Source organism: Cibotium barometz, chromosome 44, assembly GCF_041138505.1.
Source record: "Cibotium barometz isolate CiBa-2024 chromosome 44, ASM4113850v1, whole genome shotgun sequence".
Classification (NCBI taxonomy): Eukaryota; Viridiplantae; Streptophyta; class Polypodiopsida; order Cyatheales; family Cibotiaceae; genus Cibotium; species Cibotium barometz.
In genome coordinates this window covers 32,418,435-32,479,436 of record NC_141089.1, presented here as the reverse complement: position 1 = coordinate 32,479,436, position 61,002 = coordinate 32,418,435, and the positions used below count along the sequence as shown (strand labels likewise).

The window sequence follows — 61,002 nt, the reverse complement described above, 5'->3', positions numbered from 1 at the left end:
CCTTGCCCTTTCTCATGCCTGTCCATGGTCACATACACAAACTCTGGCTGGTGGCTAGAACTTCCTACATTCCCCTCTTGGACATCGTGAAGTGCACGTTTAGCTCGAATAGTCTTTTTCTCACCCTTGAAATTTATCCTATTAGTAAACATTGGGGTGCCCATCATTGCATCATCAATTTGTTGCCATATACATAGGCAGTGATGTGCGTGAACACACTTAGGACCGTCGGGGCACTTTTTCCCTCTTTAGGAGGTTTTTTCCCCCGGCTTGTATATACGCCCATCATACTAGGGCTAACTTTTTTTTTTGTACATTGACACAATCTAATACTTTGTGTTGTGTGCATTCTTGCTTCTTCTTCTCCAAGCTCTGTGTGCTTTCCTGCAACCCTAATCCCAACAATTGGTATCAGAGCAGGCATCGGCTCTCAGGGCTATGCCGCCAGCACCCTCCGACTCGCGTTCTCCGATTAAGGTGAGCTTTCAGGAGCGCTTGCAAGTCCCTATACTCTGCAAACAAGCCCATAGGGCAAGGCGTTCTCAGAAATCGCATCTGAGGTCGTTTCGGGCTCCGTTTTTGCATTTCAAGTTCTGCACAGGTGTTTTCGTCATTTTCTGTAGAAATTTTGACAGTGCAATTTTCTGCAAAATAGTCTTTGCTTCATTACAGGTAGCTTTTGCATCAGTTTCAGTCAGTGGCCATGGCTAATAAGAGCAATGATGTATTTCGCATGTTGTCTGCTGAAGACAAACTGGATGGAGACAGCAACTACCTACTTTGGGCACACATGATGCAGCATGTTTTGGTTGCAAAAGGAGTGTGGAACATTGTGCAGGGTATGGATGTACGTCCAGGTTCTGTGGATGTAGGATCTGTTGAGGATGTTGCAGGTTCTAGCAGCTCTACTGTTGCTGCTGTTTTACCCACTGCTGAACAAGCTCGTTGGGATGGTAAAGATGCGCAGGCCCATGCCTTGATTGCACTTTCTGTCAAACGTAACATCACCCCACATATTCGTTCAGCTAAAACAGCAAAACAAGCTTGGGATATTCTAGCTGGTTTGTATGCAGATCATAATAACGAGGCAAAAATCGCTTACCTGCGTAAAGAGCTAGAATTGAAGATTATGCAAGAATATGATGACATGAATGTTTTTCTTGCTGAGATTAAAGATCTCAAAGAACAGTTGATTTCTGCAGGTGAGATTATTCCTGATCATTCTCTTGTGCAGACTGTTCTTGATGCTTTACCTGAGACATATCAGACTTTTGCTTCCACATGGAGACTTCTTACTGAGGACAGACCTGATGCTGTCAAGTATGATACTTTAGTCAACAAGCTCTTACAAGAAGCGCAGTCCAGGCAAAACAGGGCCAGGCAGCGTGCAGTTGATCAAGCATTTATTGCTGCCCAGCAGCAGAGAAGAAGTGGTAAGGCATCCCCTTCCACTGTTTCTTCTCCTATTAGTAGGTCTGCAACTTCTTCTCCTTCCACAGGTAGCAATAATAAGTCTGAGAAGGCTCTTGATAAAGGCAAGAAAAAGACCAAGTGCAATTATTGTAAGGCAAATGATCATGTCATTAAGAATTGCCCTAAGCTAAAGGCTAAAGAGGCAAAGAAGAAAGAGTCAAATGCAGCCACAATAGCGGATGCTTCTACAAATGCAGATTCTGCAAATGTTGTGCAGGATACAGAATGGGCGTTTAGCGTGTATTGCCAGTATGACCCATCTGTACATGATGCATGTTTGGTAGTTTCTGTTGACTCTAATGTATGGTATTTTGACAGTGGTGCTACAAAGCACATTACCTCGCATTGTGATATGTTCACTTGTCTTGAGGCTGTCCTCCCTAATGGGAATACTGTCACATGTGCCAATAATGCTTCTTACCCAGTGAAGGGCATTGGTAAAATTATGCTTACTGCTGCAAATGGCAGCGCTTTCACACTTTCAGATGCTTTGTATGTGCCAGGGATAAAGAAGAATCTATTGTCTGTCTCTGCACTTGCTAGACTTGGACTTGTAGTCAAATTTGTGGATGACAGATGTACTGTTCATGATTTGACTTCTGGTGATACGATTATTGTATCTGGCACCTTGTTTCGTGGGCTGTATAGGCTCAATTCTTATGACAAGTGTGTGGAAGATTCAGCAAATGTAGTTTCTGATGAAAAGACAGTTTCAGATGCAAAACTATGGCATGCTCGTTTTGGTCATCTAAACTTTGCTAGTTTGCTGCGTTTGCAGAAATTTGATATGGTTGCTTCATTTCCCCCTCTTGAGGCACCATTGAAACATGTTTGTGAAGGCTGTATTTTGGGCAAAATGCAGCGTTCTGCGTTTCCAAAGGATGGTTCTGTGCGGGCCACTCGCAAATTGCAACTTGTACATAGTGATGTATGTGGGCCTATGCAAACTCCGTCATTTGGTAAACACTTGTACTTCGTGACTTTCATTGATGATTACTCAAGGCATACATGGGTATATCCACTAAAGGCAAAGTCCGAAGTGTTTTTGTGCTTCAAATAGTTTTTGCTTATGGTTGAAAATGTATCCAATTGTAATGTGGGCACCCTCCGTTCTAATCGAGGGGAGGAGTACATGTCTAAAGAGTTTGATGCATTTCTGGCTAGTCGTGGGATAAAACACCAATGTACAGTGCCGTATACCCCTCAGCAAAATGGTGTTGCTGAGAGAGAAAATAGGTCACTTATGGAGATGGCACGATGTATGGTCAAGAGCCAAGCTTTGCCACATGCATTTTGGCTTGAGGCTGTCATGTGTGCTGCATATATACTCAACAGGTGTCCCACTAAGGCCTTGCAGTCTATTACTCCATATGAAGCTTGGCATGGCAGGAAACCTTCTATTGGTCACTTGCGTGTCTTTGGTTGCTTGGCCTATGCTTTAGTGCCTATGCAACAACGCAGAAAATTGGATGATAAGGCTGTCAAATGCATTTTTGTTGGTTACAGTGCTGAGAGCAAAGGTTACAGATTGTATCATCCGGAGTCAAAGCGTATCTTGATTAGTCGAGATGTTGTTTTTGTGGAAGATGCTGTGCAGCCTTTGTTATCATGTACCAAAGAGACAGGTGTGAACTCACGGGATGTATTTGATACATTGTTGCCTCTGTTTACAAGTGAGAATTCAAATGTAAGTCCTAATGAGGCATATATTTAGCCTATGCAGATTTCAAATGACATCATAGATCAGCCTATTTCTGATGCAGATTTACTGGATGTAATTTCTGAGGATAGGGCTGAAAATAAGCAGGCTAGAGGTATGCCTAAATGGCTGGTGCAAACCTTGCGTGATAGTAAAATTGATGCACCTATATCTAGTCGTACTCGTTCAGGTTTTCAGCATGCCTCTTATGCATCAGATTGTTATGCTTTGGCTGTGTCTAGTATGTGTGAAGAGGAAGAACCTCTTTCATTTGATGAGGCACAAAAATCTGAAAATTGGTTGGCTGCAATGCAAAGTGAATATGATGCTATAATCAAGAATGGTACATGGTCTTTGTGTGATTTGCCTATTGGTAAAAAGGCCATTGGGTGTAAGTGGGTTTTTAAGTTGAAACGAAAGCCAGATGGCAGTGTTGATCGCTATAAGGCTAGACTTGTTGCAAAGGGTTATGCTCAAGAAAAGGGCATTGATTTTGATGAGACCTTCGCTCCTACTTGTCGTATGACTACCATTCATAGCATTTGTGCATTGGCAGCTTATAATGGTTGGAATGTACATTAGTTGGACATAAAGATTGCGTTCTTGAATGGAGATTTGTATGAGGAGGTGTATGTATCGTAGCCTCATGGTTTTGTTCAAAGAGGGCAGGAAAACAAAGTGTGCAGGTTGAAAAAGGCTTTATATGGTTTAAAGCAAGCTCCACGAGCTTGGTATGAAAAGATACATGCATATTTGACTGCACATGGTTTTCAGAATAGTCCAACAGAAAGCACTTTATATGTTAAATGTGTGGATGATGTACATCTAATCATTGCTCTCTATGTCGATGACATGCTGCTCACAGGACCAAATGAAAGTCATATTGCTGATTTTAAGGCTGATTTGAATGCCTCTTTTGAGATGTCAGATTTGGGGCATTTGCATCATTATTTGGGGATACAATTTAAGCAGTGTGATGGAGGTATTGCTTTGTGTCAGACAAAGTATATTGAGACATTGTTGCGGAGATTTGGCCTTGAAGACTGCAAGCCTATTGCTACTCCAATGGAGACAGGTTTGAAGTTGAGTCTTCATGATGCTGGAGATCACTTTGATGTCACACTCTATCAGACAGCTGTTGCTTGCCTCATTTATGTATGCATTACGAGGCCGGACATTCAGTTTGCAGTCTCACAGGTGAGCAGGTTTATGCATAGCCTAGGGTCTCAGCATTGGAAGGCAGTTAAATGCATCTTTCGCTACTTGAGTGGCACCATACATCTTGGGTTGTTTTATCCCAAGGGGGGATCGTTGCCGCCAGATTTGCATGCTTTTTCGGACTCAGATTGGGCTGGTTGCTATGACACAAGAGTGTCCACAAGTGGTTTTTGTTTCATGCTCGGTAGCTCATGCATATCTTGGTTGAGCAAGAAGCAACCTACTATGGTCACTTCGAGTTGTGAAGCTGAGTACATGGTAGCTTTCACAGCTATGGTTGAGTGTGTGTGGCTTAGACGGCTTATGGCTGATTTGGGTGTTGGACAGGAGTCTGCCACCTCTATCTACACTGACAGTCAGAGCGCATTGGCAGTTGCGAGAAACCCAGTTTTTCATGCTCGCACAAAGCACATTGAGGTGCATTATCACTATGTCAGGGAGAGACTCTCAGCAGGAGAGATCAGCTTGGCCTATGTGCCAACATAGGACAACCTCGCCGATCTTTTCACAAAGGCGATTCCTCGTGAGAAGTTTGAAGCTTTCTGCAAAGCTTTGGGCTTGCTCCCCTTTGTGGATTGATCTACTTCGGGCATGGCACTCCCCTATACATGAGTGCCAGCTCTCGTTCACACCATCACTCCCAGGGGGGATTTGTTGCCATATACATAGGCAGTGATGTGTGTGAACACACTTAGGACCACCGGGGCACTTTTTCCCTCTTTAGGAGGTTTTTCCCCCCGGCTTGTATATACGCCCATCATACTAGGGCTAACTTTTTTTTTTGTACATTGACACAATCTAATACTTTGTGTTGTGTGCATTCTTGCTTCTTCTTCTCCAAGCTTTGTGTGCTTTCCTGCAACCCTAATCCCAACACAATTGCCCTTGAAGTAGCAGCTAGAGAAGGGCTTGAAGTCTGTCTGGAAAGAGCTCTCTCAATCAATATCTCTAGGTCAGGCCCTCCACCTATATATTTACCTTCCATAAAAGAAATTTGACGAGCACACTGGAAGTAGGCATTGATGAGATCTGAAACACATGCATTGTACAAACTAATTTTATTTTTATATCCTTCTCGTGCAAGCCAACTAGCATGCTTGGCTTCAGAGAGGTTTGTCCGTGGTACCAAAGCATTCACAATAGGCTCACCATCCTATTCATTAAAAACCATAATATAATTGATTATGTCCAGAAACTCATTGCATAAAGACAAACTAGTAGGATTTCAACTGCTATTAAGTACCTTAAAAATACAATGACCATAACATACCTTATGACCCTAACGACTTGCTCTATAGTGCCACCAACTTAGCCAGCTATCTAGCTTGGGTATGTTTTTGTCTGCTGCCTTTCTTGTTGCCCACCATACACGTATCTTGTGAAATTGCACTAGGGCATCCTCTTTGGTTGGTGCTGTCCTCCACCTCTCACACATTTCATTGTGTTTTTCCATATACTGAGCATAGATATACTTTTGTGTATGGATTTGAAGATTGTCCTTCCAATGAAAAAGACAGGATCTCTCCTTTCCTACCATCTTGTTTCCATTGTTATATACTAACCTAACAGCATTCCAGTTTGCACCAGCTTCATCGGCCACCATGAAGCCAAAAAAGTTTGTTGCTTTCCCAGTATGCTCGATCATAACCGCATTTAAATTCTCCCAGAACATGATCTGTGCTTGCTCATCCTCCTCTCTAAACTCACAAGTTGCAATTGTCAATAGCTCTCCAATCTTGCCACAAGTATTTGGAAGATTATTCTACTATTATTATAACAACTCAGGCAATCACTTCATTTTAAAAAGAGCATAAAAATTAAAACATACATGTGATCATACACATGTGCACCCATAGTATGCCAATCATTCTCCACTTAGTGGACATGATCAAAACAAACCCATGAATGTCGGAGGTCTCCATCACCCGCAACATCCATTCTACGGACAATATCAACCCCGAAGCCAGGGCCAGTTGTGTCGACATCTTGAACACATAGCACCTCTCGTCACTTTTGTTTGCTTGCAAGGGAAGCCTTGACCCATGGACGAACTGAAAGTGACATTTTCTCTTGAGCTCTAGGATAGCCTCAAATCCATCACCTAGTGGTCGACTTATCTATTCAATAGAAAAGAACTTACTTTGAATTGAAACGAACTCAATAGAAAAGAACTTCCTTTGAATTGAAACGAACTTACTTTTTGTTGTTTACAGATATTAGCTCTTGAGACATCTCTTTCATGGACGTGCATTATGGTCCATTTGAACTACACTCGAACTACACGAGCCACCAAAGCTTTAATGTTTCACATAGATGCTCGACACATGCATGTAGGAACTATGTGTGTATGTTTTCCATGGTGAAGAAGCTATCGTCGACTATGGGAGGGCTCTTTAGGCATAAAATAATAGGTAGACACTGGACATGGTTGTAAGCACATTGAAACATGCTTACAAAAAAAACACTCTAGGTTCCCATAACTCCCCATTGCCAAACACCCGTCTTTTGGGGCTTTTAATAATTGGCCATTCCAATGGAGCTTATTAGGTGCGTTCTTTGTGCATCTCTCATTCATGCACTGGAAGGTACCCCCACAAAAACTCTTCCTCAAAACAAAGGATATAATATTTCTTGTCTATGTCTGGGGTTTTGTCCATGGGTTTCCCTCACACTTGTGCTCCATACCTTCCATGCCCTTCCCATCTATAAGCTCATAAATACAATTTTCACTATATACCTTAGGAAGCTCCTTTACTTTACCCTTAAATGTGCAATCATTAATAATTTTGTGCAAGATGTCATTGGGTGGCAATGTACGAACAATTTGGAAGGCAGAGATGACATTTTCAAATGCAGGCTCACCTTCCTTAATTTCAATTATATTACATTTTCAAATGCAGGCTCACCTTCCTTAATTTCAATTATATTATCTCCATGTACCAAATTTACCAAGTCACTGGAAACAAAAAGTCAACATTTAAAAGTCAATAATTGAAATCTAAAATCCAAAAGATCTCTATTTTACATACATTAAAAACATACATTAAAAAGGTAAAAAGTGACTCACATAGGTGAGGTTTTGCTGCCAGAGCTAGATGGAATATCTCCTGGTGTGGTTATTGGTGTTGACAGGACAACTTCCAATTTTTATACTTTTGCAACATAAAATGATGATAGGGCACTATCCAAAATATAATACCCATCCCCACCAATCCCATGGTAAAGGGAATTGCACCTATGCTCTCAAACTCATCACTAGTCTCCATCTTTCTTGGAAGAAAAGATAACCATCATGGAATGAGTAATCACCAATAGGGTTCCAATTATTGTCTCTAAGTTTAGGTCCAAATTTCAGAAAAATTTGGGTCTGTATCATAGGATTCTCTCATAGGACTAACTGGTTGACTTTGAATAACAGAAATGTTGTGAATACTGGGATGTCTACTTAAAGCATCGGCCACAACATTTTCTTTGCTTGGTTAATATTGAATCATGGGTTGAAAACTTTGGATAAATGAAGCCCATTTGATATGTCGATCAGAAATCAATGGCTGAGTCAACAAATGACGAATGCATTGTTGGTCAGTCTTAATTAAGAATTCAGATCCCATTAAATAATGTTTCCAAAGTCTTAAAGCATGGACAACTGCAGCTAATTCTTTGTCATATGTACTATAATTTCTTTTTGTTGGTTTAAGCTTACGACTTTCATAAGCAATCGGATGTCCATCTTGCATAAGAACAGCACCAAAACCTTGTCCACTAACATCAATAACTACACAACGAAGAACGGTCGTTTAAAAATCTGGTAATGTAAGAACTGGTGCATGGGTCAATGCTTTCTTAAGTTTAGTGAAAGAATGATCTTGTCGACTAGTCCAATCAAAATATCTAGCTTTCTTAAGAAGTTCAGTCAAAGGATGTGCAATATATGCAAAATTTCTAACGAACTTCTTGTAGCAGTTACATAATCCTAGAAAAGATCGGAGTTCGTGAAATATCACGTGGTCTAGGCCAATTAGTAATGCTTTTGATCTTTTTGGGATCTACTCGAATACTATCAGTAGAGACAATGTGTCCTAGATATTCAATTTCTTCTCGGAAGAATTTGCTCTTTTCAGGATTGACATAAAGTTGATTCTCTTGAAGAAGTGAGAATACTTTTTCTAAATGTTGATTCTCTTTTCAGCATTGACATAAAGTTGATTCTCTTGAAGAAGTGAGAATACTTTTTCTAAATGTTGTTCATGTTCTTAACGATTCTTACTGAAATCTAAGATATCATCGAAAAACTCTACAACAAAGTTTTGATATTTCAAGAATATGCTATTCATCATTCTGTTAAAAGTAGCTGGAGCATTAGTCAAACCGAATGGCATAACTAAAAACTCATAATGGCTAGTTTGGGTCCTGAAGGCAGTTTTGTAGATATCTCCTTCGTCCATTTGAATCTGATGATAGCCAGACTTTAGGTTGATCTTGCTAAAGACTCGAGCTCCTTTAAGTTTGTCTAGCAAGTCATCTAGTCGAGGTATTGGATATCAATTCTTAACAGTAATTTTGTTTAGTGCACGATAATCAATATGTACCATTCTTCTTTTTAACAAGAAGAATTGGAGCACCAAATGGACAACTAATGGGTCAAATCAATTCCTTATCATAGTTTTGACTTGTCTTTGAATTTCCTTTTGTTCAAGCATGTTAACTCTATATAAGGAGCTTTTTACACGACGGTGAGCTACTAGGAATTATTTCAATTTTATGGTCTTCTGGAGACGAAGTCTTGGTAAGCCAGGTGGTAAGTCGTTTATGAAGCAATTAGAGAATTTTGAGATGAAAGGGTCATGAGACATATTTGATTTGGAGTCATCCTCGGCGGTAAGCTAGTTGACAAAATTAAAAAATGTCTTCTCCTTTTTCCGTACAACTCTTTTTGCTTGAGTATGAGTAAAAAATGGACCTAATTCACCTTTGTTTTAGCATTGAAGACAAATTTCTTGGTCATCTTTTATTAACCACATGGTATGGGTGTCATAGTCAATATGGGGGTTATGTTCATGTCTCCATGGCATACCTAAGATGACATCCACACCTTGTAAAGGTGCCACTAAGAATATTCTCTTTTCTTTTAGTGAACCCATTTGTAATTCTAAATCTCTTACCTCACTGGTGCAATTATACCTAGTACCTTGAAATGCAGTTTTTACTTTGTAACTAGAGTACGATGCATCTAGGTTAAGTGCTTTCAATGCTTTCTCAAAAATAAAATCATGCGAACTACCATCATCATGCAATATAAAAATTTATTTTCCTTTTATTTTCCCTTGAATTTTCAATAAAGCATGAATTGAAAACTTACTTGGATCTGAATAGTCAGGATTAGAGTTACCCTCTTGCTTGAAAGAATCTTCGTCGTCTTCTTCAATAACGTTGAGTCGAGCCGTCGATGTGGAATTCTTCTTTTTGTCAGGGCAATCTTGCGCGAGGTGTCCTTCCTTATGACAATTGTAGCATCTAAAGATTCAATTCTTTGGTTGTCCATTTGAAGGTTTATTGTTGTTGTCCTTCTGAATACCTCCTTTAGCCATATCTTTACCCTTTTGCATCCTTGATTTATTAAAAGTACTAGCAAGGAAAGAAGATTTAGTAGATTTTGTAAAAGATTTATCCTGAATCTTGAAATCTCTAGATATAGTTGTTTTACATTCTGAATTTAGGGCAAGGTCCATAACAGTGCTAACGTCATGTGGATAAAACATGTTAATGTCAGCCCTAATGGTAGATTTAAGTCCTGCAATGAATTTTCTACGTTGCTCTTTTTCTGTAAAAGAATATCCCAAAACTTGTCGATATAAGCTTGGACATTCTCTTTATCAATTTGGTGTAGAGTGTCCCATCGTTGACATGCTTTGGTTTTGTAATGCGATGGTAGAAAATGTTTCTTTAAGAGTTTTTGAAACTCTTTCCATGTTGAAGGTCGATGTTTACCTTGCTTAATTACATTCCACCATAAAGTCACACTTTCAATTAAATGATTACAAGCACATTTAATTTTATCTTTTTCGGAGAACTTCTCGCCAAAGAAATAGTCATCTAGTTGGCTAATCCAAGCAATGAGAACTCGTCCATCCTTCTTGCCATCATAATTCTGGAAATTGAATGCCTTTCGACTGATTCATAAGTCTTTCCTAGAATTTTGAGCACGCAATGTAGCTTTAACAGTGCGTCTAACTTGATCACTTTCCTCCTCATCTGAGTCGAAAGAATTAGAAGCATCGCATTTGCGTTTGGCATGCTTGACTTAACGCTCTAATTTGCGTCAGAGTTCTCTTTTATTAGCAATTTGTTCTTGAAAATCTGAGATTTGTTCTTGAACCATGGGTGGAATGGGTAGAGCAGCCATTGCAACCTTTCTTTCTGAATTGTTGCCTTTTGTGGGGAGTGATGAGTTTTCTCGAAAAGTTTTTCTTTTAAAGGGATGAGGATAGGCTTTATAAAATTTTTAAGGCCTTTTAGCAAAAATTTGCTTTAAAGAAGCTATGGATTTTCTCTCTTCTATAAGAGAAATTATGAAGTTTTCTCTCTTTGAATTTTTGGTCACAAAAATGCACTAAAAAGAGAGAGAGAGAGGTAGATGGTTATGGGATTAAAAAAATCCAGCACAGCTTTATTACTAAAAGCTTACAAAGCTTTTAATTAATGTAAGCTTTATTAGTAAAAGCTTACAAAGCTTTTGTGGCCAATCAACGTAAATATGCGCAATACCGCCGCTTCTTCCTTGGATTCGCAACACCGGCCGACTATAAATTTTCGAGAGTCCATATATTCTCATAAATTGACTCATGGAGATTCACACACCGTCCATTATAGGTTTCTTCCTCCAGGAAGTGGTTTAGCAATCTGAAAGCTAAGCTGGGTTTGGTCTCAATTTTAGAATTCATCCATATAGATGAATCAGAAAGAGGTCAAGAATTTAGCAAAACCGCTTTTCAATTTTAGAGTGGTTTCATGGTTTTCTGAAAATTGTTTACCACCCTCCTCTTAACCTTTGGTTTTTACCCTTTGGTTAATAGAGGCAATCCTTCAAAAACCTTTGAACTCAGCTTTCTACCACTCAATTTTATCCCCTTCTCCCTAGGTGTCTAGCTCTAATACCACTGTCATGAGATCTAAATTTCTAGGGAGATAGAAATCAAATAAATTGCAAGAAATTTATTTAAATTCAATAATTCATCAAACATCACATGACAATGATTAAAATATTAAAAAACAAATGAAAATACTCAGCTCACAAAGATTCGGCTCCAAGATTGGGTGCAATCGTCCCCCCTCATGTGTGTATGGCCTATTTTCCCCCACATATGAGTATTTACAAGATACTTTATTCCAATTTAGGCCATAGCCTCCAAAAATACAAAAAGGGTGCTTTTCTTGCACGACACTCTCTTATCTTAAAAAATAGAGTGCCCATAAATTGAGGCTTGGGTTTAAAGAATATCACGCTTTACCAAATATTAAAGATCGAGTCTATGCTTGATAAACTATGGCTTTTACAAAATAAATCAAAATGTGCACAAGCTAGCACATGTATTTACAAAGCTTGTTCACAAAAATGGTGTGCCAAGTAATAAATTTGTGCAACTTCTCTTCAATCCTTGGAATCCTCTTAACCTATAAAATAACCAACAATAAATTGGTGAAATAAATAACCATTATCACACACATGTTTAGCAGGCTAAGTAACCCGGGAATCACTCCTACATACAAACCAACTGAAACAAACATTGGAGACCCCAAGCATATGTCAATATCCACCAAATGTATTAATATTTATAATGGTATCACCTATGATATTAACATAATTTGGCATAATGCAAAGATAATCCAAGCGTCCCCGAATTATCTAAGAGGGTAGAATAATATTTTTAAGAGGGCTTTAAATATATTCCCATAACAATCTTGAACCCTCCATTATGGATTTTGAACATGCTCCTTGCTTAGCAATTCTGAAATCAAGGCTTTGACCTCCTCAATTTGCTGATTTCACCCATACAGATGGATTTAGGAGAGGATTAAGATTCTTGAAGATGGTTTTGGGAAGAAGAAGGGTTTTGGGCTTCTCACAGAAGTGGTTTTTAAAAGAAAGGTGACATTAATCTTCAACCCTTGATTCCAATCTTGATCCAATGGTGGCTGAGAAAATTTCCATAAACCTTCCAAGCTTTATCCAACGAGTTCTTGAGGCTTTGTCTCCTTTACCCTTTGGATTTTTGTGAGCTTCTTGCTTTTTCTTCAAGTGCAAGAACCCATAACTCTGATACCACTGTCACAGGACCTTATATACTTCTTGAAGAAATAATTAAAAACTCACAAATACATCAAAGGTTAAAACATAGACTTGAATCAAATTGATATGATAGAGCATAGTATAGCATAAAACAAGAGAAATAGAACAACATCACTAGCAAGATACTATTGGGTGCAATCTCCTCCCTCATGCGTGTAGCTCCACTTCCACGACATGAGTATTTTGAGAATTGTATTCAATAAAAGGAGCTATTAATAGTTGTGCATACAAAATTGGGCTTGCTTTTCCACTTTTACAAAAATAGCTCAACACTAGAGCTTGTTCACACACTAAGTGTAAATAATCAAAACTCTTCTAACATATATGCTAGGAATATAGCAACGGCACGTACAAGCGTGCATAAATAATACGTACAAACATGTGGCACATGGCCACCAAACTATAGCAACAGCACGCACAAGCGTGCATAAATAATACGTACAAACATGTGGCACATGGCCAACAAAATAATATGGAATAATAATGTTCCGAGAGATGATATAGACAAGATCCTTCATGTACGACACACGCACTGCTCATCACCTATCTCACAAACGTAAACACATTAGTTGTTTCAATTAATTGCCCTTCTCTACGATTAATCCCAATATGAAACATTGATAGGCACAAACACAACATACACTTACCACTTGTTTTACTACGATGAGAGTATCATTAAACACATCATCTAGTATGGCGTGTATTTTCACTTTTTACACTTTCAATTAGTATGGCACATCGATTGCATAAACCACTTGTTACAATTCGACCATGTGTAGTTGTCTAACATAGTCCTCTTGTTTCACTTTGACCGCAATACAGGTGTCAAGCATGGCACTACTTGTTACACCTCAACAACATACACCCGTCAAGCATGGTCTCAAGCTATACCAATGACACCAGGTAACTAGTATTTAATGTGGGGTCACCCATGCTAGGATGGCACACTATCTTCCAGGCGTCCCCATACAGCTAAAGGATGGACATTATGTAACAGCACCAAATACCTCACACATAAAGGGACTTAATCTCCTAAGTTTATAAGAACCTAATCTCAATAGTCCTTGTAAATGTACTCACCAAATTGCAACCTAATCCCAATAGTCATTTTGAATGTTGTCACCGAATTTCAAGAAAAGGTGAAAGCGGTTATGAAAGAAGTGGTAAGAGCTTCAACCTCACAATGCATAAAAGCACATGCCTTGATGCTAAAAAGATACTAAAGCTAAGAAAACCATGGAAGCAAGAAAAACAACTTATGGAAGCTTTAATCTCTAAGATGTCAAAGAATAACTAATGCTTCAACTGGTGAAAGGCCAACAAACTACTGAAGCTCTGACCATGAAAGAGGAAAAATCCCCAACAACCTCAAAGGACTAAAAGGAAAAGAAACAATAAACAAATGAAAGACCTACCACAAGTCACAAAGCAAAACAATGTTCTTGACATATAGGAAAGGAAAACTGAAGGTCTCTAGAGATTCAGAGCAAAGTTGAGAGAGATTGGAGACCTCTTAATTCAATGAAGCTCTAAAAGCACCCTCCCAAAAAACTTATCTCTATAGGTGGAGCAAGAGGTAATGCATTATCTAACAAAGGCCTCAAAAATGCTCCACCAAGACCACAAAAACTTTGAGCGAAGACCTTAAGTATATCTAATCCTAAATGTAGCTCCAATTGCGAGGCAATTGGATGTTTATTGTTTGATGATCCCACACCACCTCTATGTAAAGGGGTAGAAACCATATCATATACCATGGTGCATCCAAGTCAATCTCCTAGCTACAAGAGTGGGCATTGTTAGAATTGTGCATCCGAGTGTTCTGGGGCTTTACCATTTATTTGGTATTTTATTGGATTTTTCTCCTTTTGATTTGTCCAAGGGTAGTTGGCCAGCCCTAGAAGCAGTCGTCCAGTTTCCTCCTGCACTATATAAGGAGTTCCCCATTATTCACTCTTTCATCCACTTCCCTTGCACATAGTTCAACATTTAAGTGCTCGCCATTGCTATTGTAAAGCTTTATATTGCTGTTATAAAAGGTGATCTTGTCCAACTCTCTCATTCTCCTTTGCACTCTCTCATATGTTTACTGTTTATGCTTCCACGTATGCTATCTCCTCCTTCATGGTATCATACACTTAGGTCCAAGCTGCTCCAAACCCTACAAATCTTCCCAATTTGCTGTGCATTTTTCCTCCGACTATAGATCAGTCCATAATACAGTAGTTGCATTTTCAGTACCTTGCTACATTTCTGGTCTAGCCCTCTTTTGGTTGCTATCGGTCAACTCTACAGGCTGTGTTTTGCTCTTCAGAGGCAGGTTTTGAAGTGTTTTGCCTGTGTTTTCTTCTTCAACATCTGTTGGTGGTGCGTTTCTTGCTCGTGGTGGTGCCATACAAGTGGCTCTACACTATCTTCTTCCTCCAAGAGTCCCTGCCCTTCCAATGGCGGTTCCCGGTGGATCTTAGATTGTTTCACTACTGTCTTGCCTCTTTCTCTCTACGGTTTGAGAGGGGGCTGATTGTTCTTGGTGCCTTGTTTTGCTACTGTCTTGCCTCTTTCTCTCTACGGTTTGAGAGGGGGCTGATTGTTCCTGGTGCCTTGCTTCGTTGGAAAGAACTTGAGAGAAGTGTTTGAGAGCTGAGATTTATTCTTTGCTGCTATGGATATGGCTCCCCTTGAACAAACAAAGATGACAAGTTGAAAGGACCCAACTACGCTCATTAGAAGCTTCAGATGTGGGTCTGGTTCATCCACAAGGGTTTGTGGGACATTGTTCATGGCACTAAAAGGAAGCCCGAGCGTCCTTAAAACTCCAGGCGGTGGACTTCGGATCAAGAGGATGAATTTGCTGTGGAATTACAAGATTGGGAGAATCGGGACTCGAAGGCGCATTCTGTGCTTATGCGGACCATCACCGAGGAGGTCTCACCGGCAATGCAAACTCTCACCAGTGCTCATTAGGTATGGTCAAAATTGGAGGATCTCTTTGCACTAGATTCATCAATGAGGGCAGTTACCTTGCAATGGCAACTCTACGACTTGTTATTTCCTGAAGGCAATTCCATGCAGTCTTTTCTCACGAAGGCAATTCCATATAATTCCTGAAGGCAATTCCATGCAGTCTTTTCTCATGAAGGCAATTCCATGCAGTCTTTTCTCACGAAGGCCAAGGTTAACCATGACCAGTTTTACTGGCTATGGGTGTTGCTTTGTCCTCTTCTCAGCTGGTTGCTCTTATCCTCACCAAGCTTCCTACGAACTATGATGTGATTTCTCGATCTTTGCGGTGCCAGGTCACATCCACTTAGTTGGATTTTGACGATCTTAGCTCCCTAGTTTTGGAGGAGGAGTCCATTCTCATCTCACAGCGTAAGTTGAAGGCGTCAGTCCAACAGTTCTGATCAGGCACTTTCCTCAGTTCAGAAGAAAGATCGGAGTCACTGTTTCTCTTGCAGAAAAAGAGGCCATGTGTCCAAAGATTGTTTGTCCAAGAAGAAGGACAAGACCAAGGGCAAGGTTTCATCTCAAAGAAAAGGCAAAGACATGACACAGGACAGTGATACAGATTCTAGTACCACTTCTAGGGCTCCTAGGGCGCTTCTAGCTTAGGAGACCCCAGATGGTGTGCTTCTCTAGTAAACATGCAGTTTTCCCCCATGTGCTTCCAACCAAAAGAGGCTTGTGGGTGGGAGAGGGGGCTGATTACAGCTCCACCTACTGGTGGGCATGGGGATCGTGATTCAGAGTTCTAAGCATTAGACATCTGGCAGGACATGGTTATCTTTGGTACAACAGAGATTATGAACTGGATCTGTTCCAAGTTCATTGTTCGAGGCTTTTGCGACACGATGTGTTCCGTCCACTGTTGGGGATTATGGGGCGCGGTGTGTCCAACATCTCATCATCTATTTTTGGAGTTCACTGCACACTTGTGTAGGAACTCGTGGTGGCCAAGCAAAATTCCTTGCTATTCGTGGTGGGATCTTGTTTCGAGGAAACAGGTTGGCGGGTGCTCTCTCCGAGGTGATTCCAATATTCATCGACTTATCTTCTTCCGACTCTTGCACACTATAAGCTGCAGAGGGGGTGTTAGAATTATGCATCTCAGTGTTTTGGGGCTTTACAATTTATCTAGTATTTTACTGGATTTTTCTCCTTTTTATTTGTCCAAGGGCAATAAGGCTAGCCCTAGAGGTAGTCGGCGCGGCCAGTTTCCTCCTGCACTATATAAGGAGCTCCCCATTATTCACTCTTTCATCCACTTCCCTTGCACATAGTTCAACATTCAGTTGTTGGCCATTGCCATTCTAAAGCTTTACTGCTGTTATAAAAGGTGATCTTGTCCAACTCTCTCATTCTCCTTTGCACTCTCCCATAGGTTTACTGTTTATGCTTCCGCCTGTGCTATCTCCTTCAGGCATCAACCTAGAGATATTATAGCACTTGGTTCCGTACCTAGAGATATTATAGGGCTCACCCACTCTAAGCGAAGACCTTAAGTATATCTAATCCTAAATGTAGCTCCAATTGCAAGGAAATTGGATGTTTGCTGAGGATACCACACCACCTCTATCTAAAGGGGTAGAAACCATATTCATATACCATGGTGGGTCCAAGTCGATCTCCTAGCTATACAAGTGGGCATCAACCTAGAGATATTTTAGGGCTCCCGTACCTACCTAGAGATATTGTAGGACTCGCCTACCTACCAAAACCAAAATTCTCATAGGTGCATTATTACAAGGTACTTCAAGCCTATGTAAATATCTTAATGATGATTAGATGGAAGGAAAGCTTTAGGAGGGCATCAAAGAACCAAAATAGCCACCATCGGCTCAAGACAAAAACCTTAGTGCCCTACTGAGCACAAAAAACAACAAATTTCCCAAGGTAACAAACTTAGGCACTACTTTGAAGGAGATGAAACAAATACCATATTGCTTATTGGCTTAAGACAAAAACCGTAATGGCCTACCGAGCACAAAACACAACAAATTTGGTTACAAAATCAGGCATGAAACAAACACCATATTACGCATAGAGTACAAAAATCTAGAAAGTTAAAGTTTTAATGGATGGAGGTGCTAGAGTCATCATCATCACCAAGCATAATGTTAGGGAAATTACAAGTCAATTTTTTTGGTTTTAATGGATGGAGGTGCTAGATTGGCCGATGGAACTATAACAAAACTGATAGAGCTTGTGCATAATCTGAATATTTCAATGGTTAGTTTAACCTTTAAATACTCTTTTATTGTGATGGGCTTGAAGAGAGAATCTAGAACTTTTGAGGTTATTCTTGGTTGACGATTCATGACAAATTTGAGATTGATACAAGATTAGTACACAAACTAAATCTACATACAAAACAAGAGCCAAACTTTTTTCCATCACCTTAAGGAACATGTGTCTAACTCTTGACAAACCCTTTGAGGATGATCCCAATAGATCAACATATACTCCACTCCTGGAGGTAGAAAATGTTGTGGACTACACAAAAATATTGGCAACAATAAATGCTTCCTCTCCCATTGCTATTAAAGGCACTCAATTTTTGGGTTTAAACCATAACCTAGTTGTGCTTCATTTTACACATTGAGTGCCACCCTTAAAGAAAATAAGAAAGACCTTACACCATCCAAATTATGGCTCGGGTTTCCAAGCAAAAAATGACAACTAGCTATGCTCTCATATGCCTGGATGTATCATGTAAGATATATTATTGGCAACCAGGTAAACCTTAGGCAAACCAACACTTGCTACTATCCATGCTTACATTGATGTACGCTATAAAATGAAGGTACCATGTATTGGGTTCTTTGAGCAAACAATATACAATGGAAATAACTTGTGGGAGTAAAGGGTACATGCCTAGAATTGATACATTTATGTTGTTTAATGTGGGAGGAAAGGGTATGTGTCTAGAATTGATACATTTATATTGTTTAATGTGGGAGTAAAGGGTACATGTCTAGAATTGATACATTTATATTGTTCAATGTGGGAGTAAAGGTTCATGTCTAGAATTGATACATTTATATTGTTCAATGTGGGAGTAAAGGTTCATGTCTAGAATTGATACATTTATATTGTTCAATGTGTGTGTTTGCAAAATGTGGGAGTAAAGGGTGCATGTTTAGAACTGATACATTTATATTGTTCAATGTGTATGTGTTCAAAATGCATATGTGGTTTTACATGTGCACAATTTTGGGATCGATATGTCATCAATTATTAAGATGTGGTATACTGAGCACGTGATATCTAATTAGTATGTGCAGGCTGATTGATCCAATGATACATGTGTCAATTAAATGGAATTAGTATGTGTGTTAATAAAATGAAATTAATACTTGACCCAAAATAAGTACACCATTTTATCATTACATGGCATATGGATTAAATGACATGCATTTTATAATGAATACACATTCACAACTGGTACATGTTTTGGCTGGAGATGTCTTTTGGGTTGATACATGTTTTGGTTAAGATGTCTTTTGGGTTGATACATGTTTTAGGTTGGTGAGTGTGTACATAATGGACATGTATCAAGTTATAATACAATCACTTAAGCTTCCCGGGTCCTTGATGATTTAGTCAGCCTTTGATGCATGGTAAATAAGATTTAAACCATGTTAAAAATTAAGCAACACAATCCACACGTGTATTAAGACTAATTCATACATGGATTAATACTAATCCACATGGAGATTAAGACCTTTTTAATCTGCATATGGAATAGGAACCCTTGATCCATGTGTGGATTAGCATCATTAATCCACTTGTTAATTAAGAAATTATGAATATGCTCAGGCCACCAATTACAAGCTACTGGCTAGTGCACCTCCTCCGTTCATCTTGATGACATTGCCTTCTTGCAACTTCAATTTGCGCTTTAATGCACTTGCCTTATGTCCATTGCCTTATGTCTAGGAGTGATGCTATCAATTCCTTCAATTGAAGCACTTCTCTTCATAGCCATTTCTCTTCACACGACAGCCATGTCTGACAACTCCTTGTCCCTCTTACTACCTCGAATATATAAGGCTTAAGACTCTTAGCCTTAAAAGCTATAAAGGTTTAATTTTTTAATATAAAAAAACACATTTGTTACGCCTTCTTTCTCTACCATGGGCTAAAAAAACACATACGTTACACCTTCTTTCTCTACCACGGGCTAAAAAAAACACATTCATTAAACCTTCTTTCTCTAGCAAAAATGAGTGAGGCAAGGAAGCAGCAAGGGTTGTGTGATGGCCTAGGTAGGTAGGCCAAGACGATTTGCTTTCTACTGCTTCAAAGCTTCTACCAACTCCTTCGAAGTGTTGATTTGCTTTCTATGCACTACTTGCTCTGATGGCACTTCCAACTCTTTGCCTGTACCACTCGCCTCTCTCCACGCTACTCGATGCCTTCTCTGCTTTTTCTTGCTATGTCATGGACACTTCACAAAAGTCTAAGTTGTTAGAGCTACTTGGGGAACCCAAAGGGGGGACGTCCGGGTTAAAAAAAGGGCGTATTGCAATCGAGCATACGTGGACGCGAGTGGGACCCACCCATCAATGGACCGTTGAGAAAGGCGAAGGCTTTCAGTGGGGGTTTCAAAGAGCCCCTCTCTCTCTCTAGGATCGTTTTCCGACTCGAGTTTCAAACACAACAATTGAGCAAAGTTCTCGAGCTCTCTGTCGTGAACTCTGCAAAGCAAAGCCCTAAGTCCTTGATGCTCGCCATCGCCATCGCCACATCCGTCTGCGCAACGCACGCTAGGTAGCATGAGCTCCATGACTGCCGCAGGCTCAGGTCACACCGGCCCTGTTTTCTTCCAATTCGACCCTGACTTCGAGTTCTCGGCCCCCCATTTCTACGATTTCACCGCTCCTGAAACAGTTTTACAGGTCGCAGAGGCCGAGCGCTGGTTCGAGACCTCCGCCAGCCATGGCGCTTCCCGTAAGTGTTCATTTTTCTGTTTATTTTAACAATCATTGCCTGTAGATATCGTAATTGGGAAAGACCCTAAAACATGTGACGAAATAGACCTGGCACACCACTTGCAGTGCTGCTTGACCTAGAGCGTTAAAAACTTAACAGAAACATCAAGCTACTGGAAAGAATTCTGGAAATCAAGCAGTTCTTGACTTAAAGCTGTGCGCAGACAGTAAGATCAAAACCTTTCTAGGAATTCTTCAGTGCTTGACCTAAGGCTGAGCAGATAGTTAGATAGACACCTTTCGGAAATCCTGCTTTGTTTGACCTAAAGCTGCCACAAATAGATTGAGGATCTTGGCTGTACCATGAAGACACATGCAAATAAGACATGGATTTTTTGTTGCAAGGTTTATGTGCTCTTTGAAGTTTGAACTGTATGTGTGACAAGCATCTTCTGTCTGACTGGCAGCGTTTTCCATTCGATCAAGAGACTTAAATCTCTCACCCAATGGTGATGATAATGAATACGTTGGCGAGCAGGTATTGCAAACATTGTATGACAACATAATGGTTGTAGACTTCAACATTTTGTCTAGGCAGTGATGTTTCTGAGCTGGAAGTTTGCTCCTGCACAGATGGACACCTCCAGTTCACCCAGGGATGGTGATCGAAACCTGTTAACATTTCCAGTGTAAGCTAGAAGCCTTCCGGCTGTGCACGTTGAAATGTAATTAATTGTGCAATCTTTTATGTTGTCATGCACATCAGGCTTGCCATGCTATAAGCTTCCCAATATTTTTACAGTGGCTTCAGTGGCTCCGGACTAGGAGTAGCAAATTATTGTGATGACAATGAAGGCATGACACTAGGTGAGAACAGCATTTTTGCAGTCTTGGTGTGTTTTTCCATTGTAAGATGATTTAAGAAAGTTGTAAAAAGATGTCTCAAGGCCTCAACCAGACAATGCAGCCAACTTGAGTCATTGAAGCGCACACACAGAAAACTCCTTTTGCAGGTTTTGTGCCTCCAATTCAATGAACATTTTTTTCAACCTTTTCAATTATGTGTACACCTAGAAACCAATTTAGAATTTCCTGAATAACTTCAACAAAAATGTGTCCTGGCCACCTTGATTACTATGTTGTGGTATGATTCGATTTCCTTTCTTGCATCAAGCTGTTCTTCTACTCTCGATGATTACACTGTAATCTTCCCCTTTGGGTCTCATTAAACATTGGCCTTTCTAGAGGTCTTACAGTCCAACTCCATTTCCTCCGTTAGGCCTTGGAACTGTGTCGTTTAAGGCTTTGGTAGCTGTATTTTGCAGTGAGTGAATCTGGAGACCTCGTGGACTTGGACATTTGTACTCCAGCAAAGCAATGCACAGCCAGGGGGGTCTCAGGCAGCGAAAAACCTGCAGTGTTTTTGCCTGGCAGCCTTCCGGCTAAGCGTGCCCATGCAGAGATGTCTAAAAAGATACCGCAGACAGACAAGCCAGTGGCCAAATTTTCAAAAAGCTATTTTATAAGGTTGCTGTTTCATTAGACACAAGGGTTTTTATGGAGATTATTGTTGATTGGGAAAATCTGCTTAATATTGGGGTATTCATTGTTCAGGCGAATTCAAAATCCGGCTGTGAAGAAGGAGGTTAGTCATGTAGAAAAAAGTTGTAGACATGAGGTTCCAGCGATGAAAAAGCAAAAGCTCGAGGGTGGGCGCCTCAGACAGGTGAGGGTTGGAACTTTTAAATAGTGAAGGAACAAAATGTAATGAGGTAGAAAATATAAGGCCAATATTTTCAAAAAGGTCAGTGTGGCAACTGATCTTAATTCGAAGTTATGTGGCAAGGGTCTTCATGTACACAACTATTATGCATCTATGAGAGAATGACTACGTCCGATTTCATGTTGAAGCATATTTAGCAAAAGAACTGTCCACACTTGTGTGGGCTATGTAAAGGGCTGCCTTGACATTTAACAAGGTCACGATAGATATCAGAAAGAACAAAATAGTACCATAAAAATGGAAGCTCCTTGAATATGGCCAAGCAGGATAGTTGCTTTTTATTTCAAAAGATAAATGCATGTACATACAACAGAGGGAGGGGCTGGGGGGAGGTGGGGGGAGAGAGAGGTGGAAAGCTCAGTTGGACTTTTTGCTGGAAGTGTAAAGGCAACCAACTAATGTCCTTAAACCATAACGTTCCTCAAAGAAGCTCGTTGGTGGACTATAGGCTGGAAGCGTGAACTTTGAAGGCAACTGTCCATTGTACTTAATACTACATTGTACCTTAAATCCATCTAGGAAAATTTAACCATATTTCTTTAAAAACTGTCTCTCTAAGAACAGTGGGGATCAATCATTTTTTCCGTTATCTATCATGCATCCCAACATTCCTGTGTTAATCTTCATATCAGTTTAAGACTGAGTTTTTTGAACTCTTCCTTTTTGCACTTCTTGAGGCCGAGTGAGAGAGGGAGAGGCAAAGCTTAGTTGGACTATCGGCCATAACTTCAGGAAATGAACACAGAAATGACATTTTTTTAGAAGGCCGAAATGAGATAACACCATGTCAGCAAGAAAGGAGAAGAGCAGAGAGAGGGGGAAAGAAGGGATCTGAGAGGAAATCATAAAGGAAAGAAGGTGAACGAAAAAAATATTTAAAAATGATTTTTTTTAAAAAAAAGAGACTTCTATTAAGTAATATAAAATCATGCAAAGGGAGATCGGAACCAATTGCACTATGCTGCCATAAAAGCCCTGTAGGAGTGGAGGAGAAGAAAATGCCATGGTTCCACTCTCTCATAAATCTGATGTGCTTTGTTTGTGCAGCTCTAGAAGATCCCTGTATATGGGCCCAAGTGACCAAAAGAGTATGTGACCGATGTCACATCATGCACTGCAAATACACTGGGTGTCATATACATGAATACCCTTGAAGGCCTCTGACCATCTGGTCTTCCAGATATGCCACACCATGATACTAGCAAAATCTCCTGGTGGTGTCAATACTCAATGGAGGTGAACCGAGGGATATCTTGAAGCAAACATCTATGAGCTATGCCCCCTACAAACAAGTGAAATAGGGTTTCGTCAGGCTGCTCACTGCGGATCCAGCTCCTGGTAGGCACATTGGTGGTGGCTGAATTGCTAGGGAATGGCGGTGCTGCAAATCTGCTAGGCTGCGCTGCGCATATGCAAGGCGAGGTGAGCCAAGATGTAGGAAGAGCGAGAAATTGAACTGCAAAGTAAGGGCCAGGGTAAATGTGGTGCAAGGCTTGGACACGTTCATCTCCACGAACACAGACCCGCAAGCTTCGATATGTTCATCTCCACGAGCTGGTGGTTCCTTTGATAGGGCAGCTTTGACTTTGAGGTCCTGGCTAGATGTCCTTTTGTGTACCTGAAACTGGTCTTGCACTCTATGCATGGCTTGTAAATTCTGTTACGTCTATCAAATTTCAGCAGTTAAAAGTGGATCGGTTGCCGTATTCGCTCACACAGTCATTTTTGGATATGGTGATGCCATATAACACATGACCTGAAATTGGGGGCACAGATCCATGACCTGAAATTGAGGGGAAATGTCTGCCTATCTTTAAGTAGATGGTTGATTTGCTTTCCTAGACAGATCCATGAATCATTATGTCGCAGCTAGAGAGAGAGAGAGAGAGAGAGAGAGAGAGAGAGAGAGAGAGAGACTCATAGATCAGATGAATAAACCAGATTGTGAACGTCAAGGATCAAAAACAGGCTGCAAAAATCCCAGGAACTTTGACAGTGCCACGTGCCTTTAACTTTTCTACAGACAGGCGCTTAGCATCAGCCAAGGGAGCAGGAAACTCTTCAGTCTTAAAGGTTGCTGCAGATCATGTCAACTTGCTTACTAGATATTTATTACTATTTGTGTGGCTTTGGAAGGAAAAACACACTTTTTGTGAGTCTGAAAGAGCATCGAATAAAACTTATGTTCTTGTGTAGGTGGAAAAACCGGCATCACCATTTATCTCCATGGCAGAAAAAGTCCGGAGTTTCCAAACGAAAACACCAGACCGTTTTCACAACCGTCTACCCAGTCATGTAAATTCATTAAACAGGAACTGCTAGTAAAGGTATTAGACAAGGATCACTAATGGTGGTGTTGCTTTCAGGATGAATTTGGTTCTCTTCCCCAAGAAAAGCCAAAGCTAAAACTGACAAAGCCAAAAGAGCCTGAACTGGAGACTGCTCAAAGGGTTAGGCCAGCTAGGTGGGTAAACTCTTTTGAAACATACTGTATGGCATATGACACTGCTAGAAGCTGAGGTAGCAAGATTATGTGAATACCTCGTAAAACATGTTTTTTTTTTCCCTCCAGAGTTAAGAGCACTGCAGAGTTAGAAGCTGAGATGCTTGCAAAAATGCCTAAGTTTAAAGCTCGCCCTTTAAATAAGAAGGTGAGTTCAAAATTCGTCTTCCTTGTTGATAGTTCGAAAATGCTAATTAATTAACCTCTTTCATGGCTTTTGATAAGTAAATCTTAGGAAGAAGCTGTGCATGATAGGATTGTACATTTTGACGTGCATGCTTAAAATGCAGTTGCTTTCAACTGTGCAATCTTTGTAAATGAAAAGCATTCAATGTGTTCAGATTTTGGAAGCTCCAACATTACCAGCGTTACCGAAAAGCACACCATTGTTGCCAGAGTTTCAGGTAAGCTACGAGAAGGATATACGACAAGGTTTGTCTCATATTGAGTTCATTCATCCTTTGTTGGCACCTTCTTGAGGATGAGGATGATAATCTCGAAGAAGCGACATCATGTTATCACTACAGCCAGATCTGGCACCTTGGCATAGTATTTTTTGAGGAAGTTCTTCACATTCTTAGCCTCATCTCCATTGTCATTACTGTTTTTTCCCATCAAAGTATGGAAAATTGTAGAAGGTTCCTTTGAGAGCACCTTCTGTTTCAACACAGAGAATGCAGCACTATTACTGCAAACATTTTTGTATTTTCTGCCTGCAGGAATTCCACCTCAGAACCATGGAGCGTGCATTGCAACATTGCGGAGCAGTGTCTTTCGCATCTGTTTCATCAGCAGATCCTTCAAGGGTGATGTTTCTCAACAAATTCAGGAGCAAGTTTGATGTTGTGTCAAATATTTGCCTTTAAAAAAAAAAAAGCTTCCTTGGGTTTGACAGATTGAAGAGTGTAGGCACCACCGGAAGTCTGCTCCAGATGGGGGCAATGCCGAACCTAGGGAACCTCGATTGGAAACATCTGCTCGTGCACGCCCACCAAAGTAATAAATTTTGTATTTTGTACCCAAGTTATGATAAAATTTTGTCAAACTAAGGCTCTAAGAAGATGGTTCGTTTTACTGTATCAGGGTTAAAAGCTCGGAGGAACGAGAACAAGAGGAGCTTGCAAAGATTCCTAAGTTTAAGGCCCGGCCTCTTGACAAGAAGGTTCTATGCTCTAGTTTTATACCTGAAGTAGGAGAATTTTCTATGCAAATCAAACCTACTTCATGACCGAGTGGGGTTTGCTAGTGCAATAGGAGACAAAGACCACACCTTTCATGAAAGGTGGGAAGGTTTTGAGCTTACACATTTAATGATGCTATTGGGGATTGAACTTGTGGTGAGGTCATTAAGCTCAATGGTGTAGCTGCATCTGAGTGTCCTACTTGTAAATTGTAATTTTATGTACCCTTTAAGGCTTCACATACTGGTACTATGACCAGGGCTGAAAGATTTTACTCATTTATGGATCAGATATTTTGGAGCCGTGGTGACTTGGGAATATTCAGGAACACTAAACGGCAAGTGACCATGCCAATGGTATGTGCAGCATACAAGCATACAAGCATCACATTTTTTTTGATAGAACGCTTTGTGGATTTGAAAAGCGCACTCAGCTTCTTGAGTTGTCTAAACAGGAATTTCACTTTGCAACTGAAGAGCGCATCCATAGCCAACCTCAAATTCCACTGGATTTATTTAGCAAGGTGCTCTACTTTTCCGGCTATTCTAGAATGGACTAATGGACTCCAGTTTGTGCTTGTGTTTGTATATTGAACGGGGTTGGTTTTTCCTTGAAATGGCTAGCTATCTCTCAACTCCCAGCAGGAGAATCAGCCTCCAAAGCAAACAAAGCTGGAGCCTTTTCATCTCGTAACTGAGGTATTTTCCACCCTGTTGGGATGTGTAAATTTGTAAGCTATTTTCAAATTCATGCAAATATTTTGAAAGATCAATCAAAACTGGGGCTGTTATTTTAGGATCGGGGACAGAAAAAGGAGCAGCGTATGCTCACCGAGATAAGAGAGAATGAACTAAGAGAACGAGAGCAGAGGATTCCAAAAGCCAACCCACTGCCATGTACCACAGATTACCCTGAGGTGAGATTTCTGATGAAGTGGACTAATTACATGCAGCATGATTGAATGCAGCATAGTGTGCAAAATGTGTACAAATACCATATGGAACTTCAGTGTTTTGCTAAGTTCTTCTTTAAAGTATCCCCCTCACAAGTAGTGCAGTAAATTTGTGTATATGCCTCCTCTGAGCCAAGCTTAAAAAAATGAACTTTAGAACTGGACTGATCAGGCTGTGTGCATCACATCGTTTTTAAAGCATATGCAAATGCTAGTTCTTCTCTTGCAGGGTTTCTCCAAGAGCAGGAAGAAATACTCTAGAGTCAAGATTGAAAGAAAGAACAGTTTTTTAACTTATCCTAGAAAATGTTGGTCTTATTTGTGTGTGTGTGTGTGTGTGTGTGTGTGAGAGAGAGAGAGAGAGAGAGAGAGAGGGGGCGGGGTGGAGGAAGGAGGCTCACACATTTGTTGTGTCATAGGTACCTCTGAAGCCTGACCCTAAAGGGTGCACAAGACCTCAACCTTTTTGTTTGGAAAGTGTCATCCGGCACCAGGAAGAGCTGCTGAGGGTGGCAGAAGAAAAACGCCGTCTTGAGCAACAAGAAGCTGAGCGCAGAAAGTTTCATGCACAACCTATATCATGCATGTATGATTCACATCTCTCTCTCTCTCTCTCTCTCTCTCGGAGGCACGTGTGCATGCACACGCAAGTACACATGTATGCACAACTTTATCTCGTGCTAAACCAACAAAATTTGAAAAAGACACACATGTTTTTGTGTTTAAGTAAACCTATAAGGGAATTTAAGAAAGAAAGGATTGGGACATGGGGAGGTCCCAAGTTCAAATTCTTGCACTGCATGCACAACTTTATCTCATGTATTTTGTTAAACCTACAAAATTTGAAAAAGACACTTATGCAATTGTTTAAGTAAACCTTTAAGGGAGTCACAAGTTGTTATCATTCGAGCAGGAATACCACTCTCTCGATGGGTCGGGTACCAAGTTGTGACTGAAGGATCTACTCAAAGAAATAAAAAAGAAAGAGTTGAGAACAACAAACACAAACTTGTTAGAAAGTCTGATAAACTATTTTATGACTTCACCTTTTGATCCTGTAGTGTTTAGCATAATTAATGCTTCTTTGGCATCTTCATTTAGGGTGTTTAATCAATTCATCTACAATACTAGAACTCGCACAGCAAAACTTTGCTTCCCTTTGAGTTCAACAATGAGCCAAACCATGAGAACATATTTGCATTCCAATGGGGGGGTTTAAATACAATTTCAAGGACCCCTTGACACCCACGATTCCCAAGTCCATGCGAGATAACTATACAAGCCCTTAACCCTTTAAGCTCCCACACTATGGGAAAACTACCCTTTTAGAGTTCCCCTGAGTTCTAAACATTCGTTGTCTTGATGAAATACCATGCAAACAAGTACCTAATTGATCCATTTGTGTGTAGCCCCACCAATACAACCACATCCCAATCACACATGCGTAAGAAAGCACTCTAATGCACCAAGGTCATGTCATGTAGTTCATGCCTTCACACCTTGTCTCCTATCCTAATGCACCAAGGGTGTGTTGCACCCTCTGCGAATCCTTGGCTCCTAAAACAAACTTACACCATATGCATTGATTTTCGAGGGTCAAGGCCCAACCATACAAGCCACCAATGCATCCTACACACGTACAAGAAGTGATATAGCTATGCACATGTGAACATGCCCAAGAGGTAAAGGCTTTTTCACCGAGGTTGTGAACTTGACTTGACTAATTGGTAATAATCTCCTTGTCTTTGGTATCCATTGGTAGACAATGGACTCCTACTAGCAGCTTCTTGATCCATCTTGAAGGTGGACAAGGTTTTGGCTTCCACTTTGCTCGTCTTTGTGATTTCTTCCTTTTACTATGGTAGAGTGTAAAACATGTCTCCTACGGTTAGAAACATGGTCATTGGTTAGGCAATGGAGAAAGAGAACTAGCAGTAACTATCACATTGTGAGGACAAATCAAATGTGCATCAAATTGAGGGAAAAACCTAGCAAACGATTCTTGAGGTAGTTCTTCCTATTGCATACTAGAAATGAGTGAAACCCCTGGGGTACCTGTGATGCCTATGATGAGGATTGAAGCCTTAAGATTCTTACGTACGTTCGTGGTGGGACGGTGTCTGCGTTGTCTTCGGAGGTTTTGTAGTGACAGTTTTGATGGAGAAGAGGGTGTACATCTGGCGATTGCTCCAATCCATGTTAGGTTCGAACTTCGTGCCTACGAAACCACCTCATGCCTGTGAGGATGTGACTATGAATTCTATGAATTCACGCATAAAAGCCTCCTTTTGCTTTTGACGTAATTGTTTGTGCCAAAACTGGCTATGGCGGTGTCATATGGAGTCAACTCTAAGTGAGTCTGCTAGGCAACTCTCTCGGAGATATCAGCCTCTTTACTATGACCTATTTGTCTTTGATGAGACCATGACACTTGAGCTCGAGTGTCTCCTTATATTAGGCCGGGTCACTAGTGGAGTTCCTCTCCTTTGTATTGGTAGGCGAAATGGGGAACGTTCCCCTTCTAGACGATGATACCCATAAATGGGATTGGGTGGGGAGACTAAGCTGGAGGATCCTAAACAACCACTAAAGCCGTATAGACAGATGTACTCATGGGAGTATCTGACCTCTTTTTTTCCACATACCAAAGCAAGGGCCGCATAGCTCTCGCACCCCCTGTATTTAGATGTTGGAAATTTTGGCTTGAATGCCTTTTTTTGCTGAAGGAACACTGCAACCTGGAGGATCTTTGTGGCCTCTCCTTTCCTCATAAATCTCTTTTATGAATATAGAGAATGGGCGCTTTCCTTTTTATTAAATAGATATCTATGTTGAAGTTGGACCCTGTAGCTTATTTTTAGAGCTCCTCCGTGAAGTATACACTTAGGGCACTCATGCTTGGGATGTTTGTAACCTGCAGGGGAATTACGCGTAGATGAAAGGATCCTGTCACACAAAGTCTCACACCGCCTTCTGGATCTTGAGTTTTGTGAGTCTTTAGCAATCCACTTTATCACTTCAAACTTTAAGAGATAGAGAGAGAGAGAGAGAGAGATTTGTACACCATATGGGGTCCCAATTATCCATTGAAGGGCCCCCTCCTATTGCTAGGAGTATTTGCTTTATTTCTTTGAAGATAATGATTGTAGGAGTGACTTTGAGACTGTAGATGAGCCAAATGCAAGACCTTTAGAAGACCAAGAGTGATTGCACACTAATGTAGAAGCACCAATGATGACCAATCTTGATGTGTTTTCCTTCACCCGGGAGGATGGAGAAGAGATGAGATGCTATATATGCAGGCTGAGATGTGCTACGTTTTCTGCAAGAGAGGTGCAGAGAGGGAGATGTGCTTCAGCTTGGAGATGATCGCTTGATGATCTGATTATTGAATGCTTGATTGATTATGATGCTTGATGCTTGAATGAATGAATGCAACGCTAGGTATTTATATGCATGCGAAAGGCTGGTCGGTTTGCTCAAGAGCAAGTCAGTCAGCTCTTATCATACACGACTTGATAAAATATGATTTATATGTCGATTATATTACTTTAGTGCTGCCAACTAACTGGACTATAAGGTTGCCGACTAGACTATATGCTTATGCAAAGGGTTAAATGCTTATGCAATGTTTTAATGCTATGGCTGAAGTTCACATGCAATGCAATAAATGCTTCGAATGTCCCAGTTATTTTGTCCCTAGAGGACCCATGGAGGCATGACAGGCATGCGAGCTCCAGGATTCCAGACAGCTTCATTCAAGACCCCGAGATCTACAGCCGGTGGATCGAGTATATATGGGTGGGACTGGACTTTTCCTCGGGCTTTGCAACAGTGTGCACTTTGGATGATGGCTTGGGGGAGATCGGTTTTTTCTTACAGGATGCAGCCCAAAGTAGATTGGAGGGATTTCGGGAGGAGAGGAGGGTGGAGTACAGATACCATGCTAGGGCTTCATTTTGGACTCAAGCCGGTGACAGAGTTACTGGAGATTTCTTTGAGATAGCTGGCCCCTACAGGAGGAGAGACAATATTGACAGTATTCGTAGGCTACACGGCCAGGATGGAGCTATTGTTTCTGATCCCCCACATGTGAGAGCCATCGCCTTGGATTTCTTCCGATCTCTTCTCACTGGTGCCCCATTATCCCCCCAAGTGATGGATGCACGCGAGAGAGTCTGGAGGCACACAAGAGAGGTGGTTCCCCCCTCCCTTCGATCTTTCTTATTGACCCCTTTCACTTCAGAGGAGCTGGTGGAGGCGGTGACGGCATTACCTAGGGGCAAATGCCCGGGGGCGGATGGGCTTTCTGTGTCTTTATTTCTTTGCCATTGGAACCTCATGGAAGGTGGCCTCCACGTTGCCTTGAATGAGATTATGCTCACAGGTGCCATGCCAAAGAGGCTCATAGAGGGCTTGATACATTTGATTCCCAAGGAGGGTGGTGATAGATTGGAGATCCGGCAATGGAGACCCATCACCCTTCTAGGGACGGCCTATAAGATTTTGGCCAAGGCCATCAGCAGAGGCAACTTCAATGAGATTATGCTCACAGGTGCCATGCTAGAGAGGCTCATAGAGGGCTTGATACATTTGATTCCCAAGGAGGGTGGTGATAGATTGGAGATCCGGCAATGGAGACCCATCACCCTTCTAGGGACAGCCTATAAGATTTTGGCCAAGGCCATTAGCAGGCAACTTCAGCCTTCTCTCCCAAATTTGATCCATGACACTCAGACTGGTTTTGTTCAAGATCGGAGCATTCTGGACAACATCTTTACCTTTTGGGAGGCAACAGCTTCGGCCAGGATGTGGTAGCAAGACCTCATTGTGCTACTCCTAGACTTTGAGAAAGCTTATGACATGGTGGATTGGAGCTTTCTGGAGGGCACAATGAGCCGGATGGGATTCCCCATGGAGTGGATTCGTGGAGTCTCAAGACTTTATTCAGCATCACAGAGCAAGGTTCTCATTCAGGGAGCCCGAGGTGACAGATTCCCCCTTTCCCGCTCGGTTCGACAGGGCTGTCCTCTGGCACCGTACCTCTTCCTATTTGTTGCCGAGGCGATGAGTAGTTTTCTCTCCGCCCGGGAGACCAGACTTCAAGGATTGCACCTTTCCCTCCGCATGCAAGAGGAGATGTTGGACTCAGAGTTTGCAGATGACAGAGCAGCCTACCTTGTAGGAGATGTTGGGAATCTCCAGAGATTCGCGGAGGCGATCAAGATTTTCTGCCGTGCATCAGGAGCGCAGATCAACTGGCACAAGTCATGTGGTTTTTGGGTAGGGTTGATCGCACCCGCGGCGACCAGTTGAGGCTTTCCAGTGGATCCTAAGGGGCACTCCAGTCCGCTACCTCGGTTGCCAGGTTGGCATTGATATCTCTCCCGAGCAGCAGCTCGCTCCACTTCTTCTGAGTATTCCGAAGAAGCTTTTATACTCGAGCTTGGGAAGCTATTCTTAGTAGGCAAAGTGGTGATGGCGAACTAGGTACTGCTTGCCACCATATAGTACATCACTTTGTGCTGGGCCTTTTCTTGGGCATGTATTGGCTAGGTACAGTGTTTGATCCGGAACTTCTTGTGGGCCGGAAGTGATGGGAGGCCAGCCAGGGCCAAGGTGGCATGCAGAGTGATCATTTAGCCTCTGACAATCAATTGATTGTCAGAGGACTCCTACCCGGTGGTGAACCTTGGAAGTTGGAAGGATTTCCCCTTGGCCCGGATTTCAGCTCGCACTCTGAGCCTTGGGGGCCTGTGGCCGCAAAGTACTAGATGGATCTTCACAGAGATGCAAGCCCGTGGTTTTAGCCTAGCTTTTGAGGATAGATTCGCAACCAGTCTACTTCGTGCTTGGGATCATCTCAAGCTAGCCCTTGGAGAGATTATTCTAGTGGCCTCAGAGGAGCAGCTTCGACAGCCTTTGGTCTGGAACCCCTTGATCCGTTTACCCAGTGGCCACATGCTAGGGGCCCGATCGCATATATCCTGGGGCGCCTTGAGATCGGATACTTTCTTTGCTCCTCTAGAGGAAGATAGCCTCCAGTGATGCTTGCTTTAGCCTTTTCCTCGGGGGTTTTCTTAGGCTTGGATTCCTTATCCATCTTACCTCTTGAACTAGAGCTAGAACTGCTGTCCTTCTTATCGTCTTTAGAAGATGGAGTACCCTTCTTCGGCTGCAAAGAAGACTGCAGGTGCTGGGATTTGGTACTAGATTGCGGTTGTTTGGCTTGCCTCCATTCATCTTCATTTCTTCGTTTTGAGCGAGATTCAAAGCCCTATCATAGGTACTATGAACTATGAACTGAATGTTACGATCCATGAATGAATTGATCCATCTTGGCCAGCTTAGATAACCCTAACTACTGTGCTAAAGTAATAACCTTATCGGAAAATTGAAGCACGGGCGATCCGTTTTGTTTGAGTCCATAGAACTCACCTGCCAGGTTGATCAAATACTGGGGAGGGAGAAATATGGTTTGCAGGTCATGGACGAAGGTGTCCAAGTGAAAAGCTGTGACACCTCTGGTCGGGTTTGTATGTAAACTAGACCAATAGTGGCACCAAGTGACCACCTCACCTGGAAGGTGGAGAGCCGCTACGGGGACTTTCTCTTGCAGATTGGTTAGCTTAGCCAAATTAAAATATGCATTAAATTGACGAATAAATTGATTGATAGGTGAATCACACTCACCATCATACTTACTAAAGTTTGGCTGAGTTCGGATGACGATCATTGATGTTGCGCAAGTCTGGCTGGTGGCATGTATGGGATGGGCAGAGAGAATGAAGAGAAGGTATGTTGAAACTGTAGATGCATGGCCTCCCTTTCCTGCTTGTGTTCAAGTAACATTCGCCATGATCGAGCTCTCATTGGTGCTCCCGAGCTGCGAGGTCAGCTTGACGTCTTCTTCTACGTCACGCTTCCTCATAATCCCTTCTGTTTGCTTTTTGTTGTTGCTTTCTTGCTTCTGTTTCAGCTTTCTCTTCCCACCATCTGGCCTCATCTTCTCATCTTTGTTGTTCCATCTAAAAGAAAAGAGAAATGAAGTCGGGGGTAGCTGATGGAGTCAGTTTTGTTGCAGCGGCCTCCAAGAGTTGGAGACGCTCCATGAGAAGTTGGTTCTAAGCTTTGAGAAGAGTTAAGGGATCTTCGGGTGGTGGAAGAAGATGATCTCCTTCGAGGGAGACGTCTTCCTGATGGTGTGTACTCTCCTTGGTAGATATGTTGCTGAAGTCGTGGTTGTGCCAGAGCGAAGTTGGACCATCCAAGGATGCTCTCACGCTAGGATGTGGTGTGTGTGGACAAACTAAATCTGATACCAATGTAACATGCAACAGAATTATGTGTAGATGAACTGCCTTCTGTATCCTGAGTTTCGTGAGTCTTTAGCAATCCACTTTATCACTTCTTTAAGAGAGAGAGAGAGAGAGAGAGAGAGAGAGAGAGAGAGAGAGATATGTCTCCCGTATGGGGTCCCAATTACCCATTGAAGGGCCCCCTTCTATTTCTAGGAGTATTTGCTTTATTTCTTTGAAGAGAATGATTGTGAGACTGTAGATGAGCCAAACCCAAGACCTTCAGTAGGGCTGACTACACATTGCTGTAGAAGCACCAATGATGATCAATCTCAATGCCAATGCATTCTTCCAAGGGGCTGTAGGAGGACTGCAATCTGTGGGGCTGAGAGAAGGGCGGAATTGGGGACTGTTTCTATGGCTGTGAGGGACTGTATATGCACGTGTTTTCCTTCACCCGGGAGGATGGAGAAGAAATGATGAGATGCTTTATATGCAGGCTGAGATGTGCTGCTCTTTGCTGCAAGAGAGGAGCAGAGAAGGAGATGCGCTTCAGTCTGGAAATGATCGTTTGATGATCTGATTGCTGAATGCTTGATCGATTATGATGCTTGATGCTTGAATGAATGAATGCAACGCTAGGTATTTATATGCATGCGAAGGGCTGGTTGGTTTGCTCAAGAGCAAGTCGGCTGGCTCTTATTATACATGACTTGATAAAATATGATTTATATGCTGATTATAATACTTTAATGCTGCTGACTAGACTATATGTTTATGCAATGTTTTAATGCTATGGATGAAGTTCACATACAATGCAATAAATGTTTCTAATGCAAACTCTAAGGCTCTGATTGACTTCTATATATATGCATGAATGATTCTCTTCAAGTGGGTTAAGGGACTGGACTGATGGATTGACCTTCTATGGCTGAGGAAAGACCTACGCAGCTCACGCCTTACATGTCCCGGGCTCGGGCTTGAAATGGGGCCACGGCATACGACAAAATCATATCCTAAAGGGTCCTACTGATGTACAATAATGCACTCACGATGAGCCATCTTATCACCATGCACTACAGTGCAGAGTGCATGTGACAATGCTCCATTGCCTGACTAAAGAAGGAGCGCTGCTCTTGTTGGTACTGCTATAACTCTATAGGGGCCAATATCCCTCCTAAGATGCCAACTGTGGTTGAGCCTCTGAAGACTTTTGCATCCTTACTACCAGAGGACTTGGTGGGGTTTGGGAGGAACCCTACCCCTGGGTCTTACTATCTTCCCCATGCTGCTTATTACCTCCACTAGAAGTAGACCTGGTATTGGTAGATTGGTTTCTTTGCGGAAGGAACCCCGCAACCTGGAAGATCGAAGTTCACCAGTTTTACGAATAGAGAGACTGAATGGGCTTTCCTTCTTATCAAATAGATATCCATCTTGAAGTTGGATCTTGTAGAATATTTTGAGAGCTTATTTGAGCTCCTCCGTGAAGTATACACTTAGGGCACTCATGCTTGGGATGCTCCATCGCCTGTCAGAAGAAGCAATGCTGATCCTATTGGTACTACTGTAACTCTATAGGGGTCAATCTCCCTCCTAAGATGTCAACTATGGTTGAGCCCGTGAAGACTTTTGCACCCTTGCTGCTAGAGGATTGGGCTGGGGTTTGGGAGAAATTCTACCTCCACTGGAAGTAGACTTGGGATTGGAAGATTGGTCTTGCTTGGGCTTGCCATGGTTATACTTCATCTCCATGTTCTGAGCTCGTTGCTGCACGGTAGTCACCGCCAGTGTCTAGAAATTCAGACTTTTGACATCCCACTGAATCTGTTCGTTGTTATTCTGTCCTCATTTGACTCAGCAATTGAAGCCCTAATAGGGTAACCCGGTTTGCATAGGTGATGATTGGTTGTGAAGCCTACCGTACGCCTCAAAACTCATCCCCTAGACACAGGAGTGGAGGCAAGAACCGACTCTTGAGATCCTCCACAAGCTAAGCCTACTCACCAGCCACTCCCCGGTCAATGGATCGGTGTGTTGGCTCAGCCAATCATGCCACCATACACTAGCATCTCTGGAGAGGTGCATAGCATGGCTAACATGATTCATTCTTGGTTGGATCTTTGAACAACAACAAAATAGGAAATGAATTGATGTAGCCATGAATAAACAACATTACTGAATTATGTCTTCTCCAGGAGTGCTGGTGATCTTGATGGTTGTGGTGCCACTTGAATTGTTAGAAGCAAGGCTTCAAACTACTCTTGACGTTGATATAGCCATCTTTTATGCCTAACAAAGAATTGGAAAATGAACATGAATTAACTTACGCAAACATGAGCATTTTTGCACCACAAACAATCGATCTCTTTTTCCATTGCAAAAAGGGGTTTTGATACAACTTTAAGGCTCTTTCACACCCATTTGCACATGGGATAACTCTCACACACATTTCCTCTCTCCTCTCAATTACAATTTACAACCACGGTTACAACTCATAAAAGCGAGCATTTGACCGTACTATAGATACCCCGGGTCATACGAGTTCACCGTCCCGGTGAACAATGGTTTTTTTTAAATTACCTTTTATAAAAGGTAAATATGTGATATCGATGTCGATGTCGATGTCGATGTTGAGGAGCACATCCATGGAAGAGGAGAGTCCATGTAGCAAGAGATTGTGCTTGTGCCATCAAATTTGTGGGATCACTTATGAGGCAGAGAATAGAAGATAAACCATAATGCCGAATCACATTGAGAGCAAAAGAAAAAGAATATCCACCACAAGATATAAAGAGAGGGGGGGGGGAGAAAGAGAGAGAGAGAAGAAGATAGGAAATCCTTCATAGGATTTAGAGAGATATCCATTGCAGGACACGAAGGAAGGAAGAGAGAACTCACCGAGAGAGAGAGAGAGAGAGAGAGATCCATTGCAGGACACAAAGGAAGGAAGAGAGAGAGAGAGAGAGAGAGAGAGAGAGAGAGAGAAGGAGATTCACCACAGAATCAAAAAGAAAGAGAAAGGGGGAGAGAGAGATTCACCATAGGATTTTGGTGTGAAGGTATCAAAGATTATCCATGCTATAGAAAGGGAAAAATAGAATTCACCATGACAAAGAGAGAATGAATTAGAGAGAAGGATCCTCACACTTTGTAAGCTTGGAGTTGATCATGATTGGAGCAGGTGCACGATAGCTACTCAAATTTTTGAGGGGGAGGTGATCACTGTGCATCTGTAGACATGGTCGCTTGGATTGTTGGGAGAAGTTGAAGGAGAGCAATGGTGAGTGCAGCATGGGCTGGCAAATTGGTGGCAAGAGGGGTGACCATTGGCGTGGAGTTGCTTGGAGTTGATCATGATTGGAGCAGGTGCACGATAGCTACTCAAATTTTTGAGGGGGAGGTGATCACTGTGCATCTGTAGACATGGTCGCTTGGATTGTTGGGAGAAGTTGAAGGAGAGCAATGGTGAGTGCAGCATGGGCTGGCAAATTGGTGGCAAGAGGGGTGACCATTGGCGTGGGCCACTGGGCGGTGAGCGGCAATTCGAATTAGGTGGTCGTGCGACATTTGAAAATTGCAAGGGCGCCCGAAAGTGATATGAAGGAAAAGTACAATGGTAGCCAAGTACGCCATTTGGCATGGATGGCGTGTGTGTAACGCATGGCGAACGAGCAATTACCGGCGGTGACAAAGGCAAGCGTACTGGCAAGGGAGGTGGCCGGCGATGAGCAGGAGAGTGGTTGCGTGCTTGTGAAAGAGGCATGGGCGGTGGGAAGGAACGAAGGCTTCAATGTCAGCACAGTAGTAGTAGCATTGAACCATACCGCTCCCCCCCGCCAGGTCCTCTCCATGACTATTTCTTCTTTGCCTTTGGCCCCCCAGCAAATTACCTGCAAAAAGATTCTAGATCCTCAAAAGCTTTCTTTTCCACGGCTTCTTCCTCCTGCCTGTTTGTTTTACACAACACTAGTCAGCTCTTTGCCCATGGCATCTTCTTCTTCTCCGCTTGCTTTGCACTAGTAAAGCTCCCCTCTGGCAAATGCGTCTTTTTCTTCCCTTTTCTTCTTTGCCTTTGCCCCCCCAGCAAATCACCTGCAAAAAGATTCTAGATCCTCAAAAGCTTTCTTTTCTACGGCTTCTTCCTCCTGCCTGTTTGTTTTACACAACACTAGTCAACTCTTTGCCCATGGCGTCTTCTTCTTCTCCGCTTGCTTTGCACTAGTAAAGCTCCCCTCCGGCAAATGCGTCTTTTTTTCCCCTTTTCTGTTCATCGGTGAGACTGTGCTGTCTTCCCCTTTGCTGTGGATTGGTGACACTATGGACTGCTGAAGCTTCTTGACTATGACGTTTTCTGTGGATTCGCAAAGCTTTATGACTATGGCAGCCTCTTCCCCTTTTTTTTCGTGTATTGGTGACATATTGTGTTCTTTGCTCCCACAGGCAATGTGGCACCTTCCTTCCCACTCCATATCATCAAGCCACAGCCCAGCAAGTCTGCACTCCACTATGGTGCCCGAAACAACACTAGAAACTCACACAAACCCTAGAAGCAGAGAAGTAGAGCGATTATCCTAAACCAAATTTCAAAATAAGAGCTGGGGCAGGGGGGCGATGGAATCCCCCCTGTCCCACCCGGCGTGCCAAAAAGATGCTACATCTGTAGCCGTCTTTTATGCCTAACAAAGAATTGGAAAATGAGCAGAATGAACTTGAAAACTGGAAGAACTTACATGAACATGAGCATTGCAAAAGGGGTTTTTATACAACTTTAAGGCTCTTTCACACCCATTTGCATATGTGATAAATCTCTCACGCACATTTCCTCTCTCCTCTCAATTACAACCACGGTTACAACTCATAAAAGTGGGCAGTTGACCCTACTATAGTTGATCCCGCCACGGTACTAATGTGGTTGTCCCACTCTCACGATGCTAGTCCTCATCTATTGGGAGGGAAGCTCGCTAACTTTCAGCCTCTAGGAGTCATCCTTCTTTGGTCTTCTTGTACTTTGGCTATGAGGGAAGCCTGCAACCTTTTAGCCTCTTGGATCCGTCGTCCTTCGGAATCTCACAACCACTCCCATTTAGTAGGGAGGGAAGCTTGCAGCTGCTTCATGTCCATGGCACGTTGGTGCCTTTTGTCCTTTGGATCCTCCATGGGCTTGGGTTACTCCTTTTCCGCACACTTTTTGTAATCCCCACCCTAGCTTAGATATTTCACATTGTATACAGCCAAAGGCCCACCATTGAAATGAAAGTCGGCCATATAAGACTTGTATATATAATGAGAACATGTTTTGGGCATTCCATTAGTGTGGGCGGTGGCCGGCAAAGCCCACTTGTATAAGTGACTTATGAGGGTGTGTAAGGACACTTTTCATAATACAATCTACTATTGAGTTGAAGCTTGGGAGCTCCTTTCTTCTTGCTTGTCTAGTTCTCTTCTTAATTCTTGCATGCTTCCATGTTTATGTTCGTCTTTGGCTATGGAATATTGTTGAGTTGCTTGCTTGCATATGTGAGTGCTTGAGTGTGTGTGTGTGGTTGAGGTAAGCTTGCTTGATCCTTTCTTGAGGATAGCTAAATGTGGATTGTGAGTGAGAGATTGAGAGAGAGAGAGAGAGATGGTGATGGAGATGGAGTGAATAGAGAGGAAGCTTGCTACCTTCTCCCTCATGTGTGACTGGATTACGGAGGTCGAAGCTTGAGGGATTCACCACCCTTGAGGGTTCCATTTCCACGAGCAATGCTCTCACGACTCTAGACGGGTTCGTACTCCTCGGTCTTGACATGCTTGTTGTGAGACTTCAACTTCACTACACAAGAGGCGCCATTGTAGGGAGTAGAACTACTAAAGTGGAATAAAGACACTCTATAGATCCATTGTTTGTTTTTTTCTTGCCCATGATTAGATTAAATATACTAAACTAGGAACTTTTCCACTATGTTTAAAGGGCAAAAATTGGCTCGTTCTTTCAATTGATTCATAATAATCATGCTTTTTGATGTTTGTATGGTAGTGTAACCATCTTGGAGCCATTACTAAGCTAGGTACCAATCGTTTCCCAATCGGATTGCTTCAATTCTAGAAGTAGAATCATTTGGGGTAGAATCACCTAATCCAACCCTTGGACCTAGATCTTTTTGACGAGGCTTGCATGATCATTAACCTCACATCTGGAATCGTTTGCAAGCGCATAAGCACTTAATTGGCCATAATTGTGAACGTGGGCATCAATGCTAGTGTACCTGTCAAATCTGTATGGCATATTTGTTGAAAGTGCAATAATTGCACTTCAATTGAGGCCCTACTGGCTTGACAGTGATAGTTGGCTGGCCGATTCCAGAAGTATGATCGCCCGAACCAAGTTCTGGATCGTGGGTCAACTTGAATCACTACGATCCAAGAGTTGAACTATCCTAAATCTAGAATTGTCAGGATTAATTGTTTCGATCCCACGAGTAGGATCGTCAATTTCTTGAATCATGGAGTTCTTCACGACGGGAATTGTTTTCGAGAAGAACCGTTCTCTAGTAGAATTGTCAGAGGTGAGTCGCTAGAGGTAGGATCGTTTGGTCCTTCTAAGATAAAATTCCAAAGGTTTTTAAAAATAAAAAAAATAGGGAGTGCAAGGGATTTTGACCATATCCTCAGACCTTGACGTGCTAAATCTTGAAGAAAAACCATAAAAAATATAAAACCTTTTTAAAATACCCAAAAATTTTAAACATTGCGATTTCATTCTTGAATCTAATGTTTGAGCACGAAACGTTATTGTACACAACAACACTAGGGAGTGGGACAGGACCAAGAGTCGATCTAACCACCGTAGTAGCTCCAAATTCAAGTTTGGAAGGAATCCTTCACAATGGAGGATAGCAGATCAAGATTGTTGGGCATTTATATTCGGGCCGGATCATTGCGACTTCATTCTCGAACCTAATGTTTGAGCACGAAACGCTATGGTACACACCAACATGAGGTAGTGGGACAAGACAAAGGACAAGACAAAGAGTCGATCTAACCACCCTAGTAGCTCCAGATTCTGGTCTGGAAGCAGACCAGGAATCCTTCACAGTGGAGGATACCAGATCAAGATTGCAAGACATTAGCCCAATTCAACCTTTAAATAGAGAAATGTCCGAAGGAGATTGTGAAGCGTTTGTAGGAGAGTCATTGGAATTGAGCCAAAAGGTTCCAAGCTAGAAGACCAATGGGTGAGAGAAGGGCCATGAGCGAACAAGTTAAAAGGCGAGGCCAGTAACACACGAACCAATAAAGCATCCATTTTACAACTAACCAAGTCGGAGTCTTCATTGACACAAATGGGATACTCTTGGAGTTGTCCTTGCACGGAATCGAGCTAGACCTATCGGACTGTATAGCATGGTTTTGCATCATAGCTGTAGGAATTATGGGGGAAAGGGGTTTGAGCCATTCATGATATGAGAGAGAGAGAGAGAGAGAGAGAGAGAGAGAGAGAGAGAGAGAGAGAGAGAACACTAAAACTCTTGCATTATAATAAAGAGAGGAGTACATGGGCATATTTATAGGACATTTGGGAGAGCTTTGGATGACATCATTGATGAGGTTTATGAGTGAGGAATCAACTCCTAACTTCTCTCCACATTTCCATGATTGTAGGATACCTTTTTGACTTCACATGGGTCGTATACCTCATGTACACATGACTTATGACATGTGCTATTTAGGCTAGGTAGGGAACGTATTTGGTTTATATTTTAACAATAGCCATGTAGGTATCCATGGAAGGGGGAAAACTTGGAGTACAGGCTTGTCGTAGAGAAACGGGAGACTGTGGCTTGGGTTGCAAAATGGGAAGCAGAGACTGTAGCATGGTTTGCTTCATTGATATCCATGTAGGTATCCATGGAAGGGGGAAACTTGGAGTATAGGCTTGTCGTAGAGAATCGGGAGATTGTGGCTTGGGTTGCAAAATGGGAAGCAGAGACTGTAGCATGGTTTGCTTCATTGATATCCATGTAGGTATCCATGGAAGGGGGAAACTTGGAGTACAGGCTTGTCGTAGAGAAACATGAGCCTTGTAAGTATCTTTTAGTGGCTTGGGTTACAAAATGGGAAGTAGAGATTATAGCATGGTTTGCATCATAGCCATGTAGGTATCCATGAAAAGGGGAAAACTTGCCGTAGAGGAACGAAAGATTGTGGTTGCTCCACTTAGCTCAAAATTGTCTTCTTGGTTACTCATAGTTGGAGAGGTGGGGGGATCCACTGTGGTACATGGGGCATGCTCCCTAGAGCCTGAAAACCAACCACACAAATAACCCTTGTGTGAAAAAAATTAAGCACCTTCTGTGTTAAAGGTTGATGATAGCAAGGGTCAGTGGGTCATGTAGGACATTTAATTAAGGACTCTAAAGACACTTTTTTATACACGTCTCCTTGAAGATAAGGCTATTACATTATTTTTATGCTATTTTAATAATTTTTAATATTGTAAATTTAATAGGTACATGCCATAGGTAGATAGATGTATGCTCATTGCTAACTAAACATTTTCATGAAGTTTCATGGAATTCTAAGTTGATTTATCGTTTCCTTTCTTCAAAATTCATAAATGAACCTTAAGCCACTTTTGCATCTCAAATGATTTTTGGGGCTCAATTACAAGACTAGTGTTAAGGTTGATGATAGAAAGAGTCAATAGGTCATGTAGGACATTTTATTAAGCACAAGTCTGTACTAACATTGTGTGCAATTATTATCCATGTTCTTTCTACAATGTAGATTGCATAGAAGGGAAGTTGTTGGTTTAAGCAAAATTAAGACATTTTATGGAGCATCTAAAATAAGCGTTTTCATGCTTGTATTAAAAAAACGTAACCAAGAATGTGGAGCCCTATGAGCTCTTTTGCAGTAAGACGAACTCTAGTTATTATAAAATGTTTTTCTTTTTTAATTAGCCGCAGTTACACAAATTTTTTTAATGATGATTGTGTCACTTTCTGATTAGGCAAGTTTGCTGTGTGTAGTGGTCCAGTTTTTGTTCCTGAGAGGTCTAGGAAACCTCTTACAGAAGTCCAAACATTTTCCTTTCAAGTTGATACTCGGGCAATGGAACGCGCTGACTTTGATAGAAAGGTATGTTATTGTGGATCCAATATCTTGTTAAAGGTATCTACTAGCTTACACAAGATTTTTTTCCTGCGTTGGTCCTGCTTAAGGCATGGTGTTCTCTAAGACTTCTAGGTCAATAATAAGGAATTTCTAATAAATATGACTTTGTTTCTGTAGTAGCATTGTTAAACGCTGGTGCCTTTGTGAGAATTTGACACAAAAATATGTGCACTTAAAAGTTGTTTGCATGGTATGTATGCTCGTCTTTTATTGGTTTTGGGTATAATTGAATGGATGAAAGTTTACTTGTGGCCTTGAAGCAAGAGCACACATACATGTGACATTACCTCTTCTTAATACCCAACTTGAGAGGTCTTTGATGCTTGGAAGGTCTCAAATCTCCCATGATGTTTGCATATGCTCCAGATCAATAGTTGCATTCCATACTCATACCCATCCTTGTGATCTGTACAGTACTTGCGTACCACACGCTTACCGTACCAAAGTACCATACACCATACAAAATACACAACCTTCTATATAAATTTTGAAGCTTCTGTTTGTTGTAGACCTTACTAGGCAGTTACTATGCCCGCATCCATGCATCCCATATGCTTTGCCATGCAATGTTCATTTATGTGTACATGATTGCCTTCTATTTACTGTATTTAATGTACCATATCTTTTCAATACTTCCGGTACACTCATACTAAGCACGTTTTTTTTTTCCCCGGAAAAACGATCCTTCTATTAGTTAATGAGAAAACGCCATAAGGCTACAAAGCTCACCTCGCAAGGAGGGATAAAAAACACAGTGAACACCTGAGCTCCACCCCCGTGGCTGGCCGCTCTCTGGGGGGGGCTACCTAGTAGTACATGTGGGAGGTGAGAAAAGCCAAACTGGAGGCCTGTAGTGCCAAGTGACATCCTCGCCCCTCGCGGTGAGGAAAGGGCCAGGCTGCCAAGTGCGGAGGAAAGCCTTGCGGCGCCCTCTCATGCGATCCGAGTCGCCCTGGAGTTTCCCCCAGTGTCCTCTCAAGGTGTGAATGATGTCCACCCAGAGGGCCTGTATGACCTCCGCCGGTGGAGTCGCCTGGCGGTCAATGGCCTCCCTGCATCGGGCTCTCCATATGTGCCAAGCCGTCATGCTGCTGATCATCTCCCATCTGTGCCCGACCCCCTCCTGAGGGGCTGCCGAAGAGAAGTCTGGCGTCGGAACCACCGCCATCGCCCTGTCAGAGACCTGGATGGTCGCACTGCCAGGGACGTCCTCATATCCAAGGGCCGGGCCGCTGTCCGTGGCCCAAGCCACCGCACCCCACGTCACCAGCATCTCACCTGGTGAGCCTGCAAAAACCATCCTGAGAGCGCGCTGCCAGACCTGCTGTGCCTGTGGGCAATCCCATAAGCAGTGCCGCTGCGACTCCTGTGCATGGCCGCACCGAGGGCAGGACGCTGGGTGATTGCCAAAAGCTAGCCAAGCCCCCACAGCCAGTCCTCTATGCGCTGTGAGCCAGAGAAACAGCGTCACCTTCCGGGGCCGGAAGCTGGCCCAAAGGCGCTGCCAGAAGTCCTTAAGAAAGGCAGGGGAGAGCCCTTGGCGCCGCCAATGCTCGGCCGCCGCCGGGGTGCTCGCTATCCTGTGTCTCTGAATCCGCCGCCCCAGCCTCGCTGTGTACTGAAAAAAGGGGATGCCTGGGCTAGTAGGGGCCAAGTAGGGATCTCGCCAAAACCACTCACCTGGATCCCACTGAAGGCGAATAAGAGGCCTGCTGTCCCAAGCCCATAATCTCCAAGAACAGTCCTCCCCTATCGAGGCCGGTGAGGGGTCTACATGCCACTGTCTCTGATGAAAGCCGACCACCCGCACCCTCTGAAGAATACATCCCTGGAGCCCATCCAAATCTAGTCGTGTCCTCTGAAGCTGGCCACCCTCTCCCACCTCGAAAGTGAGTGGGGCGACTCTCTCCGCTGTGCCGCAGACCGCTAGAAGGATCTCATGCCGAGTAAAGACACCCATCCACTGTGGAGGTGGAGGGTCCTGTACTGGGGTCCGCCACTCCCGGGGGATGGCCGCCTCAATGTCCTGTCTCATCAACTCTCTGCCCCTCATCCCACTGAGTCTCCTCTCCTGAGCCTCTAGAGGCAGCTGCTGAAAACCTATCCAGTCGTCTAGGGACTGGGCTGGGCCAGAGCTCAGCGGGCCCCACGACACGTGAGACCGCGATCCAACCATATGGCCACTGGGGAGTCGAATCAAGGGGTTCCAGATCAAAGGCTGCCTCAGGCGCTCCTCATCGGTGCCCGGGGGAGTCTGGAAGAGTGACGGCCTCAGATGCGCCCAGGCCCTCAAAACGCTCCTCGAAGCCAAGGCCCACTCCTCTGGATCGTTGCTCTGTAAAGATCCACCTGATGTTGGGGGTCCAGGGGCCGCTAAGAGAAGGGGTGCGGCTTAGCATCCTGGAGACAAGAAACTCCTTCCACGGCTCAGCGCCTGGCAGGAGGCCACGAACTACCAACTTGCCAAGCAATGCTCGGCTTTGGCAAATAGGATCAACAATGCCCAGGCCGCCTCTCTCCCTCGGCTGAGTGATCACCGCCCATGCCACCTTGGCCCTGGCGGGCCGCCCGTCGCCACCGGACCAAAGAAAGTTGCTGATGAGCCTCTGCACCTGGCCAATGCACGCCCGAGAGAAGGCCCAGCAAGAAGTGATGTACCACATAGTAGCAAGCAGAACCTGGTTGGCCACAACTACTCGGCCAGCCAGAGATAAACGAGCGATACTCCAATACAGAAGCTTCTTCCGAATGCTCAGAAGAAGGGGGGCTATCTGCTGTTCCGGAGATATGTCAATGCCCACATAGCATCCCAAATAACGCACTGTAGTGCCGGGGGGCAGCCACTGAAAACCATCAACTGGCCTCCAAGTCGGGGGGGGGGCATAGAGCTGACCCACAACCCACACGACTTGTGCCAGTTGATCAAAGCGCCCGAAGCTCTGCAAAACCTGTCCATGGCTAAGGCGAAGCGGCGGAGGTTCTCCTCACCTCCCTGAAGATAGACAGCAGTGTCATCCGCAAACTCCGAGTCTAGGAGCTCCTCCGAGGTGCGGATGGGAAGCTGGAGGCCCCGCAAACCTGTATCCTGTGCCGTCAAAAAAGTGCTCATGGCCTCCGCCACAAAAAGAAAAAGAAAGGGCGCCAAGGGGCACCCCTGCCTCACCGAGCGCGAGAGCTGGAACCTCTCTCCGCGCACGCCTTGTATCAGCACCTGGCTGTGAGCCGATGTGTAGAGTGCAGAGACCCCACGGATCCACTGAGGGGGGAAGCCCATCCTCTCCATAGTGCCTTCCAAGAAGGCCCAGTCCACCCGATCATATGCCTTCTCGAAGTCGAGAAGGAGCACTGCCAGATCCTCCTGTCGAAATCTAGCCAGAGCCGTAGCCTCCCAGAAAGAGAAAATGTTATCCAGAATGCTCCTATCCTGGATGAAGCCTGTCTGCGTGGAGTGGATGATGCGCCTTGTATCAGCACCTGGCTGTGAGCCGATGTGTAGAGTGCAAAGACCGCACGGATCCACTGAGGGGGGAAGCCCATCCTCTCCATAGTGCCTTCCAAGAAGGCCCAGTCCACCCGATCATATGCCTTCTCGAAGTCGAGAAGGAGCACTGCCAGATCCTCCTGTCGAAATCTAGCCAGAGCCGTAGCCTCCCAGAAAGAGAAAATGTTATCCAGAATGCTCCTATCCTGGATGAAGCCTGTCTGCGTGGAGTGGATGATGTCCGGAAGGTGAGGCTGAAGCCGCCTGCTGATCGCCTTAGCTAGGACCTTGTAGGCCGTGCCTAGCAAGGTGATGGGTCTCCACTGTCTAATCTCCAGTCTGTCTCCTCCCTCTTTGGGGATCAAGTGGATCAACCCCTCTGCCATGCTGTCCGGCATGACTCCTGACTCCATAATCTCCTGGAATGCCAATCTGAAGCCCCTATGTAAGAGGCCCCAGTACCTCTGGAAGAAAGCCACCGAAAGACCGTCCTCTCCTGGGCATTTGCCCCGAGGTAATGCCTGAAAGGCCTCCTCCAGTTCCGTATCCGAGAAGGGGGAGAGAAGGGAGTGCTGCAAATGGGCCGGCACAACCGGTCTCGTGAAGCTCCAGACTGCCTCCCGAGCCTCTCTCACCCTGTCATCAGCTGGCTTAGCAGAGAGAAGATCCCTGTAAAAATCTGTGGCTATAGCCCGAACCCTGGGGGGATCCACCACAACCTGGCCATCAGCCTGCCGAAGACGCCTGAGACCCTCTCGTCTGAAGCGAGGCCCTGTCGCCTCAAAGAAATCTCGAGTCACTCTGTCTCCAGCCTGTGTCCAAAAAGAAGCCCGAGCATGGAATCGGAACTCCACCCTCCTCTCCTCGATGGATCTGATCTCAGTGCGAGCTGACTCCATCTGCTCTGAGATCCAAGGGCTCGTAGGATCCCTCTCCTGGAGTCTCTGGAGGGACGCTAGACTCCTCCGTAGGCTCCTCTCTTGCTCTCTGAAGGCCTCCAGCCGGTCCAAGGCAACCTGTCTGAGCATCTGGCTGATCTCCTGCAAGCCACTGGCAAGATCGCTGGCTGCCGATCCTCTCCTGAACTGCAGCTCCTGCCAGACTTGCTCAACTCTGATCGCAATCTCGGGCTCCTCTATGAGACAATCTGGAATCCGGACGCTCTGGCCCTGCTCTCCTCTCGTGGGGTCCTCGATCTGGAGAAGCACTGGAAAGTGGTCTGAAAACGAGGAGCCTGCAAGTATGCCCACAGTGCCACCTCTATCACAGGCCCACTCATCAATGTAAAACCTGTCGATGCGGGAAAGGTTAACTCCTGTGGCCCGTCTATCCGAGCGCCAGAAAGATAGACTCCCCTGCAACCTGCCAAACTCCGGGAGAGTCCACGGATCCTGGCCTCTCACCTATAGCACTAGTTCCTCCCAGGCAGCGAGCTCCGGCCCATGAATGGTCTCCTGGCTGCCCCCCATCCTGTCCTCTGCATCCTCCAGCATGTTGCAATCCCCTCCGAGGCACCAGTGGTCTGCCAAGGGGAGGGACTGCCTAATGGTGCTCCAGAACTCGGCTCTCCCGGTCGCCCCATTAGGGGCGTAGAAGTTGAGGAAGCCAATGCGGTCTTCCCCATCCCGAAGGATGATCCATTGCGCACGACCCTGGACCAGAATGCCAGAGTCCACAACCTCGGATAGAAGCTGCTCGCTGATGACTGAGATGCATACTCCACCCTGGTTCCCCTGGGAGCCATATGCCGGTGACCAAAAAGTGTGACTCCTGCCTGGCAAGATCTTCCCGCAGGTGCGGGTACGCCCGGCAGAAAGGTGGTGCTCCTGGATGAAAAGGATATCTATGGGTCCTCCAACGAGAGCCCTCTGGATCTCCTGGCGAAGTCTGCCCTGACCAATGTAGCAGCGATGTCCACCGAGACCCTGGATGTTCCATGAGAGGATCCTCATGGATGAGCTATGGCAAGTGAAGCAGCCTCCACTGGCTCACCCCTCTCAGCCGTACTAAGCACGTTTTGTACGTATAGTACCTAAAGTTTGGGTAAAAGTCAATTTGTGGCCCTGATGCAAGTCCATCCTGCCTCCTTGACTTAATGAACCATATCTTTTCAGTACATCCGGTTCTCGTACCAAAGACGTTTTGTACGTATTGAATGGATAAAAGTTTATTTGTGGTCCTTGATGCAAGCGCATCCTGCCTCCTTGACTACAAAGACTCAATTTGAGAGCTCTTTGACTCTTAAAGGATATAAATTTTGAAGTTTTTGTTTGTCCTAGACCTTACTAGGCAGCCACTATGCCACATCCATGCATCCCATATGCTTTGCCATGCTGCGTGCATCCATTGTGTGTACATGATTGCCTTCTATTTACTATATTTAATGTACTATATCTTTTCAGTACTTTCGGTACTCCTAAACACGTTTTGTACTATCGTACCTAATGTTTGGATAAAATTTTATTTGTGGCCCTGATGCAAGCGCATCCCGCCTCCTTGACTTAATGTACCATATCTTTTCAGTACTTCCAGTACTCGCACCAAAGATGTTTTGTATGTATCGTACCTAACCTTTAGATAAAGGTTTGTTTGTGGTCTTGATGCAAGTGCATCCCGCCTTCTTGACTTCAAAGACTCAATTTGAAAACTCTTTGACACATGATTTTGTGAGGGTTTGCTTCCCTTTTTTTTTTGGAGGGGGGGGGGGGGGGATCTTCTGTTAGTTACCAAGAAAATACAGTCCAATAGCTAAGTACAAACTTGTCTCCACATGTGGAGCGAGAATCTAGAGACAGAATGAGGGGGAAGGATGCTTAAGGAGGAGAAAACCTATCTCATACAATGGGTTGAGGGGAAAACAACCACATAGGTGGTCTATAGTGCCAAGGGGGCTCACCACCACTATCAGCGTGAAAGGAACTAGGCCACCAGATCCTCAAGAAGGCTTCCCGACAATTCCACATGTAGTTTTGAACCACCTTGAAGCTTTCCCCGTTGCCTCCACGGAGGGTATGAATGATATCGAGCCAGATGCTCAGGATGGACTCTGCTAGCAGAGTGAGGGTGCCTTCTCGATGGCTTCGTTGCATCGAGCTCTCCAGATATGCCATGCGGCCGCAACTCTCCCTCATCTCTGGCAAGAACTTGGAGCTGGGACTGGCACTACAGAAATATGAAAGTGAGAGACTTGAAGGGCTAGTCCCCCACCCTCCTTCTCATATGCCATGACCGCCTTGGGCTCAGTGTCCCAAGCAACAATGCCCACGTAACAGTGCGGGAGTGCTAGAAAATATGTGACCTAGCATCCATCCTTAGTGGTATCTAGAATGTCTTGTTCTAAGGTTAGAAGACTCATTTACTAGAGTAATTGAGTGTAGGTCTAGTAGATACTTTCCCTTGATTGAGGCGTCACCTTTTAGGTGAATCAAGTGAGAAATCTAAGGGAGGTGGAGAGATTCAAGGACTCTAGGCGCCCCCCTCTTGTAAGCCTATATAAACAAGTTATTCTACTAATTCTCTAGAGAGCTAAGTGGAGACAGTAGAGTCCATACTTTGTGTGCCTTCAGGGGACTCGGGACTCTTGGGAATGGCCACACCTCGGACGTACTACTGGCCTACCTCCATTGGCCAGCCAAGTGCCAACTGATAAGCTCTTATGTGCCAGTTGCGTTAGGTATAGCTGCATCAATCTGTGCAATCCATCAGTGACATCCTCTAAGATGCCAGGTAGATGCCTCTCTCTCATCATCTGGAAGACTCTTAAAATTCTTGCAATCAAGTATTGCCACTGTGCATCTCTCCCAGTCTGGCCACTGCATATACCCTGCTGCACCCAAGGGCATCATCGATAAGGTCTTTCCACATAATGGGCTTACCTATCAATATCATCTACTGAGCTTGGGGTTGGGGGCCTATAATGTATAATTATAGGCTTACCTATCAATATCATCTACTGAGCTTGGGGTTGGGGGCCTATAATGTATAATTATCTATAAAAATCTGTGACTCCCTCTAAGATGTTGGGTAGATGCCGCTCTCTAATCATCTTGAAGACTCTTAAAATTCTTCCAATCAAGTATTGTGGCTATGTATCTCTCTTGTGGCCACTACATCTACCCTATTGCACCCAGGGTTCTGCCAAGATCATCTTTGAAAAGGAGGGAAGGGGGGGGGGGGGTGGCAATAATCAGCACTCTCAAGTACACATCTAAGAATATGGTACATGAAGAAATCCTTCTGGAGCTTAGTACCAGGAAGGAATGCTCTAACCACCAACTGCAAAGCAGAGCTTTGTATTGGATCTCTGATGCTCAATCCCTCTACCTTGGGAAAATAATAGTTTCCAAGCAACTTTGGCCTTTGTTTTTGATGTGCCATCAAGCCCTAACTGTAAGAAGATGCGGACCACCCTCTGCAACCGTCTAATGCATCTATGGTCATAACACCAACAAGAAGTGATATATCAAGCTATGGCAAGCAACACTTGATTTACCACCAGGACTCTCGACACCAGATCGAGCTTCGAGGAGCTCCAATGAAGGAGTTTTTTATTTTTGCTTATGAGCACAGACGCAACCTGCTGGCAAGGAGTAGTTGTCTATCCTGATCTAGTATCCAAGATATCTAGCAATGTGTCCTCTCTCTCTTCCATGTGAAGCAAACATCTTTGCCCCAATTAATCCTCTCAAGGTCATTGACCCTAGATCCAATAGACTATATAAAATGCTTCCAAGGCAATGCAAAATGAGCAAAGATATGAGTAAGATGCCTTAAGAAGCATCACTCTATCCGTCAATCAACTCAGAAGCTCCTCCCCTATGCGCAATGGCAATCTCAATCTAGATACGCCAATAGTGGAGCGAACAAAAATGCTCTGTAATATGCAGAAAAACTGCCTGTATTAAGAACTACACAAAAAACGCAAAGATGAACAAAGAGGAGAGAGATATGTTATTGAAACAATGTTTTCTATATATACGTATCAGATGTACATAGATCCTAGCCAACATGGCCTCCAAAAGGTAACATTTGTGCATGTGACGTCCCCCTCTGCTAAGCTTGATGATGGGAATCCAACTGGTTTTGGATGACTGACATAATCCCTCCTTGGGTTGAATCCTTGGATCTTTCTTGGGCTGAGAGTTATATCCCTTCTTGGAAACTTGCAATCCCTTCTTGGAAACCTCACCCTTGTACCCTAGCTGCCGGGCTGAGCATCTGGGCGAACCCACGATACCCACCTTGGGCATGGCTGCCCTTCTTCTGGCACCACCAAGATGCGTGATGACCCGTCCCACCTATGAGGGATCATATGACTAATGTTTGAATGCACTGGTCAGCATCCGTAACTACAGGGTGAAGAGGGCCTGCTTCCAGTAGAGAGGGAAGACGCCATAAATGCCTTGCTAAGACAACTTTCACGGCGGTAAAGAGGTAGGTAGAAAACATGGCGCTAGATCTAGTCTGGTGCCTCTCATAGGTTTATAGTGCTCCTACAAGGGGCTGAAAGTTATCGGGTGTGACGGTAAGATGTTGCAAGGCTTGTACTATACATTTGACTCACACTCTGCTGTACATCACCATGCAATACGTCCTCATGCAATACATCCCTATGTGAAGGTGATGCGTCAACATCCGCAATTGTCCCACTATAATCGCATCGCACGTGATCATCAGGGGCATAGTCACCAAAAAACGCGTTTTGATCTGGCGAAACTTGCAAAACGTTTAAAACGTTTCTACAAAACCTTTGACAAAACGTTTTGTTCACTTTCAAAGTCATTTTTTTCGTTTTTTTTCTCCCCAAAAACGCGTGCGACCATCGACGTCGACTGCCCCCGATCTGCCTGTTGCGCGCTTTTGTCACCGCCTCACCTTCGCGCGAGTCTGCTGCTAATCCCCACGTTGCTGTGCCGAGGCCCCACATCTAGATACCCACGCTAGAGACTCCCCATGTGCCCACACTGGAGACCCCAGCGCCCCACATCTGCGCCCACACTGCTACCCCCTGTTCCCTCTAAGCGGTGAGCACTTGCCACTGCTGCCCCGTCTTCTCCCCCGACTTGTCATGAGTTCTAACCATATCATAGTCACCTCTTTGATGATTGAAATTTTATGATGATGCTTTGAAGTTTGATAGTTGAATTGTGATTTATCATGCACGTTCCTAAAAGGTGAATTTGGGCATGTTCCTAGATTCATCAAGGTATATATATTTAATTTGTATGTGTACAATACTACAATGTACTACTATGTATATATAAATTAAAATTTCATATGTATATATATATATATATGTGTGTGTATATATATATGTGTGTGTGTGTGTGTGTGTGTGTGTGTATACATGTTCTGAAAATAATTATGGCATTCGTCTTGGAGATCAGAGAAAGAGTGCGTCCATGAGCCATCCAGCTTTCTAACTCGTAGGCATGAATTTTTCTTACGAGTAGCATGCAGGCCCTGAAAGAAAGCTTTGGATGAAAGGCCCTTATCCATGAGGGGCTTCGTTCTCGCCCTGATCTGCCATTTATGCAATTTTCTCTGATCATTGGCATTCAATTGAAAATGAGCATGTGAAAGAGCTTCCTGTTCATCCTCAGAGAGAGGTCTTGACTGAGAAAATTCAGTCAGTTGTTGTGCTGTCCTTTTTGCTTCTTTGATCTTATTTCTCCATTCAGACATATACCACTTGCCATAGCTGCAAATGATATTCTGCAGAACATGTTCTCCCCTCCTGGCTCCCCATCAAATCAAATGATTGATGCTAGGACTGAATTCCTTCGACATGTCTCTGAAATAGTGGATAAGGATGCTGCTCTTACCATGGAGGGATCTTTCACTGCCACAGAGCTTGAGAATGCATTGTTTCACCTTAGCAGACATAAGTCTCCTGGTTGGGATGGCCTTACGGTGGAATTCTATATTGTCTTTTGGGATGACTTGAAAGAAGTCCTATTACAGATGATCAATGCAGCCTGGCAGGCAAACCAGATGCCACACTCATGGAAACATGGCATAGTAAAACTAATGCCTAAAAAACATCTCTGTGATCATCTGTCGGATTGGAGGCCCATTACTTTGAAGCCAGTAGTTTATAAGCTTATTGCAAAGATGATGGTGCACCGGCTGCATACGATATTGGATGTGGGTCTTCATCCTTATCAATATGGATTTATCCCGCGTAGACAAATCCATGATAACATTTCCAATGCCTTGACAGCAATTGAATATGCTAAGTACTCCCATCAAGATGTACTTATTTTGCAAGTGGATATTGCTAAGGCATTTGATACTGTTCACTGGGACTTCATCTCTCAAATTATGTTCAAACTTGGTTTTGGTCCCAAGATGGCAAATGCAGTATTTTGGCTCTACTCTGGATCTACCTCTCAGTGTATTTTGGGAAACCATCTCTCCCGCTCATGGACATTGGGTAGATCAGTACGACAGGGCTGCCCCCTTAGTGCTTTGCTATATGCCATTGTCACCCATCCCCTTCTAAAGTATCTTGATCATCTGACACATACAGGGCAGATGAAAGGGCTCACAATCCCTGGGGCATCATCCTTTTTGGCTCAAGCATATGCTGATGATTCCTTTTTCATGCCACAGAATTCACCCCAGGAAGTACATATGCTAATGACCACGCTTTCATTGTTTGGCTTGGCAGCTGGTCTGAATATTAATTTTGACAAATCTAAATTACTTCCTCTCAAACAATGTGATTGGCATTCTCTCCTTTGGCCTGGGCAAGTGGTGAATTCAAAAGATGCAGTCAGGCATTTGGGATATCCAATAGGATGGCATATTACTAGGAAGCAGCAGCTCAAATGGGTCTTACAAAGACTGCAACATAAATTGGATTTCTGGAAGATATCTACCTGGCCGCTTCATGTCAGGCTCAGAATAGTGCAGTCTATTGTAATGTCATATGTGCAATTTTATTTGCCATTGTTACATTGGTCCTCTCGGGATATTTCAGCCTTTATGTCACAAGCCATGGAAATACTCTGGAGAACAAAAGCGGCAGTGAAAGCATTAAGACTGATGAAGATGGAATTGTTGTGCTCCCCAAGGATGCATGGTGGTCTAAATATTCTAAATGTGCGGTATCATGTCCTTGCAAGGAAAATCACTATGCTGCATACTTTTTTCCGCCAACAACAACCATGGACATGTATGCTTGCATCTATGTGTGTTAATATGAGGACTTCTGCTTATGGCCAATGGACTACTGATCCCTGGGAGGTTGTCATTGGGAGATTTGCAGGAAAGATACCAGGCTGCCCTTTCTCTACTGCTTTGATTTTGGACTGGAAACAGCTACTTTCAAAAGTTAAATGGGCTCCTAATAATTGCTCGGGGACAAATTCCATGAGACAGGAAAGTATTCATTGGAGTGCCATCTTTGACACTCCACTTGCCTTACAGGAACCGATCCGAGCATACAACCTCTCTAAATTGGGAATTCGGTATATACAAGATGTGGTGGATGATCAGGGATATGTTTTATCTTTTCCCCAGGCTATGGCTTCCTATCCTTTGGGAATGCATCACAGGACCATATGGAAGAAAATTGCTGATTTATTATTTCCTTTTCTACCAGTTCCTCCTATGGCTCCTATGGATCGGCTTATGGATTGGCAGCTGCTTTCCTCCACTACAGGCACTCATCCTGTTCCTCTCCCCGCTCTAACCTCCATTAAAGCCTATCATTTACTTCAGCCTGCTCCATGGATCCAGCAATATGGCAATTCTTTATGGCATATAAGGAAACCCCTTTCATGGTGGAGGAAGAATATTCGAATGATATGGAAAAGTAAAATGCCTTTGAAACAAAGACTTTTCCTCTGGAGATGTTTGACAGGTACATTGTCAGTGGGGGTTACACTTGCAAGACGCCATATTGCATCATCCACCTGTCTAAGATGTATGGCTCTTTCAGAGACAATTCCTCATTTGCTTTGGCATTGTCCTTGTTCTAGGATCCTCCTCAGGCGTATTTCTGATTATCTTTGCCTTCGCTTCCCAACTCATAGATTTGGGAAACATTTCTGGCTCTTTGGCAGACATCTCAGAACTTTGTCCCAATACTCACTTTTTCTATTTTGGGTGAGATATTGGGCCCTATGGACCATCTGGAGTGAACACAATTTTGCATATTTGGGAAGGCACAATCTCCAATCATATGAATCTTTCCGAGCCTCATTGCGACAGTCTGTATATGCTGCTTGCCTTGAGGGTGACATGGATGCATCTTGTATTCAGCTTTTCTTCGAGTGCTTTTGATCTTTGGATATTCTCCACTCTGGAGAATATGATTATGTAAACTTTCTTGTGTGCTTCCATTAGGCTCTCCTTTGGAGTCTAATGTCTTGTATATTGACTTTATGAAAATATAACAATTACTGGTTTTACTTAAAAAAAAAAAAAGTGTGTGTACACACACACACACACACACATATATCCAAAACCTGCGGTTTTGTAGGTGACAGACGAAACCTTAAAAAAAAAAACCTTCAAAACTCAAGAGGTTTCAAAACTCAAACGTTTCTGGCGACTATGATCAGAAGTGGGTGCACATTTGTCAATCGGTCTATCAACCACCCATCTATAAACAAACAAGCCGAAGTTTGGGGGAAGTTGGGGTTGGAGGGGCCGTGGGTTGTCTCCTAGGGGGGCACATTTGTGCCATCTCCTAGTGCAGCCGCTGGCTGTGGGATATGTCTAGCAATGTGGCCCTGTTATCCGCAGATATGGTGGTGATTCGGTGTACTGGCAATCTCCATCTGCTGTCTGAATAAAGAGCCATTGGTCCTGACAGCATCACATGATCATATGTAAAACAGGGGTCACGGACGAGTATCATCAACACTAGCTGTGATAGCTGCCCCCAGCCATGGTGGAAGGTGTCTTTTTGAAGGGCAGGGGTCACTAAGGAAGCCAAAAACTTCCAATAGATCCATGCGTGGGAGTGCGGGGAACCTGAGGAAGGTCGGATAACGTGTAGATCGGGAGGAGGGCACCGAGAGCATCGAAGTTTCAGCGGTGTCGGAAGAAGAATAGTTTCCTTGGGGCCTGGGCTGCTAGGAAATGGGCAAAACAGAGAAACAGTCTGTGCATAGAATGCTCCCAGCCCTGTGTGCACTACCTCTGCTGGTTGGGTTATATTTGACCCAAGCCGTAAAAAGCGACTAGCTGCGAACTGGGAAGAAGAGGCAAAGAGCCATCGATGTGCAACCTGCAATACAGTACCCAAGGTCTTCCAGAGTTCTCCTCCATGCTAATGAGGCTCAAAAAAGCTTTTCTGGAATGAGTTTTGAGAACTGTCTGACCAAGGCAAATTGAGGCTTGCTACACTGATCATCAAGGTGGTTAATGCTAGATATCAGAAAGTCTGTGAGCTTGATCGAGGATTGAGTACTGTCTGGATCGAGGCACATCGAAGCTCAATGGACCCCTCCATATTGACAATCTTCGTGTTGAGAGAGAGAGAGAGAGAGAGAGAGAGAGAGGGGGGGGGGGTCTGACACATTGGTTGGTTCACTTCTAGGTTGCTGAAAAGCAAAATATCTACAAAAGATTTAGGGAGGAGTCTGAAGCTGCAAGGAAGGTAAATGTTATCTATAGTTACTGAAGCTGCAAGGTATATTGGGTGTCTGTAACCTTGTGCTTCAAGTTTGACCGTACTTTTGTGTGGGAAATTATGCAGGCTGATGAGGAACGGCTAGTCAAATCTATGAGGAGAACAATGGTTCCACATGCTCGTCCTTTACCTGTTTTTGACAAACCTTTTGTCCCTAAAAGGTGGAATTTTGTTGTTATCGTTTAGGATAAGTTATTGTTGAAGCGAAATGATTAAATCTGTAGTTTGGCTTGGTCTACCAGGTGCCCAAAGGAACTTACTAGACCTCGGTCTCCCAAGTTGAGTGTTTCATATAGACGGGAGCGGAGGAGTTCACTGACTTTGAGAAGGCTGTCCATGACATTCAGCATACAAAAGCGACTGCAAATGAGATGATGATCAATCTTTTGACCTCTTAAACTTTGATTTTTGTAAAGTTTGTAAAATCATCTCTCCCCCCCCCTCACCACTTCATGGGGTGTCAAAGTTGCCTCTCATTCAGTGTGTTGCAAGACCATTGACAGCTCCACAAGCTTTAGTGGTCTAAAGTTTCTGGTCGATTGCAACTGTTCTGTTTTTGGGCATTCAAGATATTATTTTCTGTTTCTATATCCATATTTCTAGGCGATTGTATCTTTAAGTTGCTTGCTGTGCACGATACCTTTTGTCTGTTCAGCCAAATGCCCGCTTTAATTTCATATAACCTATTTTCACTAGGCTTTTTAATCTATTTCATATTGTTCCATTAACTTGCTATTAATTAATTAACACTCAAAGGTACTTTTTGAAAGATGTACCTATCCCTCCCACTAAATCCACCACATCTTTGCCTCTGATTGAGTGCCCTCAGAGAGCAACGAAGAAAAAGAGCCAAAAGCTCTCCCCAAAAAAGGACTTCTTATCTTTTAGAAGCTTATTAACTTTTTCATATTGTTTCTTTAACTTGCTATTATTTAACACTCTCGGGTTCTTTTTGAAAGATGTACCTCTCAACGCGCCTCTTTGAACGCATATTGAATCCATATCTTTGCCTCTACCATTGTTTATTCTCAGAGAGCAATGGTGAAAGAGATAGCGACGATCGACAACCATAAGCAAGAGACGGTAAGATAGAATTTGCACAGCAAGGAATTTATAGGTATCTGGTCGCTGTATGTGTAAGCTACACTCTATGCTCTAAACAAGATAACTATGTCCTTCTTGGAAGGCATATCATTACTCTATGGTTTTTAGGTGATATAACCCCTTTCTATTCTAAGACTATGAAAGTTATGGTTCTGATTGGAATGATATCATTTCTGTGTATGAACTTGGTTCCTATAGATTTTGGACAAGTGTCCATTGTATCCAGTTTTCCTCCTCAGCAAGGTTAGGTAATGAAGTAATAGCAGTTTCTTCCTTATAAAGGTTGGGCAATGAAGCAATGGAAGTTTCCTCCTCTTACTCACACCTTTTATAGCTATGTCCATTTACATAACCCATGTTTATGATTTTTGAATGTGATGTCGTGACAGACACTATTTCATCAATAACATCCTCGTCACATTTCTGTAAGAATAGTTCTATAGCTTCATCTTTATGGTACTATCGTCCTATCGGAGGTAGATGTAATGTCTTTCCCAATTGTGTATTAACATCATTTGAATGGGCATCCAAGAATTACATCATAATTTGTGGGACTTCCAAACTCAACAATAAGAAATGTATATTCATAGACCAAGCAACACGATACTACTTCAATTTCTTTTGAAATTCCTATGGGTGTTCCTTAGTTGCCATCGACTAATTTAAGGACAATCCTCGAAGGTTTGAGGGGATACTCTCCCATCTTCACCACGTCTTTGATGGCTAGCTCCCCCTCCCCCCCCCCCTCATGTAGGATCGTAATTGTAGTTACTCCATCCAATTTGATTGGAATGGTGGAATTCATGTCGTCACCTTTGAAATACTTACCCACTACACTGATTAGCACATCTTTGTACAATTTTGTGGGTTCACTTCGTTTTCTTAGTCGATCTCATTTAGATTCCCTAATGGTTTGGGTTGATTTTTCATCTAGCTTCTAGTTTCCTTGATCATTCATAGGTGCAAAGAGGATTGCTCTCAAGGCTCTCATTTATTCTTTGAGCTCTCACCTTAAGAAGGCACATTGCCTATCTATGGTTATCTGGGCCAATGTGTAAAAAGGCATGGCATGTTCTCTACAACGAGTTGCTTTTTTGTTGCCATGACACCCATGTCTATTAAGACACAATTCCTTTCGTGTTTTCTCTTAACAATGATTCCTTGAGCGCAAGTTGCCTCTTGTGAAGCACTCAATCCCTCCGGATGTGGTCATTAGGTTTTTTGCTTCTTCATGCTCTAGACTTGTTATGGATTTCTTCCTCAGTTCTAAGCTCTTTCAACACTTCTTGATTTTCCATTTGTTGTCGTCAGTGTCAGTTAATAGTCGATCTTTTTTTTTAAATTCTTGACTCAAGACACTACTACCTACATGGGATACATCTAAGACTGGCTCTAGAGGTCTCGCATTGGAATCTTGTGTGGAAACAACATGATTGGTCCATCTACTTCTACTTGGATTCACTACACCACATCCTGAGACTCACTTAACCTTGAGATTTCCTCTCTTGTGTTAGGGAATTCTTGTAGTTTCTTTGGAAAGGGTTCTTCATATTTTGGTTTAGGTTTGAATCATCCTTCCATGGTTTTCTTGGCCATTTCCAAGAGTCTCTCTATTCTTTCTATCAAGATTCATGTCATTGCTTTTCGTCCTTGTCCCTCATCGAGAGTGATTTGAATCGAAGTTTTGGATTATCTTCAATTTCAATGTAACCTAGATCATCCATTGGATCCTTTTTTGCATCTTTCACTCGATGAGCTTGTGAGGCTTTTGGGGCTCTCTCCCTAAGCTCTTTGGTTTTGTCAATTAGGATTGGCCCATTTAGGTCTTCTAATTCCCGTTCTTCATTTAAGGTGATTTGAGTGAAGGAATCTAGAACATTCTAAATCTCAAAATACCATGTTTTGGGTCCTTCTGTTTTGTTTCGTTCATTCTCTTAGGACTCTTGGAAGTCCTTGGTCTAATTGGTTTGTGGCTTACTCAGTAACACTGTTGCCTTTCCTTTGTTACGGTCCCTACTTCTGTTTCGTTTTTTGCTCTTAGGAGATTCTGATGTAGAATAATAGTCATGAACACGGATGCCTGATCTTTTAATTTCTTGGCTTGTCACAACCTCCAAATGGGAACTTCCTTTTCTTTGTCTGAAGAACATGACAAACATGTCACACTATTAATTTCCAACCTGGTGGCACCTGATGATAATCATTAATCAAGTGATTTG

The 61,002-nt window shown here is 43.3% G+C and overlaps 1 protein-coding gene across 2 annotated transcripts; it reads left to right on the top strand.

Moving 5' to 3' along the window:
• Positions 1-20,358: 20,358 nt before the first annotated feature.
• On the top strand, positions 20,359-58,298 carry LOC147613222 (protein TPX2-like). Of its 2 annotated transcripts, none has more exons than XM_086782487.1 (23): positions 20,359-20,690; positions 21,139-21,209; positions 21,305-21,360; positions 21,474-21,538; positions 21,997-22,198; positions 22,286-22,397; positions 24,396-24,527; positions 24,651-24,749; positions 24,821-24,918; positions 25,027-25,105; positions 25,299-25,361; positions 25,677-25,763; positions 25,853-25,953; positions 26,041-26,119; positions 26,429-26,494; positions 26,593-26,661; positions 26,762-26,836; positions 26,935-27,054; positions 27,510-27,676; positions 43,406-43,514; positions 57,587-57,646; positions 57,746-57,840; positions 57,922-58,298. In XM_086782487.1, exons 1-23 carry the CDS (start codon positions 20,516-20,518, stop codon positions 58,052-58,054), a joined length of 2,313 nt encoding a protein of 770 aa, XP_086638613.1. In that variant the 5' UTR covers positions 20,359-20,515; the 3' UTR covers positions 58,055-58,298. The 2 variants fall into 2 exon arrangements, with proteins under 2 accessions (XP_086638613.1, XP_086638614.1); XM_086782488.1 differs by having other exon boundaries at positions 20,364-20,690; positions 24,423-24,527.
• Positions 58,299-61,002: the final 2,704 nt, after the last annotated feature.

Excerpts from the sequence above, each read along its gene's own strand:
- LOC147613222 (XM_086782487.1), top strand. The coding sequence starts at position 20,516 with ATGAGCTCCATGACTGCCGCAGGCTCAGGTCACACCGGCCCTGTTTTC. Across the intron at positions 21,539-21,996 it reads CAATGAAGGCATGACACTAG|TGAGTGAATCTGGAGACCTC; the intron begins GTGAGAACAGCA and ends TGTATTTTGCAG. Across the intron at positions 57,841-57,921 it reads AAACCTTTTGTCCCTAAAAG|GTGCCCAAAGGAACTTACTA; the intron begins GTGGAATTTTGT and ends TTGGTCTACCAG.